At 45.6% G+C, this 58,544-nt stretch overlaps 1 long non-coding RNA gene across 1 annotated transcript; it reads left to right on the plus strand.

Moving 5' to 3' along the window:
• Positions 1-5,661: 5,661 nt before the first annotated feature.
• On the plus strand, positions 5,662-39,719 carry LOC142584272 (uncharacterized). Its single transcript, XR_012828746.1, has 4 exons — positions 5,662-5,746; positions 18,337-18,366; positions 29,181-29,570; positions 39,445-39,719. It is a non-coding gene; the product is annotated as an uncharacterized LOC142584272 (long non-coding RNA).
• The last annotated feature ends 18,825 nt before the right edge of the window (positions 39,720-58,544 follow it).

The raw sequence follows: 58,544 nt of genomic DNA on the forward strand, positions 1-58,544 counted from the left end.
CGTCCAGTCTTGTAATGGACACTAAGTGAAAACTCCTGGAGCCGCAAAGCCCAGCAACCAAGCCGCCCAGTCGGGCCCCGAAGGAAAGACAGCCAGCAGAATGCGTGGTGGTCTGTGACGACCGAAAACGTCCGGCCGTACAAATATGGCCGGAACTTGGCCACAGCCCAAACTAAAGCCAAGCACTCCCACTGTGTAATGGAGTAATTTCTCTCGGCAGGTGACATCAGGTGGCTGGCGTAAGTTATTACGCACTCGGTACCATTCTGTTGTATGGCGAAAACAGTGCGGATGCCATGGCCGCTTGCGTCAGTCTGGACTTCGGCCGGTGCAGATGGGTCAAAGTGGGCAAGTATGGGAGGGATGGTCAGAAACCCGATGATAGCGGCGGAACGCGTGCGCCTGCTGCGTGCCCGATGAGAATGGCGTGTTCTTCCTTAGAAGATCTGTCAAAGGCCGAGCAACGTTGGCGAAGTTTTTGCAAAACGGCGAAACTAAGAACACAGGCCGACGAAGTCGCGCACGTCAGGAGCAGAACGTGGCACAGGGAAACTGCGTATGGCATGAACTTTTTCCAGATCTGGTTGGACACCGGATGCGTCAACGAGGCGCCCCAACACGGAATCTAACGGCGCCTGAACTGACACTTCGTGGAGTTCAGTTGAAGGCCGGCTGTGCGGAAGACCGCAAGAACTGCAGCGAGTCGGGTAAGGTCGCTGCCGTACGTGGGAGAAAAAAAATAATAACGTCGTTAAGGTAACAAAGACAGAAGGTCCATTTGTAGCCTCGCAGAAGAGAGTGTCATTTGTTCAAATGTCGCAGGAGCATTGCATAGGCCAAAGGGCACGACTTTGCACTGATATAAGCCATCCGGCACGATGATGGCAGTCTTCTCGCGGTACATTTCATCAACTGAAATCTGCCAGTAGCCGGATAGAAGATCGATGGACGAGCAGTATTTAGCTCCGTGCAAGCAGTCCAAGGCGTCATTGATACATGGTAGTGGGTAGACGTCTTTTCGCGTGATTTTGCTTAAGTGGCGGTAATCAACGCAAGAACGCCAGGTACCATCTTTATTTTCCCCAAGGGCGACAGGCGAAGCCCAGGGCTGGCTGATGGCTCGATGACCCCTTTTCGGAGCATTTTGTCCACTTCTGATTGGGTGACTCGACGTTCAGCATGCGATACTCGATGGGGATGCCGACGAACAGGATTCGTTTCTCTAGTGTATATACGGTGGTGAACTACAGATGTCTGGCCTAAAGGCCTGTCGCCGAAATGAAAGATGTCACTGTAGCATTCAAGCAGGAGAGGCATGTCCGTGGCCTGTGCAGAGGTGAGGTCAGGTGTGATCATTTTCGTGAAGCCATCGGTTAAGGTACCAGAGCTGTGAGCTGCAATTGGCGCTTATAAGCCACTCTCGGCATGCAAACTCTCAATGTCAAATTCGTAACCACTAGAAGCGCTCGCCATGAACATTCCGGCCGGAATCACTTGAGGGGACAGGCAGAAATTCAGAAGCGGTAGAACGATGTCATCATTATTAACCGTCTCCAACGTATGCGAAACAGCCACGTTCCGGTTCAAAATCACGTCGATGATGGGGCGAAGCACATATTCACTGTCAGGAACCTGTGGCTGGGCGGTCAAAGTGACGTAACTGCCTCTGGTGACCGACACACATCGTGAAGCGAGCACAACGGTGGGGTGGTGCGAAGAGCATCAGCGAGTTGAGGCAGTTCTAACTGAAGAACGCCGGTCACGAAGTCGATGAGAGCAGAATGAGTGGATAGAAGTCCAATCTAAGGACTTCATCGTGAGGGCAGTTGTCGATCGCAGCAAAGACAACAGATGTAGGGCGGCTGGCTATACTTAAACGCGCAGCGCAGTACACATTCCAAGAACCAGCGCGTCGCCGTCGGCCACACGAAGCACTCGGGCAGCTGCTGGGGTTAGGACCTTCTTGAAACGTCTACGTAGGCTATCAGTCATCACGTATACGTTGGCTACAGTGTCGATGAGTGCTTGGACAGGTACGGCGACATTTTTAACGCCTATTACACTTCTCCTTGTGGGCAGAGACAAAGGATTTGCTGTGGTAGTAGGCAATGCAGCACCACCTCCGAGGGCTGCTTTTCTTAGTTTTCCGAAAGGATGCGGCCAAACGCCACAGGAGTCGAAAGGCAACGTGGCTGCGGCAAACGGGAAGATGGACGACGTGTTTGTGGTGAACGAGACTGGTGTCCGTGCTGTGATGGTGATCGACTGTACCATGTGTTCCTAGCAGAGTTGGCCGCGCTGTTGTCGGCGAGTTGCCGCCGCACTCGCCAGTGGGCGAGACATTGCAGGGGTTTGCATAAAAAAAAAGGCTCAGGTTGGTCGGCGTGCGAGGTGTTGAGGGTCACGAGTTCCGACAGCATCGGGCGACATGACCAATGCGGCGACAGGTGAAACAGACTGGCTGGTCGTCCGCAGTTTTCCACTCAGTTGGTTTGCGATAATGCGGAGAGAAGCGTCGGGGTGGAGCGAAAATAGTAGAAGAGCTTTCGTTAGCTCTGGGATTGCCGACAGCATATACAGAATGTAAACCAATGTTTTCAATTTCCTGGCGAACAATAGCTTGTACGAGAGGAACGGAAAAAGTGGTAGCATCAGGGCTACGGGAACAGAAAGCTGCGGGCGCCATCGCATCAAGTTCAAGTCGAACGATTCGAACCGCGTCCTCTGATGGCAATGCGTGCTGCTGTGCGGGTTAATCTTCACACGTCGACGTTGCGGCAGTATTGGGAAGTCTGACCAATGGGTGCAAGACGCGTCGGCTTTTGGCCTGCTAATTGCCGACACTCTTTAGTGATAGCATCAACTGCAGAGCAGCTTTTGCACATGAGCAGATTAAAGGCATCGTCAGCGATGCCCTTAAGCACGTGCGAGACCTTCTCAACTTCTGGCATGTCGTGACCCACAACCTTGTGCGCTCGGTTCCCGCCTGCGGCAAGTTGCTTTGTCATTCACTTTAATTTCCATTATTTTTATCATTTCTTTATTTCATTTATTAGGCAGACGTAATTTCCCCAATGTCCTTGGTGTCAGTGTTTGTTGGCTTCTTAGTATCACTACACACACACACACACACACACACACACACACACACACACACACACACACACACACACACACACACACACGCGCACACACACACACACACACACACACACATATATATATATATATATATATATATATATATATATAAATTCCATGATAAGTCCTATGGGTTCGGTGCATCTGTAGTTGAAGAAACGAAGCTGCACACTGACAAAAATTGCATCATTTTCGCATACAACTCGTCGTGGGACCACACTGCCGGATTTCCACCATTTGACCTTTTGTATGGCCGCGACCCCACCTCACCCTTCGATCCGTAGTACAATCACCCAGCACTGGTTATATATATATATATATATATATATATATATATATATATATATATATATATACATACACATATCAGCTGTATTATTTACACCAATTTATTTGCGCTTTAGCTTACGCCAGTATTCCTGCATCTTAACGTTACGCCTTTCTTTCTTCTTCATCGCTCTTTCCACAGTGCTTGATTGGCTTCAAGCTACGTTGTTGCTTTAATGTTTCAGCTGCGTAGGTTACTACGGAGCTGGAAGATATATATATATATATATATATATATATATATATATATTATATATATATATATCGTGTATATATTGCGCTTGAATTTACAGCATTTGAATTGTGGTTTTCAGCAGCCGCGCTATTGCTGATTTGCTGAGACCTTCTTGCGAAAATCAAGCTGCTACATGGCAAAGAAAAAAAGAATATTCAGAAATCATCGCAAATAAATATCTGGATAAGCGAATAGTTGCTATTCCATTACATAGTCCGCAGATGACTCAAATCCTGAGTGTGTACGAGAAAGTGTCCAAATGTATCTTTCTTAAGGCTTAAACATTTTTGACGACAAACGCATAAACCTGTTCTTAAATTGTTGGGACGAGCAAAAACGAATATTTTTTTCAAAGCAATCAATGATGTCATTTTATTTCTTCTTAGCTTTTCTACACTAACTTGCTGTATGTTTTTATGGCCGATTACGCACACCGCGCTGAAAGAGTCACGAAGTGCTTCTGGAAGCAATAGCTAGCGCTGGAGATTTTATTCCGATAGCAATTATATGGACGCTCCAGGCGCATTTCCGCCGTCGCCGTCGGCGTTGTCGTGAGGTTCCGTATGAGTGAAAGCGTGCGAGGGTGAGCCCGGGAACGGGGTTCCATATCGCGTGCGCGAGCGAGGAAGCAGCCCGCATGCGTTCCCTTTCCTACGGAGCGCGAGGCAGAAGGGTGAGGCGAGGGAGGAGGGACGTTCTTCTCTGGCGGCTGCTACGGTGCCTCAATGTGCTCCTTGCCTGCCACTCCATACAGAGTGGAGACAACCACGGCGTCTACTACGGCATTGGCCACGATTACGCACACCGCGCTGAAAGAGTCACGAAGTGCTTCTGGAAGCAATAGCTAGCGCTGGAGATTTTATTCCGATAGCAATTATATGCACGCTCCAGGCGCATTTCCGCCGTCGCCGTCGGCGTTGTCGTGAGGTTCCGTATGAGTGAAAGCGTGCGAGGGTGAGCCCGGGAACGGGGTTCCATATCGCGTGCGCGAGCGAGGAAGCAGCCCGCATGCGTTCCCTTTCCTATGGAGCGCGAGGCAGAAGGGTGAGGCGAGGGAGGAGGGACGTTCTTCTCTGGCGGCTGCTACGGTGCCTCAATGTGCTCCTTGCCTGCCACTCCATACAGAGTGGAGACAACCACGGCGTCTACTACGGCATTGGCCACGGGAACCGCAGACGCCGTAGTAGACGCTTTGGCGGATGCCGTAGGGACGCGTTGCCGGCGCTCGTGTGTCTTAAAAGCGATCTGCGGCGTGGCTAAAGTGCCCGCCCACAAAGGCATCATCTCCAAAGCGATCCGCGATGTTTGCAGAGTGCGCGTATTGCCGGTAGCTTCGTATGCGCTGTGTTTTAGACGTTTTGTTCACCCTGAAACGAGACGTACATGCAGTTCAATTCGCTTGCTTCACAAACAGTTTCCACTGTCATCGAGCGAGATGTGTTCATGTTTACCTGTTTACATGTGACAACGTGCAATTTAATTTAGTTAAAACAAGTTGACGGGTTAGTTGGTTTGAATCTATGATAGAATGTGTAAGCGCGACTGAACAAAGACGTAGGACGAAGCAGGCGCTCAAAGGCAGCACTGTCTCTGTATGTCTTTTACTTTCTACGTCCTCGTTAAGTCACGTTTACACTTTTTATCATTGTTAATTTGGTTAGTAGGTGAATGTTTACATATTTATACGGCCGATAGCAATACTATCCTTGCTTCATACAGCTATCTATTGATTTGCTATCGCAATCGGTGCTTCGCCTTTCGGGCGGAACTGCGAATTTGTTGACAGAGCTTTAAATACAAGTGCATGAGCGGTTCTGCCGTTCGCCCTCATGCGTCGGCCGTGGTCGGGATTTATTCGGCGACCTCCTGATCAGCAGTATAGCGAACGGTCGCCAAATAAACCAAATTTACATAGCATGTGTGCCGTACATCTTAACAAAATTCCACATTTATGCGCAGGTGCTTCTTTTGCTGAGGAAATGAAGGAATCGTTAATTACAGCTATACATTTACTGACAGGCTTTATGATGATTGCCTGTTCAGGTAAGGGTGCTTGCCTTTCGCTCATTTTTGTGCTTACAATTAAAATGATTATTTGAAGGGAGACGTGGTGATGCGTAGGACTTGGTGACGATGCATTATGCACAAAAAAATTCCACTCCTAAGGTCGAGTTACTTTGAGCATGAACAAAACAAGAATAAGCCAACGATAGTGTTCATAAAATTGAACTTATTCTCGTAAATGAAAGAAAGCTACTTTCCGAACTTAAGCGGTGGGGACAATTTTTGGTCGTTCATATGAGGGTGTCTTCCGTTCCCTTTTAAGCTTGACAATTGCCTCTGCAATTCATAAAGAAAGTTTTTTTTTGCAATCCTATGGACACTCCCGGCGCATTCATGCCGTCACTGTCGACGTTGCCGTGATGTTCCGTATGAGTTAAAGCGTGTGAGGGTGAGCGGGCGAAGGCGGCTCAATCTCACGTGCTCGAGTGAGGAACGCGGCTCGGATGCGTGCCCTCTTCTGTGACGCGCTAGACAGGGGAGTGAGGCGTCGGAGGAGGGGAGTTCTTCTGTGGCGGCTGCTATGGTGCCTTGATGTCCTCCTCGCCTGCCGCTCCGCCCAGAGTGGAGACAACCGCGGCATCTACCCCGGCGTTGGCCACCTGAATCACGGACTCCGTTGTAGACGCTTTGGCGGAGGCCATAGGGACGCGTTGGCGGCACTCGTCTGTCTTGAAAGCAATCTGCGACGTGGCTAAAGTGAGCGCCCGCGCGGGTCTCATCTTCAAAGCAATCTGCGATCTTCGCAGAGTGCGCGTATTGCCAGTACATTCGTAGGCGCTGTGCTTTCGACATTTTGTTCGCGCTGAAGCGGGACATGCATGAAGGAATTCAGAATTTTCTCAGCGAGTTTCCGCGCTCATCGAAGAAGATGTGTTCATGTTTACCTGTGCGCGCATTACATCGTGCTGGTTAATTTAGTTAAAACATCTTGACGGCCTAGTTGGTTTGAATCCATGACAGACTGTGTAAGCGACTGAACAAGGATGTAGAAAGAAGCAGGCATGCAAAGATAGCGCTGTCTTTGTGTCTGCTTCTTTCTGCGTCATCGTTGAGCCGCGCTTGCATATTCTATCATGGTGAATTTAGTTAGTAAGCGAATGTTTACAAGTTTCTATAGCCGATGGAACTACTATCCTTACTTGGTACAGCTGTCTACTAGTTTGTAATCGCAATCGGTGCTTCACCGTTGAGGCGGAGCTGCGATTTTTTTTAGTTATACTTTTGCTGGGTGTACCACAGCGCGCAAGATGCTATGTAAGAGCCTCTCAGAGGGCAAGCGGTTAGTCGGCTAAGTTTACGGGGTCCATGTGTACGCTAATAATGGTATTAGTACGTACTTTAGTAAACAGCTTCCAGCGTTCTGCGAAAGGCATGAACAAGATTTATGTCTTAAACAGTGAATTGAAGTATGGACACTTCCGTATACCAGCGTTAACAGCGACGTGGAACTATTGCGTGCACGTGATAGGATATGACGAGTGCTGTATGCATGAACTGAATCCTCTAAATGAGGAGGCACATTGTTTGGAATGTTGCCTGTAGAATTGGGTATATTCTAAATGCATAGTGATACAAGCAACATTGGTCGCGTCCGCCATCTCTGGTGCTATTGTGCAGAGCTTGTATGTTGCGCGGCTTAGTGCACTTCGACGATCGTCACCATGTGGCTGTTCAGGACTCTAAAATGCAGCAGTCACCTTCATCGTTCAGCGAATAATGAAGCATAAGCTTCACTGTGCCTCCTGCAATTTACGAAGTCACGCCCTTTGGTTTTTCTACCCTTTGATATGCGTCCGGACGGCATTCTCAAGTGGCGGGATGCTTTGAAGCTGAAACCTCTGAGGAGCCTCAATTCGTGACTATGTGCGCTTCGAAACTAAGCTATGCCCGAAAGAATTGCTCACACGCTCTAGAATGGTCGACTGAAGCCTCTAAACTTACCTTGCATTGCAATGAGTCCACTCCCAATTGTTGCGTGCACAACAAAAGGTTTCTGAAGTGAAAAATCGCCGCTCCGGTACTACAGAAGTATGATTTGCTGGGAAAGTTCGTGATGTTCACATTCGTTATGTGGGCACCGTGAAAATAAGACTTGATACGAAGGTAAGGAGCAAAAACGCGAGTGTGTGTGTCGTTTTCTTTTTCTTTTTTTATCGTTCTCTCTCTCACCTATCGCATGCCCTTGCCCCTCCCCCAGAACAGGGTAGCCAACCGGAGATAATTTCTGGTTAAGCTCCCTGTCTTTCTTTTGCCTTTCTCTCTCTCTCTCTCTCTGCACGTCGTTCCTGCAATGGTGCTGTTGGTCTAAGACGATAAAGGGCCGTGCACGCCGCTAATGAGCAGTGGCGCTGCTCCGTTCCCATCGGCTTCTCACTTCGAGCGTACGAATGGAAGTGCGAGTCAGGTTTCACATGTGTCCCGCTAAAAGGCAGGAAAACGTGATAGACAATTAGGTTGAGGATTGGGAGTTAACTTGTTCTGTGCGCTGGGCTTTCTGCCGTTCCCCGCTGCAATTGTCAGGGTTCTGCACGATACGCTGTTGCCCGTGTTATCTCTCACTAGTGCTCCGTGCACTTATCAGTTCTCGCAGAGTATTTGAGCCTCAGGCTTCATAAGCATTGAAGACCTTGCTGAAGACTCAACCCTAAAGCACATCGCAATGACGTAAAAAACCTTCAAGCACGTGGTTGGGCTTCGTGAAGCAGCGATAGCTTGACTCTAGAGTTCTCGGGCCTCGTCAACTTTTATGGCGCTAGTGAGCTGTTTTTAAGACGTGCAGAATGCTGTGAAGCGACAGGAACACATGAAAGCCTGCTCTCATTGTATTTGTGAAGCTGGCAGTGCTTACACAAAATAAAGCATATTTTAAATGGTTTCTGTACGCTCATGCTAACGTGTCAAAACACTCAATTTCTAAATATTTCCAATATAAATAAATTTTTCTTCTACATCACACTGCCTTCTCATAAGTTTAATTCACTTTTGTTTCGTATGGAAGCTATCTATAGCAAAAGGGGTCTCAACCCAAGGGGTCATTTGTGAAATAACATTTCAAGCCGCCAAAATGCTTCAAACGCCTAATCTCTAAGCGCGTTCTCTTCAAACCAGTAGTGCACTCATATCAAAATCAAAATAAGATAATGGGGCTCATACAATCTAGTCAGGCGTTCGTATCCCAAGACAATTACTTGCAACTGAAGCAATCATTGAACAATTTGAATACTAATTTATACAAAACTGATACGAAAGAAAAGGAGGAAAACATATTTGTTCAGAGCAAGAGGCGGGAAGCATTATAGACGGCACAGTAACCAAACAGACGCGAAAGAACGAGATGAAAAGAACGTTGTTGGCATGGCGTACTGAAGCAAGCGCATTATATTTTGTTCATCTATTTTTTATGAATATTGCCGAACAAAACCAAAAATTGACTTTGTTGGTAACGTTGCTAGAAGCCCCTGCTTCTCATTAGCACAGAACAGCAGTGGAAGGCCACCACAGAACATTGGTGAAATCAGAAGGTATGCGCGCAGCTGTTGTGTCGAGGGAGCACTGACGTCTTACTCTCCGCATTTTAGGATGGGGAATGGTGCTTGAAATTTTAAATATTTGCTATGTGCGCTTTCCTCGCACTAAGCCTCAATGTTACGCGAGGTGTCTCAAAGTGCGAGCATATCTCATCGTTGCTGCCATAGCCACTCACATCCGCGGTGCTGCTTACGTGGTGAGGTAAATGAGGGGAAGAGCCTCCCGATTGTACCACCAGCCACACTACCTGTTGCTGACGGAATCGCAGCGAGAAACAGAGGTAGTTTGGAAATCGGGGCAAGGTCATGTGCATGTCTTGGAAGTCGTCCAGGAAATGGGCGGCAAGCTAGGTTTCTCAAGCCAGGGTCCTCGACGAGAAAAACAACGCGTGGCCCGAGTGCACCTCTGTGTTCTTCAGTCGACGCCGCAGCAAGGAACGAGCAGCCCAGCATTTCTTCGTATAGAACTTTCGACGTGCACACCGCAGATAACCTTGCACGTTTCAACGCTCTTAGGGTATCCGTATGAGTTTTCAGTCGCGTTTTATGGTTTCGTTGATGTAGCCATCGCGCATTTTCGTATATTTGCCAATGCAATGTTTATCTAAATTATTGCCCTTAGCATTTTTTGAATAGATCGTGTCTTTGACTATGTTCGATTGATTATAAATCGGCAGGTGGTAAACTTTGTCGAACGCTTCTGGGGAGAGGTCTTGGTGGTTGTTTATCAACATCTCTCGCCTTTAGCTAAAATTTGCGTCTTGTGCATCTTGTTTGTAATGTTCAGCGTCGTGTAAGCGCCATTTACGTGAATTGCTGAGTGCTTCCCATTGTTGCCGGCCTCGTTCTACTAATCTGACGTTGGTGGGACCGAGGCTCATTGCCGGTCAGCAGTCTCACTTTCCCTTATACGCACTCTGGTTGGACTTGTTGGATGAGGAAGGTCTCCTCATCCCCTCCGTTCCGAAGAGCACAGTAAGTTAACCACCAACTTTTGACATAGGGCTAGGCAAGTACTGCCTTTGACTCTTTCCTGAGGTTAAAGAAATCATCTTGGAATCACAGCTCTGATGAAGTATTTTAATCTGCGATAGGACAGGGGACTGCGTTTGGAGTGCATAAAATATGCACAAACATCAAGAGAACATTCCCTGTGAAGAAAATATTTTATTGGAAATGTGATTTGCTTGAATTTGCGGGTGTAGGTCTACTGTGGCGAAAGTATTGAAAAGGAAGCGCACACAAACATACCTACCCAAGCGCTCTGTACAGATGGTTAACCAGCGAAGCTGATAGGCGCGACCCCGGTGTTATTAACTACGCTAATGCCGACGGTTCATTAAACGACGGCTTGGTAGACTGCCTGATCCTCGGTACGCAGCTGCTGCTTGCGCTCGGCTGCACGAGCCTGTTTTTGTGCCTGGGCTGCAGCATTGGCATGGCGTAGACGAGCTCGTTTCCAGTTCTGCTCGCGGCGTTGCTGATCGAAAACTGCCTGCTCCTCAGGAGTACGCATGACGCGTGGTCTACCCATTTCGGAGGCGGAGAGAAACTGCTGCGTGCGTGCTCGGCTGTGACGGAGATCAACAACGTCGCCACTGGCGACGTTGTTGTTTTTGACGGAGGAGGTTCTGGCGTACAGGCTACAGATGGACGGACAGACAGACGGAAGAATCGGCTAGCCACATACAGCTTCGCTGTAAAATATTCAACGTTTTATAGGCTGAGTGATGTAAAACTTCGATCACCAATCAGAGCTTCACCAGGCGCGAACAGGTTGTACCGAGTAAACTAGTAATCTGCAAATATAACCGAGGCTAATTTCACCCACACGAATCAATATGAAATTTAAACGCAGTTTCTACCTATTTTCTGACCGGTGCCATCCACTGAGTGGAGACGTAGCAGAACATTGCACATGCCATACGTTCGCAGGAAGATTGAGCCTGGGAGTGGTCAACAATTATCTAAGAAGAAAGATGGAAGGAGCGACCATTGGCCAAGGAGATTCGTTTTGTTGGTGCCATTGGCACGAGCAACATTCCTTGTTAGACCAGAGTTAAACCTTGAAGAACAGCTTTTTTGTTAACCTAATGTGCGACACTTCTAATTATTTTTGAGGCCTGATGATAATAAGTGATATGTAATGCTTTTTATCATATTAAAGTGATATATACTTATACTAGGCCCCAATATGGCGAGCACGGGAAAATAAGCTACACGTACAAGAATGTTTCTGCATTCGTGCAATTCGGAGCCGGTGCGGCCGGTATTACCATGCTAATTTGCTAGTGCTCCTGTTGCTACCATACTTATCCGTATCCCACTACGTATATGACAGGTGCTGTGAGCCCACTACGCAGGCTGAATCATCAGCTTACTTAATATACAGGACGTCTATGGCGCTATAACCTAAAGCTCTTTCAAAACTTTTCTATTCCGATTTTGCAATTAGCGCTCCACGATTGTTAAAAAAATTTTGCAGTCGCAGAAGAAGAAGAAACCGGAGGGAGCAGATGCACATCATGTCGGCTCCGTATTCCACAGATGTTTTTGTAACGCAAATCGCCAAAACGCCACCCGCTATTGCACACCAACGGACTCAGCTCGTTCGCAGAAACAAGTGGATACAGAAAACGAGGTGGAATTCCCATTTTTCAAGCCTCTACGACAATATTTTGACCGCATGTTGTGGTGGGAGGGCCGCGAGGCCACGCGCCGGAGCCGGCTTCCTCAACAATTTCCGATCATTTTCTCAATAATGAAAGTCACCGTAGAGGGGCGCAGCATATCCCATGAAGAAATGAATATAGGCAAGGGATGGAAGGAGGTCGGGCACAGAAGATCAGACCAGCAAACCTCCCAACATCGCGAGAGGACCTTGTCGCCGACGCGACTCGACAAGCGCAACAATAACCCGTGGAAAGGCAGGCTGGAGCAAATACGCAAGGCAGGCAGAATGCCACATTTGCCAAGAGGGGATTACAAGATTGTGATCAGACCGCGTGGAGGACTCAAAATATCCGAGCACGGTATAGTTCCCCTCCCAGCGGCGGTACAAGATGCGGCAGGCATTCCTCGAGACGAAAGGGAGGAGGACATTGTCTGCCCCAACATTTATCAAAATATCCGTATCGTCAGTACGTCAGCTCAAGAGCGTGCAAACAAATATAAGGAAGTAGCACGTATCATGATGGCACGTTTTACGAGACCAATGCTTACGAGACAGCGCCTGGCATGACGGCCAAAGGAGTCACCAGAGGAATCCCACTCGACGAGGGCCCAAGAGACATCACAGCAGCGGTGGTTACGAGCAAAAACCCAACGGCGATAGCAGCAAGGAGACTCAGTAATACTACCACAGTGGTTGTGCGCTTTGAAGGACACGAAGTGCCAACGTACATCTCATACAGGGCAGCGCTAGTCCATTGCTCCCGGTACAGGAAACAAGTGGATGCAACAGCCTTGGATACAGAGGAGATGTATGTCCCAACCCCAACAACAAGATTTGTGTGGGATGTGGAACATCAAACCCAGATAAATACCATAGGTGCCAACATAAATGTCAGGTTTACGGCGAGGATCATCTGACCGCAGAAAAGACATGCAAAGCCAAATTCAAGAAGCCCTTCATCGTTAACAGAGACAATGACACAGACTGCAACGAGAACGACAAGTAGAACATGAAGATCCTACCTGAAGAGAAGACAGGGCAGAGTCTCGTGGAACGCCTGGCCTCCCAAACGCCAGGGAACGACGCTCTAGATCGAGAACAAGGTCTCCACCCACCACCAGATCCTTATCGCGGTCCGGCTCCAGGAAACCGGGGACACGACCAAGATCCAGATCCAGGTCCAGAACTAGGCCATCCTCTTCAGCAAACGAGCCAACCACGGTGAGCTGGGCAGGCATGGTCGATGGCATGCGACAGGGGTCTGGTGGGGAGACTGCCATTAATAACGAGATAACGCAAATGAACACGAGAACGCGCAGTTGAGGATTTTCATAGCACGTATGAGCGATGAAATAAAAATTCTCAAGGAAGTAAAAAAAACTTAATAAATCAGGTAACTCCCGCTCCACACGCAAGCACGAAAGAGCCATCATAAATTCCGGACAATAAGGTGGACGAAGGGGATGACCCCCTCCACTCAAACGCAAGGCCCAAGCCAGAAGTGATAAACAATATAACACTGTGGTAGATAAAGCATTAGCCGATATTCAAAAGGCCCTAGTAGAGATACAAAAGTCAAATAAAAAAACGGGATGAAATGATGAACCAAACTGCTAAGGCAATAGCAGCAATTATCAGTAGATTAGACATCCTAGAGGCAAACCAGACACCACGTAATGGACTCCCCTCCGTTGCATCAGAAGCACCACAATCCTTACTCAGTTCACAACCACATAAATATATAAGATCAGCTTCTCTCCAACCTCCCGTCTCCCTGCCATGGTCGCACCCGAAATGAGGCGCACTAAAAAGGGTTCAGGATATGGCAATTGAATTGTGGAAGCTACGAAAACAAAAGGACCGTTTTGCAGCAGTATTAAATAGACAAGGATACACCGGATGTCATAATTCTGCAGGAAATACACGGGATCGCAAAGTTAGCAGGATGCAGATCTTTTGGCTATGCCGAAGGGTAGACCAGGGCATTAACCACGCTGGTAAAAAGAAACATAACGTGCTTGCAACACAACACAAGCATAGCGCACATTGACAACATTCTATTTGAACTTATCCGGCAAAAAAAGACAGGACGTAGCTTAGTTATTGTTAACTTTTATAGCAACCCCACGCTTCATAAACACAAATTCAATAACCTATAAGAGAAAACACTCAAACTTGCTGAAGAAAAATTGGGAGTTACAGGGGAACATTTTAATGCCCCACATACTAAGAGCGGATAATTATATACTAGGGCAGGAAGAGGGGACTTATAGAACGACTCGAAAGAATTAGGCCTCACACTCGTCAGAGACCCTGCCAATCCAACCAGAGTAGGCACGGCGCTAAACAGGGACACAACCCCAGACCTAACCTTTACCAGGAATATTGAAAAGGCGACGCGGCACAACACAATGGAAGATCTCATTTGGGCCGAATAGACCCAAGGAACGACAGATGAGATTAGTAGAGTTGAAACTATTTCGTAGAACGCGAAAGACGACACAACAACGATCCATCGCAGACATAGAACAATGGAATAAGGAGCCCAGCGATGACGTCAAAGCTGCCACAAAAATAGCACCACGTGAATCTAACTTGGAGAAATGCGACAGCAGACTTCTCCCCATGTGGGAAGCTAAGCAGTCGCTTTAGAAAAGACTTAGAGGTCAGAAGCATAACAAAAAGTTAAGAAAGCGCATAGCGCTCCTCATAAAAAAAGAACATGCTAAGCAATTGACCAAAGAACAATGGGACGAGATTCTAGTTCCAAGGACGGGCAATTAAGCACCAGCCAAACCTAGCACATGCTCAAGTTTCTGCTTCACCATGACAACAACAAGAAAAACCACACGCAAGCCATTAATAAGTTAATACACGCATATGAGGGCACAGAAGAGGAATTTCTCGATGAATTAGAGCAGAAATACTTAAAACAGGCACCCTCTTGCAGCTGTCATAGCTGCAACGGGAATACAAACGCAAAATTAGATGAGGAACTCACGGAGGCAGAAATCCGCGCTGCCCTAAAAAAGTTAAACACCAAATCAACGCCAGGCCCGGAGGGTATAACCGACAAGACTCTCAGTAACTTCGATGATGAATAGATCGCCAAACTAACAGAATACATAAACAACTGTTGGGTAAAGGGAGAAGTGCCAGCTCCAAGGAAGAAAGCAACGATAAAACTCCTTCCAAAACCTGGTAAGAAACTTGAGATCGACAACCTCAGACCAACCTCCCTAACAGCCTGCGTCGTAAAATCAATGGAACATGTAATTTTAAACAGAGTAGATGACTTCTTAGAGGATAATAACATATACCCAGATACAATGATAGGATTTCGCAAGAACCTTTTGACGCAAAATGCGATGCTTCAACTTAAGCATCAGATAATCGATTATAAAACGCGCGCTACAAGGGCCATCTTGTGCCTTGATCTTAAAAGGCTTTTGATAATGGCAACCACGCAACCATATTGGAAAATATCTACAAAGAGCTTCCTATGAGATAGGAAAGCACTCATGTCCGTCGGAGGGCTCACGTCGCCCGAGATCGACATGGGGGTGGGGGCGGCACGCCACAAGGCGCTGTAATCTCCCCGATGTTGTTTAATCTCGTCTTGATGGGGCTCACTGAATAATTAAATCGCATAGAGTGCCTGAATCACACAATCTACGCGAACGATATTACTATCTGTACCTGTGATGGCCGCGACGGATCAATAGAACAACGACTCCAGACTGCAATTAACGCAGTAGAGAGACACCTCATAGGACCAGGCCTCACACGCTCTGCAAAGAAATCTGAACTTCTCTTGTACAGCCCCACACTTAGGGCAGGCCTCCGAAAGGATACGACAGAAACGAGGCTCATGAGGAAATCAAGCTACACACCAATAATGGGCGGAATATCCCAGTAGTCAACCAGCTCAAGGTGCTCAGTCTACTGATCGAGAACAAAGACACAAATGTGTAAACCGTAAGGAAGTTAGGCACAAAGGTAACAAACACCATGAGATTAATCAAACGAATTACTAACAAGCACCAAGGTATGAAGGAATTATCATTCGGCTGATACAATCATTCGTAATCAGTCAGATAGCATACATAGCAGTCTTCCACGATTGGTTTGCAGCTGAAAAAACTAAAATTAACAACCTGATAAAAAAGGCATACGAACTAGCACTACGTATTCCCATGCGTACGAGCACGGATCTCTTGCTAAAGTTAGTACTTCACAACACACTCGACGAACTCATAGAAGCACAGCAAACATCTCAGGCAGAACGACTAACCAAAACCAAAACGGGACGGCATATACTAAGCAAGCTAGGAATGAATTATGTGCAAGCTATGCACATAATCTAAGCTAGGCAGTTATGTGCAAGCTGTGCAAGTCTGTTAGAGCCACCCTTCAACACATGCTGCGGGGATGTGAATTATATCACGATAAAATGGGGGGGGGGGCAATCTCCCCGGAAAATTTACGCGCTGCTCCGCTCAGAACTCCAAGACCAACTTTGGGCCGTCGAGCGAGCCATGGAGGCCGCACGGGAGCAGCAGGTCCCAGCGGCTTTTTAGGCAGCGCCTGGCCCGGGCCTCCCAACCGCCGAATTCCCAATAAAGTTATATACAGTTACCACATCAACACCCACAGCGTCTGTATGCCACGCGAAGTCACAAAAACCGCGAAATTTGCTATATGTGCACATTGATTATGCATGATTAGAAAGAATGAAAAAAATTATCATTTCCCATTTGACGCCGTTTTTGCCATTAGCTATAACGGCGTCGTTTGACCAATTGCTATTGGTAAGACGTTTTCGGGTTGCGCCCACCTTGCCTGTCATTCACGTGGCGTCACAAAACAGCGAGAACTCACCGCGTTAAAGCGACGTGTACACGTTAAAGACGCATTAATATACCAAAGAAAAGAGAAAGCATTTTCATCTATTATAAATAGCCAGTGACTGCAGCCTTCCGAATGGACTCGAACATGACTGCCCTCTGATCGATAGGGCACTGGCTACTTGGAGTTGCCAGGAGTATGGGTTTGCATATAATAAAAGCTTTTGCGCTGCAGTACAACGTTATCGGGACCTTTCGGCACGTATAAGACATTGCTCTACGAACTCTACTTTGCTGAGGATCTGTTTAAAAGCATGTACGTTTAACCTTCGATTGCACGCAACCGCGATTTTCGGCCAGCAACCACAAGCTAAGTGGGAGGAAGCTGACCATCGCAACGCCGGCACCTCCATCCTCACCCAGATATCTACTTTTACTGTGCTCTCTCGACCCAGACGAAACTCTCTTCATTTAAGTGTGCTCCTCACGTCTTCTAAGCCAGTTAGATAAAAACTGCTCAATGTAGGCAGTTCTATTTGCTTTGAAAGGAAAAGAAAGAGACATCCTATAAACGACAAGCGTGTTTCATTGGGCCTTTCAAACAATGCTGTGGGTTACCGCCCGATGATTGCATCGGGAGTTACGTAAACTTGACGTCAGGAGATTGGAATAAGAACACATTGGGATAGGCTTACGAGATAGGACTCCTAGTTTCATTAATGTACCTACGTCTAAGTTCCCTCAAGCTCACGCATGTAGCTCTGCCTTCAACTAGGCATGGGGGTAAACAAACACCCGCTTTCGGTGTGACTCGACGGGGTGTTCATAAAATTAAAAGCAATAGTTCTCTAAATATTTTTTGAAAAATACCACCGATCTACTTTAATCCACGTACAGATCATCAACGTCATCCACTTTCATCCACGTCTGAAGCACAATGAAGCATGTTTCTTTTTAGCAATAAACTGGACCATTTCGAAGTTGCATATTTAGAGAAACAGTAATTTTAGCGTGGCTGTATTATATCGAGCAAATATCGAGGTGTTGCCGAGGTGTCCGGCATTTCACGGCGTATAAGTGTCCTATGTGTAAATGATTGGAAGGCTTCCAAAAACTCGACGTGCATTTGGCGCCGAAAGTGACGAAGGCAACTGGACGCAACATCATGTTCCGCTAAATTGGCTCAGTCGGTGCGAGGCCACCATTCTGGCTTCAACTGCCGAAATGATCATTGTGCGTACACAGGGCGGCATCCCTACTGAGAAGCTGTATAGAAGCTGTGTGCATACCACTCCACAGTTCAAATTCAAATTAAATTGATGTAATAATTTCTTTGCACGCTGATGTCGAGGAAGAACGTTGGTGCAGATGTACAAGGCAAACTACTGTAACCAGCTAACTCACTCATTAAAAGCCATGTGTCTAGGATGAAGGGAGGGGGAGGGTGACTTCAGTTGTTCGAAAAATTTCGATGCATGTCTGTAGCTTAAAAGTGAAAAATGATTCTTCCTTTTCTTCTAGGTGCGGTACTATTACGGCCACCACGAAAAGGTACGTGTAACATATATACCGCTACAAGGTAAAGTTATTCCAAACTTTTTATTCCAAATATTCCATGACCTCTCCATGATTGGCTAAAATTTCCCAAGCTGGGCCCATTTTTTCTATGTGTCATGCGAAGTCGGGAAACCTCCAAAACCGACACGTCAAAGTGATGTTGACGCCCTAGTTGGGCTAAAAAACCCGGCAATATTGTGGAGTAACCAGGGGCCCTATAGCGTAAAACTATTCCAATATGTTTCTATTCCAATTTCCTGACGTCAAATTTGCGTAACGACCGACACAAGCACCGGGCGGTCACCCGCAGGGTTGTCTCAACAGACCAATCAAACGCTCTCCTCGTTCATAGGAGGTCACTTTTGTTTGCTTGAAAAACGAATAACATTGCCTACACTGAGCGGCTTGTCGTATCTAATTGGCTGACAAGAGGCGAGGAGAACGCTCAAGTGGAGAGGGATTCACTGGCGCAGAGCCAGTGCACTGAAAATCGATAACCGGATGAAGAGGGTGGTGCCGGCGTCGGCGATTGGTCGGCTTTCCCTTACTTAGCTTGTGGTGGCTGGCCGAAAATCGCGGCGGCATGCAACGGAAGCTTAAGAATGACGCTAAAACTGACCCTCAGCAAAGAAAAGTTGGCAGAATGAGGTAGTAAACGTGCCGAAAGTGCTTCAAAACGTTACACGGTCACGCAAGAACTTTTATTATACGTAAATACACCCATGCTCTCCGGCAGGTCCGAGTAGCCAGCGTCTCAGCGATCGGCAGCCATCTTTTATTCCTTTGGGAACGGGGCAGCCTGCGGCTATTTCGAAAAAAAATTCAATTTTGTTCGGCATATTAATGCACCTTTATGGCGTACACGTCACTTTCACGCGGTGAGATTGTGTGGTTTTGTGACGTCGCGTGGACAGGCAGCTAAAGTGGGTGCAGCCCGAAAACGTTTTACCAATAGCCGAGGGCTAAGGCGAAAAGGGGTCGAATCAGAAATAACTGTTTTTCTTTTTTTCTGTCAAATCATGCATAATCAGTGTGTACACATCATATCAGATGGGGAGGTATTGGGGTTTTCGTGACGTGGCGTTACAGGCAGATGAAGTGGGCGGTGCTCGAAAAAAGTTTTTGACCAATCGCGGAGGGCTGATAGCAGAATTGGAATAGAAAAGTTTGGAATAGTTTTACGTTATAGCGCCCCAGTGACTGATCCATTTTGTTCGGAATAGAAAATAGCCGCCTTTTCGCTCGCGTTGGCGGCGGAGCTTCGGCAGCTCGGGTCCGTGAGAAGGGAGCCCGAGGGCACGTTTGACATGCCAGACAACCTGTTTTGGCGGCACTTTCGTCTAAAGAAAGAAACTCTGCCGTGGCTGTGCGACGAAGCGGAGGAGGAACGGAGGCATGCGAACGAGAACGTTGTTGGTGGAGCGATAAGTATTGCGCGCGTTGGGGATGTTAGCCACTGGAAGTTTTCAGGCCTCCGTAGGAAGCGAGGAGATGGTTGACGTGGCGCAGCCTGTGGTCAGCAAATGTGTGAGACGCGGGGCGGAGTCAATCGTTCATGCCGGGACCCGCAACAAGTGGGTCCACTACCCGAGGATGTCGGAGAAGGCGGCTGGGAAAGAACGCTTGCTTTGACATGGCGTTATTCACAGCGTCATCGGATGCGTGGAGGGCAGCCTTATCGCCATCACCCGACCAACCGGCGAGCAGAAGGCGGCTTTCATGTTTCACAAAGGGTACTATGCCCTCAACAACATGTTCGTAAGTATCGGTCTCCCTTGTTGCTTAAGTTGCTCGTCATAGCAACGCGTGTCTGATGCTATGCACGCTTTCGTCATATCTGTGACGCAGGAATGGGGATTCTCACCGTGGACGCACTGCGACCAGGGTCAGACCACGACGCCTATGTTTGGAGGACTACGTGGTTGCTTCTTTGGTTTCAAGAGGGACACATTGACAAGGCCTGTGAACACCTCCTTCTTGAGCAGCGGGAGAAAGTGATAGAGTTGCAATTCTGGCAGCATACAGAAAAGTGTGGTCCCGTCGTAAGAGAATGTCGAAGTCGGAACGACGAATGTTATAGTATCCAGTTGGGTACGTAGGGGACAGAATCCGCGAATGGATGTCAAAGTTCTGAATGAATGTCTGTGCGGAAGAAAAAGTGGCAACACACCTGTGTTGCAATTCAACCTAGTTTTTCTCATGTGTGTGCAGTTCGATGCACAGCGCAAGTTTCTGTCATCTCTTTTACGCTGATATTAATTCAATAATGCAGTAAAAACTCGACCGAAGAGCCACGTTGCTGGATGCTGCAGATTGGTATTTTACTATGTACCAGCTGTTGTTATCTGCGTTTATCAGAGTGGCTCGGTCTGCGAGTTTATTTAGTACAGCCTGCCTGTAGTCCGCATAAGTTACATAACCCACGCTTCCCTCACTCGACTTTGAGCAGACAGATATTATTTATTGCTAGTAATATGATCGTGCATGTGGCAGCTGTTACCCTCTGGGACCATGACTTACTCCGGTCCCAGGTCATCCTCCCATGCACAATGCAGAAGGAAGGTACCAAACGGCACCATACGCTTCCATGCGGTCTGTAGTGGAGTGGTACATTCGGCTTCTGAAGAACCGCTTCCGCTGCCACCACTATGAACCGTGCCCTCTATGAACCGGACCGTGCAACCAACGTGGTTGCAGTGTGTGCAGTGCTGCACAATCTGTGTCTTGACAAAGGTGACATCTTGTTTGATGATGTCGATCATAGCAGCAAAAGCAACAGTGACGATGAGAGCGGTGACTCCCTTCTACAGAGAGTTCCCCGAGTGAGGACACCGCGCGTAACGTACCTCACTGGCTGTGCTGCACGGGAGAAGGTTATTAGCTTATTTTGCACTACTCGGCAGTGGCGCCAGCCCTACCTGCGCAGATTTGCGGAGGTGGTTGCGCCAACAGCACCACGGACAGCAGTGAAAAATATGTGCCTGCAGCACCAGTTACATATGCCTAATAGAGAGAAGAAACGAACGTCAAGAAGTCTCGGCAATTAGTGAATAGCCTGGTGTATTTTTTATCGAATGTGTTAAATTATGACCACTGTTTTCACGTAGCCTGCGCCAATGAACTGCGATTACGGGATATGATTGCATCATTCCATTGTGACACTACATGAGAGCCTTTCATGTGGTCGCTCTGTATGGAAGACCTTGCGTTCCTCACCAGACTGCAATAGCCTCTGGGCAGCAGGAGTTTGCCTCTGGGGAGTAGGAGTTTGCAGAATGATTTGGTCCGCTTGTCGCTGCTGTCATCTTGATGTATTTCGCAACTGGCATCACCAACTCTGTCACCGCCGTCTGCACTATGCATGGGAGGAAGTTGGCGTTTGTCTGCTCGCTTCCTGTTTGGGTTGCAGCAAATAACTAGGCTTCTCGCTCGACAATATGCACTTTTTACACACCTTATAGGCCCTGCGCAGTGTTGTTACATAGCCACAGCCCAATTTCTTCTTGAAAGACCAAGTCGTGCTGAGAAGATCGCCTGCCCATGTCAAGCACATTGCTCTTCCTGGAAGTGTTCATTTGTAAAGAGTTCTAAAATTGTACCTTTCACTGGAAAAATCCATTTCAATTGCCTTTTAACATTGTTAACATCAGTTATTAATGTACACAGTGCAAATAATAATACGTAACAAATCGTCAGTGTCATATTTAAGAAAAGCCAATGATATCCCTTCTTATGCACGGCTTCTTATACACAGGGCATGATTTCATGTTCAAAAAGTATAGTTTTATGTCGTACTGCATATGATAACTGTCCAATACGCTGTAAATAGGCAGCTGGCAAATATGAAATCATAGAGATATCTGACATGAGCATAATGATTTTTTGAAGCTAATACACAACCATTGAACTTCACCCAGCAACTTCACAGCACAAAACGTATCGTATCAAATGCCTTTTATGCATTCGACATCTTTGTAACACAAACGCAATTTCTGTTCAATGGCGGGCGTTCGAAGGACATGTGCCTTTAATCATAGGCGACGTGCCAAGCACAAAAGGGACCAGGCGCCGGCCGGAAAAATTCCTGGTGGGGAGAGCTGAAGCCCGGTCAAACCCTCCCCCCCTTCTGGATACGCCACTGCTGGCCCCTTGAGGATAACTGATCTAACGTCGGCACGTTCTAAAACCGACATGAGCACATCGCGCGGAACCCTATCACATGTATTCTTATAAATCTAAGGAACAGTGCGACTTAATCGTGAATTATTAAATCACAGCATTCCAACACATCTCGTGCTTTGTAGATGAAAGGTCCTAACTTTAATTCCGCAAGTTCGGTCTGAACCTGCTATTCCCTTAATTACTTTCTGGGACCTACGAGCTAATATTTTCATCCTAATATTGTAATGAACGTTAGTTAGACATATAGGCCGGTACGATGTTGCCTAATGCAATTTATCTAGGTCATCAGTTTTGGGGAACAAAATTGTACATGAAGATCTAAAAGAAAGAGGAAGCTTGCTTTCATTAAGTGCCTCATTATATACTAAGCCTAGTGTCAGTGCTAGATCGCGCTTTTACATCTCGTATAAAGAGGCACATATTCCATGTCGTCCCGGAGACTTGCGAAGCTTCAAGTTCCAAAGCCTTCTTCACTTCGCCTACGGAAACAGGCAATTCTAGAACCTCTTTGGTTTCATAATCCAAACGCGGCATCAGAGATAACTTTTCTCTTGAAGCGTTGAATATCAGCTACGCTGTAAGGACGCCGCTTTTAGAGTATTCAAAAAAGGCCTCTTCAGTGTCAGTCTTGTTTTGTGAGTGTTCCGCTGAATTCATTTTAGACTATTTCTTTCCTATGAGCCTAGTTCTTCTCCATTTCTGTGACACGTTTCGTCGGTGCTGATCCAAGAGTGAAGCGTTCTGCTCTAGCCCTCACAAGTTTTCCTTGATAAAGCTATCTGATAAGAAATTGAAATTTTCGTTTCACCGAGAAAATGTTATCCTAAAATGCACCACGCGCTATACTTTCCTCTGCTATCAGAGCGCACAAATTCGAACGTAATAACTTTCCTTTCTTCACCCTGTCACTTTTTGGAATGCTGGCTCGTTCTGTTGCAACCATCTTAAACTTTTGCTTAACACGTCCCCATGCCGTAATGAGTTCCGGTTCTCTCTCTGTACTTAGGATTTTCGCACGATCACTTATTTTCGGCTTCAGAACTTCGTCTTCCTGAACATTATTGTTCAGTTTCAACATTTCTAACGTTAATATTTAGTAGGTGCTTTTTTCTGCCAGCCGATGTCTAACAACACCGAACAGTGGTCGATAAATGATACGGGGACAAGACCAATATCATAACACAACAGAAGCATATCTGATGAAACTTAGTCCCTGTCCAAGCGAGCATAGTTGGTCCCTTGAAAGAGTGTGTGCTGTGCACATAGGACAGAGCGTAAACATTAACCTACATCATCGATACTATAGCTATAACTTGTGTTTACCAGCACAGTTGTACTTGCAAATTACAATGGGAAAGGGCTGGTTTTGTCTTTCTTCGCACACGCCCAATTAAAGTCCCCGAAAAGGATTAAAGTCTGCTCGAAGCTTAAGTTTTACTTAATATACTAATAATACTAATATACTAATAAGAAATTGCGGCGTTCATCGGTTCGATGCGGCACGTAAACATATATTGCACGGCACTGTATAGAAGAGAAAATAAAATCGCATAAGATTAAGCGCCCAAAAAGGCAAGCTATAACTTTTTGAAAAGTTATGCTAAGAGTCAAAGCGTGAAAACAGGACACACCCCGCTGACTTGCCGATCGCATGATATACACACACATCGTAGCGTGCCCTAATTAAAGAGCCCCTAACCAGGTCTGGCCATTTTGGGTTGACAAGCGCAGTGCATACAATAAAGGTTAGCGATCGCGTCTGCTAATTATTACATCGCCACGCGACGCGGAAAGAGGTGAAATTTCAAAAAAACTCTGTTTGCCCTTCTCCTCGCGCGCCGTTCCCAGCCCGAGAGGTGACGTATATGCGCAAGTGCGCCTACGTACATGTATGTGCTATGACGCAGCTCATAGTGGCACGTGACTTCGAGTGTTATTCAAGGCAATATCTGTTATTTGTGCAATCTTTTGCTTCAATAAACGAAAACAGTTTATGGAAATAATAAAACACAAAAACCAAATGTCAGCGTGTTTTTGTATTTCTTCAGAAAGCAGCAAGAGAGATGTACTTCAGTTTCGTCTGCTTGTTCCTACGTCATTCAGTCGCGTGCGCAGACAACGAAACTATATCATTTGCTACCGTGTTGCGCGCGATCATGTTCTGTGATGCTCTTGTCTTTGCCTCATCAGTGTTCGTGTAGCACTGACTCATGCCGCTAGACAGGTGTCCTCGTGCACATCACGCAAAATCGCGCCCTGCGCAAAATGAGACAAATGTAACAGCTCGCGCGCGACACCGTCAGTCGAAGTGTGCCACTCAGCAAAAAAAGGTGTAAAAAAGGAGCCGGGGTCTGCGACGTACGCGTCACGCGATCCTTGAGCTCCGGTATGGGAAAACATAAGTACTGAATTTTGCTTGCGGAGCCTTGACGGGGCAACTGGTGATAGTGCTATGTGCGCGTTGACGCTGTCCTCCTAAAATCATGGGTTTGCGGCCCTGAAATATTTTGATCTCGGTTATTACCGAACCAATATTAAAAATTCTTGAAGCAGAACCCTCCCTAGAGGGCACGTAAGAACTTCCAGCGTACAACCGAAATTTTCTTCGCGGCCTGGTTAAGAGCCCCTTAAGGATTGTACCATATTTCTGTCTGGCTATTATCCTCAATTTTCGATTCCTGAATTCAGAATATGTCCAAAGCTTTCCCAGCTACCAATCGCTACAACTGAATCTACTTTCTTTTTGCTGTCCTCGGACATTCAGTGTCGCTAATCGTAAAACCCTTTCTACGGTAGCCATTATCATGGTACGACTAGACCTAGCGTACGGCAACCACCTTTTCACAGCATTAGCAACGTTCGTTTCAAAACAAAGTTCACGAACACAGCCGTTAATCATGCGAAAGCGAAGAGGACCGATGCTGGATCACGGCGTGGTTGTTTTGCGCCCAGCCTCTCTCCACTTCGGCTCGAGCAGGGCACTAGGCTGGTCCTCCGAAGGGACGGTGGGCCCGTCATGGTGACGCACTTGACGAACTCATGGAGGAAGGAAAACGTTAGGAGGGAGCATCGACTCTAAACCTATTGAAAATTTTGAAAACCGACTGAGGCCAAACCCAGTGGCCCAACACGTCCCCGCACGTGAAAGTGCCCGGTTGGTTTTAGTGTTCCTGCTGTGCAGGCATAGCCACGGCAGGGCAGCTGAACAAGCACGCGCCTAATTAAAGCTAGTGGCATAGCCACTGGGAGGCAAACGTCTCAGTAAATCTGCATTCTTGCCCCGTGATTTCTACGCAAGAGGTCGCGTGTTCGGCCACCACTGAGCAAACGTATGGGCTTCATGGAGTATTAGCTTGCCAGCGCTGGCTGCATGGCATAATGCTCTCTCCTAACTTTTTCCTTCTTTTATAGACGCACCTCCAGCGGCCTTGCATTGCACGCATTTCCTCCCTTTCTTTCACTCAAGCGTTGGAGCGGTCCGCAGAACCGCTAGGACGCCATCTCCGTTATTGCAGAATTCGGCGTCGGCAGCAGCGCCTCATCGTCTTATTTTTCATGCTCATTGTCTCCTCTCTTGGAGAGGGACCCCACCAGCGTTTGAAAGGGACCAGTTCCGTTCTCAGCTTCGTCGTCGTCCATAACAGGCACCCCGTGGTCTCTTTCCGTACCATGGCCAGTGGCACAGGCGTACGTCCTAGTAGAGTCAACTGGTTCGTGACTGAAATCTCGACACTCCGAACACCATATAACGCGGCAGTCACACTGTACGTGCCCCCTGTTGCAACAACAAAGACAACGGCGCGCGACCAGGCCTTGACAACGAACACCGTGCCACTTCCCAATGGGATCTGGTGCAGGATACAGTGCAGAGTGACACCGTCTCGTAACACCAGAGCATAATACTTGAAACTGACCCAGCCCACTCGAAATCTACAGTGTTCCACTGATAAGTGATGACTTCTTTGACATCGATGTACTCGTTGAACGAGCACCGAATGGCGTCGCTTGTGAGTTTTTGGAAAGGGCCCCGAAAGTGCTCGATTTGGTAGGGTCGTCTGGAGATATCACAGTGGAAAACGGCTGCACTTTTCGTTGATTTGCCGACAGGCAGTCGTTTGGTACAATAGATAAGGGGGTTACAACGGTCAGGCGCGGCCGCTATCCCAGCTCGCACGAAGCCCACTATTGTGCGTCCGAATGCTTGGTAGTCAGAAGTAGAATGAGGAGACGGTCGCATGCCTTAACGTCCTTAAAATTTTCCCGCGTTGATGCGTGTGGCGCATTTTATGAACACCCCACTCAATTTTCCGCCGTCATAAATAATAACACATGAGAAACTACAGTATTTCTGAGAATTATCTGCTAATGAGTAGGCATCGTTTGGCTCGGCTGTGAGTTTGTTGTTGCTTACGTTTGCTTACCTGCTTTTCCTAGCTTATTCGCCTCTACCAATGAGCTTTCCAATGACAAATAATACTTAAGCTTTAATCGACAATTGTCAGGGTTTCTCGCCGCATCCGGCCTCTTCAACGCAATCCTACCAATTGAGCCGGAATGCGGGGCTCGAGTGCGCCTCAACGGAGCAGAGCGCATGAAAGGGAACGCCAAGTGCCGCAAACAGCGCATGAGGGGAGAGCGCATCACCGTGATGCCATGCCAGCCCCGCTCTCGTTCTCGCGAACCTGTGTTATGCTTTCTTTAAAACTTAAGGTAACGCTAAAAAGGACGAACACACGGTGAAAAGACGACACAACGACATTGTCAAGGCCTCGTCGTTGTGTCGTCTTTTCACAGTGTGTTCGTCCTTTTTAGCGCTACCTTCAGTTTTAAAAAACGCATCACCAACTAGTCCTTACTGTTTTATGCGTGCGTTCTTCGTCCACGCAAGCTTTCGCCTGCGTTTTCACTGCGCTTGGGTAAGACCCAATAAAAACGCGCCAGTGGTCTCAATGCGCCCGCTTGCCCACGTGGCCTTCATAACGCGGAAGAAACTCAGCAGTGTTGTATCGGACACATTGGGCTCGTGTTGGCCCACCACCAATGTTGCCCCCCCCCCACTTTTACTTAGCCCATCCCCCAACTAATGTTGCCCTCTCCCCCACCAATTTTCAAGTACACCAAGCCCCAAATTTGAGTTGGCCCATGTTGAAATTTCATTTAGCCCTTCCCCAAATTCAATTTGGCCCTTAATTAAAATTTTAAGTTTACTCACGCCCAAATTTTAGGTTGCCCCCCCCCCCCCCCCCCACCCCGAGTTCTAACTTCGCCATGCATTTTCTGAGAAGCCCTGCGTATCTGCGTGGGTATTCTGGTTTTTTTTTTGCTTTAAAGAGTTCTTTATCTCTTTAATAGCTCCCAATCACCTACACGTACATTATAATTGACGAAATGTCTGCAAATTACGCATTTTTGTGCAACTACAAGGCATTACACTTTTGGCGTGACAGAGCTGGGAAGCTCGACAAAGAGTGCTTATATATTAACAACTGATTTGTTTAATTTGATTATGTTTTCTGAAGAACCTTACTCACAATAACTGTACGATTTCCCTTTGCGTCAGAATTTGAAGGCTACGTGTCGAAAGATGTCTAGGCGTGTTTGTTAGATGTTTACTCAAAGGAAGGCACCCTCGATAATCGAAGACAAAGTGGCAACCTAAAAAGAACACGCGTTTTTCCAAGAAAATTGGGTGATACGTGCGTTGGGAGGCCATCTATTACGCTGCATGACGCAGAGTTAGATTACCAGAATGCCCTGTATTACCTGGATTACCTGGAGTTAGATTACCCAAGCGATGTAGGAACTAAACAGTTTTTCTAAATTTTTCTTGGGACCACGTGTTTTTTCAGCGCATTGATAATTTGTCTGTGTTTTTCGTTAACTGCTCAGTTGAAAGTCTCCGCTGTGGCTGTGTATTATTTCCCTCCGTCTACATTATTTTGCGCTGCCTAAGTCAAGATAACCTGCCTCTTTGAGACGACCGAACGGCTTTTGACAGCTGTCTTAACCTTTGTGGGCACAAGACTTCGTAAGAGCAGAATATAGAGAATTTAGACCAATGGCACTTTTTACAATCTTGGAATGGCTCGAAGAGTGACTTCAGAGTTAATTTTTAAATATAGAAGCCAAAGGCCAGCAGAAGCACTCTAGTTGAAAGAAAAAACAAACAAACGTGTCTAGAAAGCCAAAACAATTTTCTTTGGGCAGCTCACGCATGAATTTGAAACCGAAAACTATTTCATTGGCTATCTTCACTAGGTTGGCATGGGTGAAAACTGGCGCAATCGTTCCAAAACTAAACTAAATAATCATCGACATAGCGTACTTCAAGTTCAACCAACCTATCTACAACGCTTAGAAAAAATATAATTTACAGTTGGTTTCCCTTTAGAGCGAATACACACAACAGACTTATGATTATACAGCTCGCGTTCCCATGATCAAGAAGCCGACTTTAAATGGAAGCTGAGGAGCTCCACAGAGGCCTCAACAGTCAGTAAGCAACTGCCTACAAAGCCAACTTTATGATTATGTTGTAGTAATGAGGAAACCTCATCAATTTTCCTTAATAATAGTAAAAGAAATCAAACTAATGCCGCTTTTCCTCATTTTTTTCGTACCTCAAGGTCACAAGGATTGCCGCTTTCATAAGATGATGAATGAATACGTACCTGCTGCTTATGAAGTGACTCTTAAGCCCATAAACCACTCCGCAAGTCACCCATTCAATCAAACGGGACCAACATATCGTTTTTTCTTGTTCAATGGACACCTAACCGTAAATTGCCCAGATGAATCTGGAATAAGCACAATGTGCTGTAATTTCAACTGCGAAAAATATTTCTACGCCAGTGTATGCTACCTCCCTTTGTCGGGATCCTATGCAACCTACAGTGGCCAGCTTTGGGACTCATTAAGCAATGTGCAAAACTTCAGCCTGACCTATTTCTTTCGAAACCTCAGCAACAAATACAGCGCACGATTACGTGTGTATATGGGAAACCGGCGGATTTCTGGTAAATATAATTCACTTTACTATTCACTTCACATGCCACACAAAGAAAAAATGCATAACGCGGTTCTTCACACACATCTATAGTAGAAGAAAACGTTACATTACTTCAACCGCTTTACGTATTTTAGTTTGCGATGAAATTTCGCAGCAACCATTCGTTATTTCTATAGTCGCCACTTCTTGTGAGGTATTATTACACTGGGAAATGTAGATAAGAATTTGCGTTATTCGTTCCCGTAGTAGGCTTGGCAGGATTTTCAACACATCTAATGCGAATGAAAGCGGCGCGTATGGTTTTAATTTGTCATATCTTTGGGGGTCTCAAATCGCGTCAGGTTTATTGCTGTACTTGGTGAAATGCACCATCTATGCTATCTGAGGACACTCCACAACAGGCGCACAAGGCAAGCTGGCTGTCAGCAGTGTTTGCTGACTATTAACAGTGGTCATTTCGCGTCAGCACCGCGATGTGCATGCCTCGTGTTTTGCACGCCACGGCATCTTCGCCAACGCTGTGGACCATTTGAACACTCACGGTTTGATGGGCACGGTTTCGAGATTTCCGACATCGACCACGCATTTATAGCATCTTAACTCCAGTAAAGTAAAATAACACTAATTTATGCTCTACGATGGTGCCGCAGTCGCCATTCGTTACGAGAACAACAGATATACACGCCGATATGTTCTCCTGAAACACGAATACAGATAATTTGCTAGCCCGTTACAGCCTAGTTGATAAAAATCTCATAACTACGTTCTAGTCCAGCTGCCAAGCCCGCAGTGTTTACAAATTACTATTCGTGATTGCATATCGGCTGTACGGCCTCCTTTGCTGCTCGCTGGAGATATGGCGACAAATCTTGGTCCTGACACGGCTGCTATCCTTGCAGGAACAAAAAAAAAGCTATCTGCAGGACAGCCTAAATTGCTGGTTGAAGTGCAAGGCTTAACAGCACAATTGAAAGAAACAACCAACGCCCTTTCGGACCTGAGTAAGAGACTCACCACTGTGGAAAGCAGCTGCCATCATATAGAACCCATGCGACAGCCAGCTGCAGTGCATACAAACAGACACAGCTCAAACTGTTCGTCGTGTCTGTACTCTGGAAAGCTGACTAGAGGATGCCGAAAACTGCTATAGTTGATAAGTTGATATTTTATGGCATATCTGACAGTTCTTCCAACGGATCTTTCGCGCGCTCCGTGGAAATAATCATCCGCCACTGCTCCGAGTACCTAAACTTAAGGTCATGCGGACAAAAAGGTCATGCGCCTCTGTGACAAAGGCACCTACGCTACAATACATCAAGAATTACACGACTTTTATGAAAATTTCGAATCAAGTTTTCATTTTCGCCCTGTGGAAAGCAACTGGCCTCTCTTTCAGAATAAACTTAACGCCCTAGCAGAGAAGTACATTCCAACTATAACCGTTCGCGCTAACCGAGATCAGCCATGGTTTAACAAAACACTTAAAACTCTCGAGAACAATAAGAAACATCTTTTTCGATCCGCAAGAATGAACTCAAGCCCCTGCGCCTGGGAACGATACTACGAGTCTGAGCGTGTCTACTTGGAAGCTATCCGCATACATAAACACTCGTTTTGTCATAACGACCTTCATCGCATGATCACTGATAACCGGAAAAAATTTTGGCACATCATTAATTCCCACACACTCTGTACTATCACTATCCCAAACGAAATGGGTGATACCTTATCAGACTCTGACTGCGTTAACATTTTTAACACAACATTTTCTTCAGTTTTCACCATGGAATCCAAAACGCCCATTCAAAGCAATTCTCCTCCTGCCATGTCAGAAATGCCTGCCGTCATTTTTTTATCAAACGGTATCAGCAGCATAATAGAAAACCTGAAAATGTCATCGTCTTCTGGCCCTGACAAAATCACTTCAAAACTCCTAAAGAAAACCAAAATAATTTCTGCTTCTTTTTTAATCTTGCTGTTTTCACAGTCATTAACCACATGTAACTTACGATCGAATCGAAAGTGGGCAAGGTCGTTCCGGTCTACAAATGAGGTAATAGCAACTCACCACTAAACTACCGCCCAATTTCCATAACAAGCGTCCCTTGCAAAATCTTAGAACACGTCACTTTCTCACAATAACGGACTTTCTCGACTGAAACGATTTTTTTTATTAATCACAGAACGGTTTCCGCAAGGGATTTTCTTGTGAAATCCAGTTGGCCATCTTTCTTCATGATCTGCCATGAACCTCGATGACTGACTGATGCGCAGACTGATGCAATTTTCCTCGATTTTGCAAAAGCCCTTGACAAAGTAGCTCGTCAAAGCCTGCTTCTAAAACTTTCACAGTTGAATATTCACCCTAACGTTCTAAAGTGGATGCAAGGATTTCTTACTAATCGCTCACAGTTTGTGCAAATCAATAATAGGGCTTCTAATCCGCTTCCTGTAACACATCAGGCGTTCCACTGGGCTCTGTGCTAGGACCTCTCCTTTTCTTAATATATATTATATATCTACCACTTAATGTCTCGTCACATCCGCGTACTTACTGACGATTGTATTGTCTACCGCATCATAACTAACATCAGTGACCAAGTATTGCTTCAGAATGACCTAAACAATATTGAAAATTGATGGGATGACTGGCTAATGCTACTAAGTCCTTCTAAATGCAAAGCAATGCCAGTAACCCACTATCGAAATCCTTTCGTATTCTTTTATGTAATAGAAAACGAGGCTATTCAACCAGTTAAATCTTTCCAATATTTGGGCATCTCTATTTCTCATGACCTTGACTGGTGTTCGCATGTGAATAATGTTATAACATCTGCTAACAAAAAGCTTAGTTTTTTTAACCGACACTTACGAAAAGCTCCTGCCCGCGTAAAACTACTAGTATACAAATCGTTCATCAGACCTAAACTTGAGTACACTTCTGCTATCTGATGCCCGCATGAAGTTTACCTTATTAACGCCCATGAAGGCCTATTCCATTGCTTTTCGCGTTTCGGCCTGGTCATAGCGGCGCTTCGGCCACGTTCTCAAGGGTTTTTCGTTATCAATGTGATCAGTCGGCTTTGAGAGACGGATAAGTGCGACTTAGAGAGGAAGGAATAGCTGCGAGCTGTTGTTGGTGCTCCTTCCGTACGATTACCAAGGTGATGAGCTGTCTCTTCGGGTTTGCGACAGGCTTAGCAATTGCTTTCAATCAGTTGATTTGAGGGCACTGCTTTATGATGCGGGTGGGATAGCAGTCACGTAGTATTTTTCATTTTGGGGGGTTCCTTTACCTGTCGGAAAAATTGCGCGCAATTAGTACGTCGCTGAAAACACCGGAGTTTGAAGCCATTTGGGGGTGCCTACAAATGCCTCATTGACACAATGATAATTACTGTTATAATTCTCTAATTATATAATTATAATTACCTAAATATCCACAACGAAAAAATTACTGGCGGCTTCTCCACAGTACTGGAAACAATAAGCAGTAGTTTTTTCGAGTAATGCGATTGCTCTTTCCTGCGGTCTTGGTGTATGATAGTAGGGGAACCCTATATAATTCACTGAGTAACTGAAATGAGGGCAAGCCGGGTACACGCGAAATCGGAATGAGCAGAAGTGACGCGCAGCAGCCCTTATACTTGGACTCACAAAAAAGAACACGCGAGATACGCTGCAGTTTCTCCCCAAACTGTATTATTATTATTATAATAATAACAATAATAATAATAATAATAATAATAATAATAATAATAATAATAATAATAATAATAATAATAATAATAATAATAATTATTATTATTATTAGTATTAGTAGTAGTAGTAGTAGTAGTAGTAGTAGTAGTAGTAGTAGTAGTAGTGTTAGTGATAGCGAAGTGTAAAACAATTTCACGAAGGAAGATTACACAACTGACGCCAGGTTCTTGGTGGTAGGAGAAGACTCAGGCTCGTATATACTCCTATAAGGCCGTCACTTCAGTAAACAATTGTTTGAGGTCACACAAAATTTCTTCAAGTGCGACTGCTAATCAAAATTATATATCTTACTAAGAAATTTATTGGCCATGGACGCAGGCGAACGAGCAGCAGTTACAACCGCTCTGCCAAGGACAGCAACCACGAGCTCATGCCGGTGGTGATGCTGCTGAGGCGCAGGCAGGCTACTCTTCTTCGTTACAATCGCCATCCTCAGAAAAAGGGGCCATCCTGGTGGCCTAAGGCGAAGAGACTACTGTTGGGTTGTAGTACTGCTTAATGGGGGAGACGTGGACAAGTTCGCGGCCGCGATGGCATAGGTCCGGCGATAGCGTGAGGGGCTCGACTATCTAATTGACGAAGGACGTTTGCTCCAGAACACGGTAGGGTGCAAGGCATTTTGCGACATGTTTTGCCGACAGGCCGGGTATGGTATCATGCACCCGAAGCCTTACGAAAGAGCCAGGAGAAAAAGTTGGTGCAGAACGGTCGGCAGTTTGCTAAGGGATTGCAACTGCCACTGGTCCTCTGTGGAAAAAGAGCGGGCAAGCTGGCGGCATTCCTCGGCATGTCGAGCAGCTTCAGAAAGCGGAGCACTTGCAGACGCGTCAGGTTTATATGAAAGAATGGTATCGAACGCATTAGCTGGTTTTCGTCCGTATACGAGAAAGCTAGGGGAAAATCCAGTAGTTGCTTGGGCCGTATTATTGTACGCATATATATACGTCACGAAAGGGAGAACTTGGTCCCAGTTTGAATGATCATAGGCGACGTACATTGAGAGCATATCGCCAAGAGTACGGTTGAAGCGCTTGGTCATGCTGTTAGTTTGCGGATGGTAAGCTGTACTGGTGTGGTGGACGATTGGGCATTCGTCGAGTAGTGCCTTCAAAGCAACAGAAAGAAAGGCGCGGCCTCTATCGCTCAGAAGTTCTCGAGGGGCTCCGTGGCGCAGAACGAAATGTCGTAACAGAAAAGATGCCACGTGGCGGGCGGTGGCAGTCGGCAGAGCAGCTGTTTCAGCATAGCAGGTCAAGTAATCCACTGCAACAATAATCCAGTAGTTCCCTGATGGAGTGGATGGTAGTGGATCACATATGCCAATACCAACACGATTAAAGGGTCGACTAGGGCAGGGAGGGAGTTGTGACGGGTTGACATGTCGGGGAGGTAATTTCCGTCATCGACATCGTGCACAGGATCGAATGAAGTTTAGGACGTCATTATACATGCTGCGTTTAAAATAAAAAATATATAATAAAATTGGAGGCCTGCTCGAGCGTAGGTCTTGAAGAGGCCGGCAGGCGCACACTGTGGGTCCGCGTGGAAAGCATTGCAGATAAAATCACGGAGATGGCGGGGTATCACATGAAGCCACTTGCGACCGTCAGAAAGGCAGTTACGACGATAAAGAAGACCATCGCGAATGCAGAAGTGGGTAGCCAGGCGGCGAAGAGCAAGAGATGGGGACTAGGTAGATGGATCATAAAGGATTCTGCTGAGAGCACTGATCCAGGGATCCTTGCGCTGCTCCGAAGGCATGAGGTGTAAGTGTGAGCTCAAGGGCGGATAGGCAAGCGCTGTCAGCTGATGAGCGAGAAAGGGCGTGAGTGTCCGTGTGTTTGCGGTCGGAACAGAAGAGAACGCAGATGTCGTATTCCTGTAGGTTAATGGCCCAACGAGCAAGTCGGCCAGATGGGTCCTTATTGGTGGACAGCGAACAACAGCGTGGTGGCCAGTGACGATATCGAAAGGGTGACCATACAAATAAGGACGGATTTTTACAAGGTCTCAAATAATGGCTAAACATTCTTTCTATGCATCCGAGCAATTAGCCTCGGCCTTTGTCAGAGTTCAGCTCACGTCGGTGATGATATATTCATCAAACCCAGCTTTTCGTAGCGCGAGTATGGCGCCGAGTTCGATGCCGCTGGCATTTGTGTGGACTTCGCTGCAGGCAGCAGGATTGAAGTGGCGGAGGATAGGTGGCGAGGTTAGCAGGCGACGTAATTTCATGAAGGCGTCATCGTAGGCGGGCGACCAAGTGGAAAGTTCGTTGTCGCCCCTTAGAAGGGCTGTCAGGGGCGCACTTATGGCGCTGAAATTTCGAATGAAACGTCGGAAATACGAGAATGAAACCAAGGGAACTTTGAACCTCTTTTAACTTCTTTGGTTGTAGAAAGTCGGCAACAGCGTGGAGCTTGGCTGTATCCGGAAGGATGCAATCTCGTGATACAACATGCCCAAGAATGGTGAGCTTTCGGGATCGGAAACGGCATTTTTTTTTAAGTTGAGTTCTTAGTTTGAGTTGAAAGGCCGAACGCGGTGAGAGGAAAAGGAAGAGGTAGGAAGGCTGCAAGGCGAAAAGGAAAACTGAGCGGGGAAAGGTGGCGCTCACCGGATGTTCGGAAAGGAAAGCATGCAACGACAACAATGGCGCCCCACGTGACCAGCACCCCTACCCGCGAAAAGAATTGGACGGTCATCGAAGATGCTCCACTGGTGGAGGTAAGGTCGTAGTCGTGGTTTAGGAGTCGGAAAATGCTGTCTGTCTGGTAGTGGCATAGGAGGAAAATGCTGTCGGTCTGGAAGCCGCCTAGATGGTAACAAAACTGTTGGTGGTCGACGGATAGGGGGCGGCAAGAGCCTTTGTGGACGAGGTCGGGAAATTGCTTAAGCGTACGGGAGAGGTGCAGTGACTGGTGTCTGTTCACGGGCTGAAGGAACGGCTTGAGAAATTTGCTCTTGAATAAATTCATGGATTGTAGGTGGCAAAGATGGTGGTGGTTTCGGGACACAAGACGTCAAGGAAAGCTGCCGAGCGACCTCTGCGCGAACGAACTGCCGAATTCTTAGGAACAGAGTAGCAGGGTTGTCGCTGACTCCAAGGCTTGAAGAGAGTCGGTGGGCGTAGTGGGATGTCGAGTGCGGAGCCGTTGCTGGAGCCAATCGTCGTTTGCACAACACAATTCGATCTCTTCGACGACGGTGTGAGGAGTCTTCGAAAATAACATTTGGAACGCGTCGTCCTCAATACCCTTCATTATATGTTCTATCTTCTCCTCCACTCACGTCGACGCGTTGACCCATTCGCAAAGATAAACGATGTCCTCAGTGCAGCTCGTGAAATTCTCTCCGATCTCTTGGAATCGTGTACTCAAACGTTGTTCTGCCCGAAGCGTTCGTACTGCTGGTTGACCGAAAACCTGTGTAAAGCTGGTTTTGAAGACCAACCACGAAGTGAGGTCGCCTTAATGGTTTAGAAACCATAGCTTCGCGACATCCGAGAGATAGAATGCGACGTTTCTCAACTTGAGAACATTGTCCCACTGATTATGAGAACTCACTCGCTCGTAAAAGGAGATACAATCTTCAACGTCTTTGTCATCGGTGCTGGAGAAGATAGGGGGACCTCGCTGACGCACGGCACCGGCACACACCAGGGCGGGCAGTGCCATCGGAGGATTCGGAGGAGTGCAAGCGGCGTCGGGCATGATGGGGGCAGAGTGCGACTCCGAAGTTCCAGGTTGGTCGAAGCCCAGCACGTGCACTACTTGTTAAGAGATTTCTTAGCAATAGACGCAGGCGAACGGGCAGCAGTCACAAGCGTTCTGCCAAGTACAGCAACCACTGGCTCATGCCGGTGGTGATGCTGCTGTGGCGCAGGCTACTCTTCTTCGTTACAATATATATATATATATATATATATATATATATATATATATATATATATATATATATATATATATATATATATATATATATATATATATATATATATAGTTTATTCATTAGTTATAATTAGGGTTCGGAAAGCCTCACCCCTCCCCCTCTCCCTCACCCGGAAAAGTTAAAACTTTCCGCCAGTGATCACGTCAGTGTCTTGTTTCAAATGGATGGTAATCACATTTGCCAGCGCTGTCACAATTCGCTCTTGAGCTGCTGCTCTGCCCAACATTGCTTGCATATGTTCCATCGAAACCGCATTACGTTTAATTGTTGTGCGAATTCCGTTAGCATATCTTGCAATCTGGGCCTTCCTGATCGATCGAAATGAACCACTGAACTAAATGTACCTGCAGAAAATTTTGTTTTTGTGTCGTAGGAGCTCAGCATGTCATCCTGAAAGGCTTGCCAGCCTTCTTGCACTTACGACCACCCACACAATGACAACTTAGCGGCTACATGAGGCACATGTGTATTAAAGCCTGCGATTAGCATCACTGTGTTTTGTTATTCTATAAGACCATTCACTGTGGCATAGAAAGCAAAGTCCAGGTAATCCGGAGGCCAATTTTGAAATGTGTTGGTTAACTAGGAGCTAAATAAAAGTTGATAAAGTGCCATTTTTTGCACGCAATATTTGTTTATGACACGTTCACAAAAGTTTCGGGACAGCCCAGGAAAAGGCAGATGTGGTAGTAGTTTTATATTTAACATAAATAGGCCCCATAATATGGGTTACATGAAGCGAAAGTGTGGTGTGTGTAGCTTATTGCACTTTATTCGAGGATAATTACTGAATGCTCGATTTCTTTGCATTTTTACGTGTCGAATGAGGTGCGTAGTTCATTTTCCTTGTCTAGTCGGTGAACTAAACAAGGCATGTTGTCTTTATTTAAAGGAAGTATGTTGTCAGTGATCTACTATACAAATTTGGGTTGCGAAAGTTGAAGACAGCGTTTATAGAAAATTGCTCATACAAGGCTTCCACATCTTAAGAAATGTATGATGCGAACAGCGCAGGGAGATTCCCCAGTGTCTTGAACGAAGGCAACATGCCAAGAATCTAACATCTTGTAGGAATAGAGAGCACCATATAGCGGTGATGTGTGGGCAATGTTTAAACAGCGTCAGTTAATAATGGGCTTTCTACAAAATTTCTTAATGAAGTGTTCGAAAGAGCTACACAATAATTCTCAGCAATGCTTACCAGACTCTTACCGGAAGTGTTTGTGACACGGTGTTCACATTTGGTGTAAATGAGGCCAAATTAGGCCTCACGTCTGTAGAAAGTTTTATGTTTGAAGTAGTTAAGAGCGTCGTTAATAATGACTAAACACTACTTTTTTCTATAATTATGTGCGTAATAGAAGGCGCATCGTAAGTTCTTTCGGTGTACTCGACGGACTGAAAGAGGTTCCTTTCTTATGTCTGTGCAAAATAAGAGCCAGGTTGTGGGAAGTACGCGTATCTTAAGTTTATGGGGTAATTACGGACTCTGCAACATATTTCCAAATGAAGCGCTCCGGAGCAACAATCTTTTACGAATAGCATGGAATTTAACTTGCTGTTGGTGCCAATTGCAAGTAATGTGCGCAGTCCCTCTCCTTTGTACAACTGTCGAAAAAGATATGCGCACATTACAAAATACATGTACATACACATGACTGCATGTATTAGACCAATGGAGGCTATGTTACCTCTAAATGAGCTAAAGAATATTTGCATAATAATGAACGTTCTCATTCTGTCTCAGAAATCAATATCATGTTGACCCGAAGAAAAAGATCTTTGCAGTTATTATTTTGCTTCTGCATATTTGTTGAAATGTAGGGTACATTTATTTAGCTTTTAGCATTGAATTATCTATTTCATTTATCCAAGGTTAAGAGATCAAGCTTTCGAGCTGCTGATTTCTTCTTCATCTTAATATGAGGCCCTTTATTGAGTATAAAATCGCATGTATTTGCACTTGATATTGTCATGTTCTCTTATTGTTAAATTACGTGCACTAAAGCTAAGATGTGTACTTCCAGTTGACAATTGTGAAAAATCGCGTTGACAACATGTGTGTCTCGGCAAGTTCTACCTAATTCACTACAACTTGCATTCCATAAAAGTTGTACTCCTTTGCATTTCTCTGCGGCAGTACTACATATAATGTCTCTGCTTTGCAGGTCATAACGCCGCTTTTGTGGATTATTACCGTCTAGAAGCACGAACGTTGCCAGAAATTCAAAATTTCCCTAAGTTTGAATACCGCCATGATGTGATAGAGAGACTCTGGCGGATATTTGTGACAGATAACTTACCTGAAATGACACAATACTTATTGCATGTAATCGAGAACTTATATCTACGAAGAATTAAAGTAGTCATAAATGCTCCATGACGATTACTAACTTGCGAAGTCAATAAATCACTGTGCGTTCGAACGTGAGGGGTATATTAAATGAGCAATAAATTACCCGAAAATTTTCGTTTTTGGTTGTATCTCTTGTATCAATCATGCAGTTATAATCTGGTGTGCAGAAGGGCTGCGGCGAGCTAAAAGCTGTGGCCGCCTTAGGGGAGACGTTAGTTCGTAAAAGCCTTAACTCGCCTTGACTTCTGTATTTTTTGCGGTGTGCTTTGTAAGTACACTCCTGCTTAAAGACATTCAGATGGAGCACGAAAAGTCGGTGGAAGCAAAATTTTCTCAAAATGCGGTAAGATTGATGCTAACATTCCTGTTGCCTTTTCTTAGTCAATTTTGTTTCGCGCTTAGGTGTCAGCCTAACTGCACTTTTTTTTGTGTGTGAAAGAAAATGTTTGCAGTGGCCTTTCCTCCACCACGCGGGCTTCCGCAGAAGTGGTTTTCCCTTATTTATGAGCTTGCTCTCGCGGATAATACTTTGCGCACTCACTCGCAACTTTTCTGCAAGTATCGGGTCACTTGGAGAAGAGTTGGAGCTCCACATCACCCTATGTATGCAGCTACAGACGTAAGCATGGCGACCACACCGCTAGGCCCAGCCCCAAACGGGATTTCAGGCTTAAAAGCAATAACATGTCGCAGTGATCAACCACTCACTCGGTCACGTTATAGCTGCAAAGACGTCAAGTCTATGTAAGAAGCATTGTTGGCTTAGTGACAAGTCACCTCAAGGGAAGCACGCTGAAAGAATTTCTCTAGCGCTATCAAAAGCTACCAGTGCCAGGAATTTTATATTGTGCCGGTGTTTTGTGATCATGGAAGTTCTTTGGGAGTAGCAGGACAACCAAATGTTGCCGAAACGCCGGGGACAAAAGTTGCCAACATTTCCGAAGTAATCAGACCATTCGGTAAATCAATGTAGGAAATATATTGGGCTATCGGTGATGCAGGGGATGCTAGAATAAAGGAAGCCTAAACGTTTTTGCCATTGCTTTCGCAAGGTGGCTTTTAGGCAGCGAAACCATGGTTCTTATTCACAAAAAAGAGTTTTACGTCATGGAACTGACCGCAAAAGCTCTTGCGATATAGTAGTGATGCTGGGCATCTCATTAGCAAATGCAGCTGATCAATGGTCAAAACGGGCCAAAAACTGTGAATTTGCGCTCAGGTCAGTAGAATTTTCGCCGCAGCTTTTACAACCATTTTATGATGACGGTATTCGTGTTGTGTTCATCCTGCGCCATAGCAGTGAGTTCGTGTACCTTCGAAATTTTGGGTGTCTTAGGTCCTTTAATTATTATAGCGTACTCTTGTTGCCAAAACATTTCTTCTTGTCATGTTCTTTCTTTTTACATAAGTGCAACTAGTTGAGGTAATTGTCAGCGTTTTCCTCTTATAATTGTGCTGCTTTCTTCAATAAAGATCACTATAGATCCCTAATCTTCTCGTTTCTTTGTTGTGTCGTGCATTTTCTGCGCCAATTCCGCCAGGCGTCAGTTTTGTTACTGAAGCCGCGCCTTCGTCCTTTAATGCCTCCCGAACGTTTGTAGTAGATGCTCAATGTATGCGTGTAACATGTAAGCTAATTGACTGACTAGGGAATCATCACTAAGCACGTGAACGCGAAAGATTTTGATGCGAAATCATGAAATGGCTCATTGAGTCATGAAGCCAGAGCCTGTAGCAGAAAAATGCACCTAAATTACCATTGGCGCCGACACCACGTCACGTGCGCTCCTGGAGAGAGCAGAGGGGACGAAACGGAACACCTGCTGCTCTATTTCCGTGCCAGTTGTTGCGTCATGGGAGAGGGAATCCCCGCAACGCCACGTCACTAGTGCGCCTCGATGTAGCAGATGCGCCGACGCGACGCCGCAGGGCGAGACGGGTTGTCGTCGGCGAGGCAGTCGAATAACACGGGTGTCTCATTTCAAGAATCACCAGCCGTTTGTGTGCAGGTGCGTGCACAAGCTTCTGCGAGAGGCAAAATTTGAGGGCGTTTGCTCTTTGAATGTCTGGCTTTGCGTAGGTACTTTGGTCGTTTTGTAAGCGTTTGTCCCTAGGCCTGCCGGCATTGCTGTTTGAAGTCGTGTGTGCGTGAGTGTGTGCGTTGATCTTCCACAAGTTTTCCTCGTGCTCCTTCGATGTTGCGGGCGAGTTTTTTGCGTTTTTTTTGTTTCTACAGTAACATAGAAAATTTTGGGATAGTCACGAGGCAATAAAATAACCTCTGAGTATATAATAACCTCTGAGTGAGGACTAAGTATATGACGGACGTACGTGTAAGTCGGATGTCAAGTTGGAGAAAAGTCGGTTGCCAAGAACGAAGAAAATAGGTGCCGTTAATCTGAAGATAGGGCGCCTTGAGCAGGGAGAAAGGTACAATCCGGCATGGCTGACCCAGCACAAGTGTCGCAGGCGCGTGAAAGTATTTATTCTTGAGGTCCGACGTACCTTTAGCTGCTGGAATTCGCGTACCTGCGAAGTACCTTTAGACACAGCGTTGAAGTCACCCGATTCGTCGTCGATTTCACAGGTTCAGTGATCGCCTCGCGACTATCACATGATAAGTTATGTCACTGTTGGGAGAAATAAACGCCACAAGCTTGCCAGCTACATCCACGGAGCACGAGGAAAACTTATTGACAATTTACACACACACATACTCGACCTCAAGCCGCAATGCTAGCACAACTAGGGACAAATGCACACGCAAAAGCTAATTAACTTCTCCGTAGTACCTAGGCAAAGTCAGACATTTGTGGAGCAAAGGCCCTTAGGTTTTCTAACGCGCATCTCCTTGTACTCACGCCTGCCCACAAACGGCTAGCGATTCCCGTGTCGAGTGACGCGCCCCGGCGTGTGTCACCGCCTCGCCCTCGGAAGCCGGCGCGTGGTCCAAATCTTCCTTCTCACCACCACTGGGCTTAGTTTCTGTGCGCGTCTACAGACATTGCTGACCGCTGCTGCTTCCTCAGTTTCTCGTAGCTCAAAGCGTCGATGCAATGCGGCGTCCTTTAATTCTCCGCATTATAGTCCTAATGATTCCTACAACCGACATGCTAACGTAGAAACTGGACAAAAAATAACCCACACCAATCAAATCGCAAAACTGGATAACATTCCTCGTCGAAAAACTAAAAAAGAACAGTGCTCACAGCGCAAAACTCCAAGGGCCGCTCAGAGGCGTTAAACTGGAGATCAATGCTTTCGCATTCACAACTCGTAAGAACTGTTTAGGGGTCCTCGGCGTGCACGTCAATCTTCTTTATCTGTTTTGCTACCTGGGCGTGGACTTCTAGCCGTCCTTTTGCACTCGTTGGGTCACCCGTTTTGTCGGTTGCGTACTTAAAAAAAGCAGTTGGGATGCCTTTTCCTGGCACTCACAGTTTTGTGAGTGCCAGGAAATTGACACCAGGCTCAATGAGCCGTTAACGCCAGTGTACTCGTTCGCCAGATACGTCCTGAAACTTCTGAACACACGAATTGAGGCCAACCTCGCATGTGCATGAAGTGAGTTTGCCTCATTCTGCGCAATATTTCTGAAGATCTGTATCGCGATATGTGCTCGCAAGTAAGCTCAGGCCATCGTTGCAAGGTGCAACACAAAAATCATGCGCATGGTCCCGATAGTATAAAACATGTAAATAAACCGAATGAGTATAAGTGCGCAGAAACATTAAGACGTTTATGTTATAGTTAACCCTCTCCGAGGACGTTTAACCAAGTAGATGGTTAAACACTAAAGCGTGGAATAAAAGATGTTCTGGCATACTATTAAATCACCTTGGAGTGAATCGGGTGATCGTGGATGTCCAGCCTACTACTTTATCCACGCATTGATTAAGGCAGGACTGGCCGAAATTCTGGAAATTCACATTTTTGCAGCCATGAAGTTGCAGCGTTTATGATTTCTGCACTGTGGCGTTGAGGAAACCAGCAAACACCTTTTATATGACTGCCCCACATAGGAAGATGAGAAGAGTGCCTTTCGAACAGCTTTGAGGCACTTAGATGACATGTCCTTTGCAGAGGAGAAGATCTTGGGCCCGTGGCCTCGTACATCTGCTATGTGGATGACTACGACGGCCCTGATGCCTTTATTGAAATGCACCAGCCTGCATGACCACCTGTGACAAACTCAGTGATGAACCTTGCCTGTTTAACTGTACCAAGTGGGAACTTCTGCCTTCCTTCTCCTCTTTTATTGCCCTTTCTTCCTTTTACAGTGCAGGGCAGCCTACTGGGCTCAGCCTGGTGAACCTCCCTGCCTTTTCCTTATGTCTTCTCTCTATGTCTCCATATTGTGCGGAAACAGAAAAGCCACGGAAATTTGAATTATGACATGAAAGTGTGTCGTTTAGATAGGCGCGATAGCTTGCGAGCTATGAAAGCTTGTTTTATGCATAACACCCGTTTAGTCGATGTACAGTCAAGAAATCTTTCTTGATGAGTTACCACCACTTTCCCGCAGCAGGTATGTTCTCAGCCTTTTCAGTGACCGATCCCGTAGAGAGCGCCTGCTATGAATGTGGGTTTGCTTACCTTACTGCTTATGTGCCCTTGGACCCACTGGTATCCATGACCTTTCGTACATGTTAAGGCCGGAACCCCGGGGTAACGTCGAAGTAAATGTTTGTTTTTCTACCTGCTCCTGGCATTTAAAACACATATATATAATCAGATGGTAGTTTTGGCACAAACAAATAACACATCGACACGTCATCATACGCTACAATGGGCACAGATCTCCAAAATATTGCCATAGAAAGCTATGGGTCTAATGCTCGAGCTGCTTGTCTAACGCGAGGAATGTTATGATTTGTTATGGTGCTATGAGTGTTACGGATGCGTAAGAATTCTTTGGCGAGTACCACAGCAAAATCTGCCCGTAATGCGGAAAATGTCACCCTATATCTGTAAATGTAGGTGTCTGGTGGCTTTAAAATTGATAAGGAAGGAACGAAAAATGAGAATAAATATAAAAGAGCATCGAGACAACATATCCCGCAATTTTCTCTTGAAAGTTTAGTTTCCCGCTTCACTGGTATGTGTGCGAAGAAGCCTACTATGGGATTGCGCAGCATAGGAAATAATAGAATAGCCACTTGGGGGGGGGGAGCAGTTGTGATCACAGTGTAATAGTATATAACTAGTAGCCTTAAAAAAAGTTGGTGAGGTCACCGCGCTCACACCGTAATTTAAAAAGCAAATGGAGTAAAATAAGGAAAACGGAAATACGGTGTGCTCGAACCAGCACAGAGTAAAAAGAAGATGCCGGAGATAATGAGGATGTTACGGCGACACAGGAACAGCGAGACATTCAAACCAAAGGAGAAGTAGGCTCCCAGCCTTCACAGAAGAAATTCAAGTTGTTTGATTCACAAGAAAAATTGTACAGAACACAGCAAGAAATGGTGCTTGACAAAAAAAAATTGTACAGAACACAACGCGAAACCAAGATCGTAATCCCTTGATTGTATGAAGTGGAATTTTGTTTGGAACGTTACTATATGGTCGAAGCAGGCTAGACATGATATGCAACAAAACGGCTACAGAAATTTTTTGAACTGTCTACTAATGTGTAAGCATTCTTTCGCACCGGAAGAGCGATGGCTAGGCATGCATAAGCTAGGAAAAGCAAGTAAGCAATAGAGAATTAATAGCCGAGCCAAAGAACCCCTGCGCATTAGCAGGCAATTCTCAAAGCTTCTGAAGCATTTTTGTCCCCCCCAACTTGCTCACGAAGGCTTTTCCTTTCATCGACTTCCACAGAAGGTGTAATCGCCTTTGATATTTTTTTATTTGTTAGCATCACTTCCACTCTTTGTTTGCGTTCCTTCCAACCTTTATAGACGCAGGTGCACCCTGATGTTATATAGTGTCTTATCAGCTAACAGTCCCTAATTTGGGCCCACACACATTTTTCTCCTTTTGGGCGCTCTTAACTCTGACGAATAGTTTATCAGGCCTGGTCGACTGCGACTGTTAACGACAAGTGGTGGGCTGGTGGACAAGACAGACGAATTGCCTTTGCTTCTAGGACGCTCAGAGCACTATAGAAATATTGTACACAGTGGGAACGTGAAGCAGTGGCCGTATTCGTTGACTTCAAGAACTTACTCCCTTCCATGTAAGGATGCGTATACACAAATCAACAGCCAGTGCTCTGAATCCTAGGCCAGTAGAAACCTGTGCCAACATTTGCAGTAGCGTGGATGCAGCAGCGTGCAAATACATTTTGAAGTACCGAAAAGGGAGAAACTCTAAGGGCGTTGTCGCCTTGTCGAGATTTCCAAAACTAGTACAATTTGAGAAACAATCGGCTGACTGTCTGGCTGTGTTTTAAAGGAACATAAAGCAAGAAACGCAAAATCACTTTTGACTGATGAACTATTGCTTCACTACATAAATCTTAACTTTTGTGGTAATGAGTTGAATAATACAGCGGAAAATAAAGGTGAATGTGTGAAGTTCTAAAAATTTTCTGCTAGAAAACCAGTGCTGGTGCGCTTGTTTGATGTACATCGCTGATATCAAAGTGCATTTTGGTACATCGTGATTTTGTCCGAAGTGGCTCTGTAAAAGTTCATAACACTTTCTAAGTTGCATGAAACCTGCTAGTGCGATGTACTCATGAACGTTTCCTGACTGATCCGAAGACGACGACGTACCTTGCTCAATATTGGCTGGCTTCCATGTTGGCCAGTGTTTGCTAACCCTTGTGAACCATAGGAAAATAGTCTACCTAGCGTGCTTCCACGTAACAGTATTTGTCACTTTCGAATCGTTTTATAGCCTTTCAATCAGCGCTGAAGAAGTTGAAATAGCTTCCAAAGGACGCTTGATTCTTGGCCGAGCGTCTTAAACTTATACTGAACGGCAGGCCGGGGCAGTACGCAGAAGCTCTAAAGCGCAATTTGGCCCTGCAAAGAGTTAGCTCTACAGCAGAGACCTGTGAACTGGGAAGCCAGGATGTTTTTTTTGCGAAAGCATTCTGAGACGGCGAACGGCATTTCTCGCAACAAGAACTCGCAGAAACTAGTCAGATGGAAATGCTGGCAGGTAGTTTTGCATGTTGATCTGGAATCAATTCTGCCATTCAGCACTGGGGAAAAGAGCATGATATGTTCAAATGTGCAGAGGCGTTTGCTCTGCAGGAGCCTCTACACCCACGGACCTACTATGCTAAATTTGGTCACGTGGCAATGATGAATTTGCTCAGAAGTGTGGAAATACATTTCTAGTTTCTTGTAAGTGACTTCTCGAAGTAGATGGAGGTGTGGCATATGTCGTCCACTACAGAAACAATCAAAACGAGCTTCCAGGCGTTATATCAGCTTACGGTGTTCCCGAGGTTTTGGTAAGCGATAACGGGTGCCAATTTTGCAAACTTTATGGAAGCAAACCGCATGAATCACGTTTGCACACAACACTATTTTGCCGCCTCACATGATGCGGCTGAACGCACCATGCAGATGGTAAAGCGCACGTCACTAATATAGATACTTGAGGGCGATCCCTGCCCTAAAAACCATTCCCTCCAAGAGTGTGCTGATAGCTTCCTAATGGCTTATCGCATTACGCCAGGCAGCATGACGCGAAAAACCGCACCTCAGGTATTTCTTAAGCGCAGGCTTCTACAAAGTTTTCGATGCTAAAACCTCACTTTCCCGTGAGCATGCAATGGAGGAAAGGGGCAATACAAAGTAAGTTGCAATGTGCTCCGAGTAATTCACCGTGTGTTTGATGCGGGCGCCATATGTGCGCAAAAATTGGCGCGTGACAAGAGTACCTCCTGATAGATTGAACTCGTAAGTGAGGTTGTTTCGGCTGTGGCCTACATCGTGAACGTGCGCGACCAGCTGTTTTCCTCACACTTTTCCCTTGTGGTCATGCCACGTCAATCCTGGCACAAGCCCTCAGTCTGAGATGACTGAAAACATCTCTTCACCAGTTGTCAGACCTGCTGCTCAACTTATGCCACCGACACCACCGACAGGCTGGAACCCCAGCATCCTGCAACAGCGTCGGCTACTAAACCTTAAGGCACGACTAATGGTGCACCGGCTCCAGATAAGCCTCTGCATCTGGTTGCATCATCTCTGCCGGGCTCCAAAAACGGTGCCTTGGTTACCTCGCGTGTCAGTTCAGGTTAGGAATTCAACGAAAGAGCCGTTATTATTATTATTATTATTATTATTATTATTATTATTATTATTATTATTATTATTATTATTATTATTATTATTATTATTATTACATACAAACTCACAAAGGAAACAGCGAGAGAGCAAGCTGACAACTGCCTCCGAGAGGGGCACAACGCCTGCCTACTTGTCGGGAGGAGGGAATGAAAAGAGGAGAACAGGAGAAGAAAATAGGAAACAAAGAAATAGGAAAGAACGGTTGCTATGCCAGATTACAAGCTCGCAGAAGCCGCTGCAGCTTAACAAGAAAATACATAATGAGCTTTTTTAGTGCTTTGAATGGACAGTGGTAAAGAAGCACGCTGCGTTGGGTGCGCGGGGCAACTGAGCACGCAGCTTGTTATGCCAGCTGTGCTGCCGTGCCCTTATAATCGCTCGCGCGTTCAGCGAATTTCGTTGTCGATTCCAATGTGGAAAATGAATGTTCGGATATGATGTGGAAGTCTCTAAAAAGAAATGCCAACAGAGTTTACGCTGGCTTCTCGAGTATTGAGGAGAACGCCTTACGGATATTTTCATGGAGGGACCACACGACTAAAATTCGTGGAACACATGAAATGAAAATTTGAAGACAGGTAACTAATCCTACAAATTACTTGTAATTTATTATCCATATATTCTTCTACGTCTGTGCCTTTTGGGTGGGCTAAAGGTCAGCTGTCACTGCTCAGAAATATTTTTCGCTCTCGCGTAACATAAAATTTCAGGGCAAAATAGGCTAACTAATGAATTTAATGCATTTAGGAGGAAAGTAGAAGTTGTGTTAAATATAGTATGCCGAAAAACAAAGAGGTAGCGTCCATGCCAAAAGCCCCATGACGCAGCACGTTGTTCAGAGCAGTCTGCTTTGTACATAGTGTGAGAAATAGAAACTCATTGATACAGAGCTCAGATCACAGATGGGTGGTTGACTGTGTGAAGTTAGCACGGAAATGAAGTTTAAATAATCAACTATGAGAGGGGCATCTTTATAATAGTTTGCTTAGCTTAGGTGCTTAGGCCCACAAAACAAAGGGCGGAACAGAACGAAATTTTTCTGCACTTTGAAGTGCAGTCAATGAAATAACCTTTCAGCAAGAAAGTGTGACAGCGTAGCAATCCTGCTTCAAATCTTGTATGAGCACTTCCTAGACGCGTAAACGCTCCCTGAAGCGTCGTGCGACTCCTTCATCCTACGCTTTAGGCTCAATATAATATGTCACAGAATAAAGAAATGTATTAGTAACACAGCCATCGCACATGCGCCGCTGTACCAACCATCGTAGTGGCATGCGGATGATATAAACTGTAAAAAGTCGTTTCTCGCTCTCCGCAATTCCGCATTCAACGGCTGCCGCTTTCTGTATGGTTATGATGGGTTAATTGATAAGAATTTTTTTCATAATTGATGCAAAACTGCAAGAACGTTTCTCCACAATAGATAAGGAAAGAATGCTTTTGTTTAAATATGCGCGGGTCACACAATTTAGTAGCATTTGTCCTGAAACAACAAAGCGTATAGTCTAGCTTCTGCAAGGCCACTGTTCAGAACTCGACTTCGTGAGGACATCAACAAATGAGTGGTCTACAGGATAGAAATCGTAAAATCAGCGTCACATTGAATTTGATTAAGCAGGTATACATCGAACAAAAGAAAAGTGATCCATGAGCTTGTTTAAAGTTGGTCATGCTGATCTCCATCATATAGCTCGTCGCTGTTTTTTGGCTTCCTTCGACTGATGCACATATTGTAGCCCACTTTACAATCATTTTTTTATGAAATGTAAAATTCGCAGCACAACTTCCCCTCATTTTGTGGAGTTCCCTTCAAGCGCATATATGCATAAGAAACTAATGATAAGAATGTGAATTAAAACGTATTTTCTCCTGTAATGTAGAGGTGAGAATGTAAAGCAACGTAAATATGCAATTCTGCAGTAGTTTTACCTGGAACATACGAAACGGCGCGGCACTCATTGCCTATCAATTAGGCTGTGGTCGGCGATGTGTATTCAACAGAGAAATAACAAAAACAAGAACACCCGTTGCTACGACGAGCACATACCGAATTCCGAATAGCAAATTAAAATAGAGGTGAATTTGTGAAGTCGTTCGATGTTAGCTTTTGTACACACTGATGCCCGTTAAAGAAATAGTCGATATTAACTCTCCGTAATAGCCCAGGGGCAATGGCACTGCGCTGTTGAGGTGGACGTCCCGTGTTTGATCGCGGAAACGGAAGCCGCATTTAGATGGGAGCAAAATGCGAGAACATCGGTCGATTTAAAATTAAGTGCACGCCGAAGCCCCAGCGAGTCAGACAATTCTGTTATCTTACACTATGGCGTGCCTCATAATAATATCGTGGTTTGTGGCAGGTAAAACCTCATAATTTATTAAAAAGTAAGAACTATGATAACCAACTAGCATATGTACACGCCAATGTGAGACAGGGAAACTGACTTCACTAGGCAGTGCCTGTGACGTCGCTGCAAGTTTTACAGCGCACCTCACAGGCGCCGTTCCAGCGGCGAGCGTCGGCGTTGTCCCTCGGCATAAGTGAGCAAACAAGCACAGCTAAGAATCAAACAACGAACGCGAAGCGCTGCGCGTGACGAAAGACACGCACGCATTCACGGCAGAGGCGGTGCCGGCCGAGCGGGAGAAAGAAAAAAGAACCATAAAGTTCGCCTTCTTGCATAGCGTTCGTCGCAAGCGTTTCCCGGTAAAGATTACGGTTGCATAAGCTGCCTTTGTAGGGAAGCGACAACTGTGTGGCCGGTCTATATAGTATAGCACCGCACGTCAGGGCTCCGCCAGTCGGTGCGGTGATCGGTGGGATGCCTCAGTACATCGTGAAATGAAAACAGCCGTAGAGTGGTGCTCATATTTTGCGTTAGGGAGTACCGGTGAATTTTTGCCTTTTTGGTTTGTATAATGTAGATTTGGCCTTTGAAGCAATATGCGTCGCAGTAGCCTAATTAGCTTCCACGCCGGCATACACGTGCTTCTTTTGCTGCTTACTTTGTATGCGTCGCTCGACCACTAAAAGAAACATGGAAAGAACTGCAATTAGTCATCTTCATTGACCTTTTAGAACACCACTGATTTAAATGTAAGGAAATGTCAAATCGCAAATATAAAGAAGGGCACCAGCCTATCGGTATTGCGAGATATCAGAACGCTTTGTTGGAAGTTACGTCCCGGTCGAGTACAAGGTACGTGTACGCACTTTTACAGCTATGTACGTGTTCGTTAATTCAAATTCAATAGCACAACTACTTTGCTTTATGATAGCTTTTTTGAGGCTTCACGCAGATTAGAACGTCCGCTCGAATCTTGCGGAAGAATATTGACAAAAATTTTTGACACGAGCATAGGATCACGCACACTCAAATCTGAAGGGGTTATCGGGTATGTCATCAATAACGCATATCGAAAACGAAAGGTGCGTAACGTATTTGTAGGAGCTTTCAAAGAAATCAAGAATAATCTAAGAATATTTTAAAGGTGTATCTTCAACAATGCATTGTTTTCAGTTAGAAGTATACAGATGAAACTCGCTATTTTTTAGGTATATCTAAGAAAGGAATGCTACAGAAACTGCTGGAGAGCAAAGACGCACAGCACATTTGTTTGAATTGGATTTGTCGTTTCCCTCTGCGAGACTGAAACGCCCGGCGTTTGTGATCTTCTTTGCACAGGAACATCTGGAAGAGTAAAGATTATGTTAAAAGAAACACTTGGAAATTTCTGATTTAGCTGCATTCGGCGCAAGTAGAAAAATGTTCAAACGTCATGGGGCCATACAATCAAGAAGAAGAATTATCAAGAAGATAGGCAAGTTCGCTTGAACGCCAGCACGCATATACAGAAAATTCTCTATGCTAAATGATACATACAAAGCATGAATTGTTAATGGAACCGCGTTCAAAACAGGCGGTGCTGGTGGCAGCTTTGTGGTTTGGCGGGTTGAAACACAACCAACGTCCACACTTTCATCAAGCCATGCTTGGCAATAGAAATTCAAATCCAAATAGGATGACGTTATAAAGCAGAGTGCGCGCGCGCACGTGCACACGCGCGCACACACACAAACACACACACAAACACACACACACGCACACACACACACACGCACACACGCACACACGCACACACGCGCACACACACACACACACACACACACACACACGCGCACACACGCACACACGCACACACACACACACACGCACACACACACACACGCACACACACACACACACGCACACACACACACACACACACACACACACACACACACACACACACACACACACACACACACACACACACACACACACACACACACACACGCAGACGTACGCACAAGAAAATTGTTGCATGTAAGTGACTTGAAGCTTGTTTGAGTTCGCGAGGTAGCGGCGGTGTAGCGGGTGACATGAGCACAGCCCAGACGTCTGTACAGCTGTTAGCTGTTTGCATCACCTGGATGAAGGTGACGCATGATGCAAACTGTATCGATACGATGTGTATAAGCAAGCGCTGGCGACTGCGCTAGCTCGTATTATTGATAGCGCATAGTCAGAACAAATCGTTTTAGAATACCAAGCTCACAAGTCGGCGCAACAAAGGTTACGAATGCATTGTTGCAGTTCTTGCGGGCAAGAAGCCAGCAGGATTGATCCTAGCGTGGGCTATTTTCGTGTACCTCGAATAGCATTACTGTGTGCATGTGATTGGTTTCTCTTTCTATCTTTCCTTCTTATTTTTCTTCGGTGACGTAGACGTGAACGTTTGTCATTATCACACTATTTCCCATGAAGAGTGAAAACTTCCCGACGTTAAAGAGGAAGGGTGAGCCAAGGAGGCCATCTCCCCAAGACTATTCACTACTGATATTTAATTTATTCGAGATGTTAGACTGAAAAGAGCTACATGTAATTATGACTGCAGAATATTGTCACCTTGTAATGACGGTAACAACACAGTACGAAAGCTCTGGATCACGAAGCTATTACCATCGGGGGAACTTGTGCCCCTAAAAGCAAGTGCCATTCAAAGCACCACGATAGCGGCGAACACAGTCGGGGGTCGTCCACAATTTGATCTGAGGGTCAAGCCAATGCCTCTTATATAGCACAAGACATGTGCGCTTCGTTTCATGACATCATGCTAGCTTGCCCGACTGCCATAGAATCTCATGGGGGTGCTCCCGAGTAATCCGCGGTGATTTTCACGTCAACACTTTCACCACGCCATGCTTGGCAATCGAAATTCCAATCCAAGTAGGATGACGTTATAAAGCAGAGTGCACAGGCCTGCTGTCTAGCAGGCGTTGGTCAATAGCGTCGGATTCGGAGCATGACTTGTTGAAGGTTTGGGCCTAATCGCGTGTGCTCGCGTGCCTTCTAGAAAGTGCTACACAATTCGTGTCGCGCATATAATCTGATTGTACAAAGTTCGGTGAGAAAATGCAAAATAGAATCAATGGTAACATTCGAGTGCGGTCCAAATAATGCTGGCGCGTCTTGCACTGAGCGATAATATTAGGTTGTTAGCGTGAAATGCAGTCCCGGAAGAAGAATAAATGAGCACGCTTGTCAGTATCTTAGACAGTTGCGATTGTCAATCACATTTTGCTGCTCACCAACACTGAACTTGAATGCTGTAATAGAGGACTTCAATCGGCACTCTATGAAAGTATGTTCACATAGAAATCGACCAATCATCTAACTCGTCGATTTCTCATTCTTACATGTTCTATACGAGCGGCTGAGTTTACTTGTTTAGGTGGCATAGCCTCATTGCTTTCGCATCACAAGAAACAAACCGGCCGACGAAAGTAAGTTGGCAAAATAATTTCTAAAGAAAGCACTCTCAAATCATTATGTGCGGCAAAACACAGTGAATAAATTCTGCGAGTAGTAATATGTCGAGCTAAAGCATCAAAAGTAACAATCCATCTTGAAGTAAAAGAAGCACTATGGCAAGAGTGATGCAAAACAAACGAAATACATAACGTTAAGATACAGGGAAGCTCGTATACGCTGTCATCATCACTGGTGATGATGACATGAGATTTGACAATAAGAGAAGGGCAGGGCATGTACTATCTAGAGCAGATAATTAGTGGCTTGTCTGAGGAACAAACTAAGTTGCCCGGGAATGAGAACACACAGTCCTTTAAGAAAACTTTAGGACATATTAATTAGGCCTAATTTGACTTATAGTTACGACGTCAGATTTCTTCCGGGAAAAGAAATGACGCATAGAGGAGGCATTGATCACAAACTTTTTTATAATTACTTTGTGTCACCAGACTTCCAGCTATCTCTCGCTAGCTTTAAGACATAATATATCGTCGGCAGTCTAATGTCACAGGCAACAGGAATCGCTTGGACATGTACTTATTCCCAATTAGACCTAAATTTGACTTACAATGACGACGTCAGATTGCTTCTGAGAAAAGAAATGACGCATACAGGAAACATTAATCACAATCTTTTTAATAATTCCTTTGTGTCACCAATCTTCCAGCCATCTCTTGCTAGTTTATATGCATGCAGGTTCATATACATCTCTACTATTGTCCCTAGAACCGAATACCACGTGCAATCTAAATAATCATCATCCTCATCCTCATCCCCATCATCATATGATCATCACCATATTTTATGTCCCCTGCAGTTGCTAGCTTTAGGTCATATTATGTAGTCAGGAGGCGAATGACACAAGCAACAGAAATTTCTTGGACAGGACTTTATTCCCAGTCAGACCTAAATTTGAATCATAGTGACGACGACAGATTTCTTTTGAGAATAGAAATGACGCATACAGAAGACATTGATCACAATCTTTTTTATAATTCCTTTGTGTCACCAAGCTGCACAGTGAAGTGCTGGAGGACCAACTCAGGGCTGTCCAGAGGGCACGAGTGACGGCAGAGGGGCTCGGCATCTCTGTTCCGACGTCAGAGCGGCCCATACCAGTCCCAGATTGATCCCTCAGGATGCAAATAAAGTTCATCAAACCATACCATACCAATCTTCCAGCCACCTCTTGCTAGCTTCAATATATATTATGTAGTCGGCAGGCGAATGACTAAGGCAACCGAAATCTCTTGGACAGGCCTTTATTCCCAATTAGACCTAAATTGGACTCTTAGTGACGACGTCAGATTTGTTCCGAGAATAGAAATGACGCAGACAGGAGACATTGATCGCACTCTTTTTTATAATTCCTTTGTGTAACCAATCTTCCAGCCATCTCTTGCTAGTTTATATGCACTGCAGGTTCATATACATTGCTACATTGTCCTTAGAACCGAATACCACGTATAGTCTAAATAATAATCATCCTCATCATAATCATCATCACCATATTTTATGTCCACAGCAGGAAGAAGGCCTCTCCCTGCGATCTCCAATCGCCCCTGCCCTGCAACAACCAATTCCAACTAGCATCTGCGAATTTCCTAATTTCATCACACCACTTCGCCTTCTGTCTTCATCTACCTGCGCCTCCACTCTCTTGGTACCCAGTTTCTTGGTGCACAGTCTTGGTACCCTAATCGTCCAACAGTTATAATCTGCGCATTACGTGACCTGCCCAGCGCCTTTTTCTCTTACTGTCAACCAGAATATCAACCGCTATCCTTCTGTCTCTCAAGGTTATGCCTAGAATTCTTCGTTCCATCGCTATTTGTGCGGTCCTTAACTTGTTCTCAAGCTTTTTTATCAGTCTCCAAGTCTCTGCCTCATATGTCAGCATTGGTGAATTGCCCTGGTTATACATCTTCCCTTTCAATGATAATGGTAAGCTTCCAGTCAGGAGCTGAGAATGTCTGCCGTATGCGATTCAACCCATTTATATTCTTCTATGAATTTCCTTCTCATAATCAGGGTTCCCTGTGGTTAATTGACTTAGGTAAACGTACTCCTTCACATACTCGAGAGGATGATTGGCGATTCTGAACTCTTGTTCCTTTGCTCGGTTATACATCATTACCTTTGTTCTCTGCATTGTGGTGTTTTTGGTAATGAACTCGCTGACAGTGAGGCAAGATCGGCCTCCTCTTCCTCTGATGAAGTACGGATTGCCTACCCGCGTCCTGACACCAACTCCATGATCAAGGCACTCATGCAGGACCTTACAAAGGCTTACAGAGCCCACTCTGATAACATTCACAGACGTCTACATATGATTGACCCAGACGGTAAATTCTGTTTGCCCCCGAAGCTTACACGGAGCAAAACATCATTGATACACAGGATTCGGCTCGGCGTTGCTTTCACCCGTCGCTACGCACACCTCATCGGCCAATCGAACAGCCCTGATTGTGTACACTGCCAGATGCCCGAAGCACTGCAACACGTACTGTGCGACTGCCCAGCATATATGCTGGAGCGAAGGACGTTAGACAGTTTCTTAGCCAGCGTTGGCAGGCAACTACTGTCGGAGGAAGCTATCCTCGGCCCATGGCCTGACACTGCAATTTCAATGCGTGCAACAAAAGTGTTGTTGGAGTTTCTGCAGGACACCAAGCTCGACGAGCGGCTCTAGCGAGGCAACTGTCTCATGTACATAAGCACTCACCACTTCTCTTATCATCATCATCCATTCCAATACTTTCACTCCCCTTCCCTCTTCCCCAGTGCAGAGTAGCAGACTAGAGCGCACTAGCTCAGGTCGACCTCTCTGTCTTTCCTATCAATAAATTCTATTCATTCATTGTTCTCTGCATGTTCATCTTCAACAGCACTATAACAATCTGTGTTAAGGTCCTCAATCATTTGTTGTAACTCGTTTGCAGTGTTGCTGAATAGAACAATAACGTCGGCAAAGCGAAGGTTGCTGAAGTATTCGTCAGTGATCCTTACTCATTAGCCTTCCCAGTTTAATAGCTTGACTATTTCTTCCAGGCACGCAGTGAATAGCATTGGAGAGATTGTGTCTCCTTGTTTGACCCCTTTCTTTATAGGTATCTTTCTACTTTTCGTGTGGAGAATCAAGGTAGCTGTAGAATCGCGGCAGATATTTTCCAGGATATTTACGTAAGCGGTCTGTACTCCTTAATTACGTAATGCCTCTATGACTGCTGGTGCCTCTACTGAATCGAATGCCTTTTCAAAATTTATCAAAGCCATATATAGAGGCTAATTGTGCTATGCGCATTTCTGAGTCACCCGACTGATGACATGGAGGTGATCCATTGTAGAGTATCCCTTCCTCAAACCAGCTTGTTCCCTTGGTTGACTGACCAATATTTTATTGGAGGTTATCTTGGTGAATATTTATATAATACGCGGAGTAAGCTAATGGGCCTTTAATTTGAATTCTTTAACGTGTCCTTTTTTCTGGATCAGTTTAATGTTTGCATTTTTCCAATTTTCTGGGACCCTTGCAGCCGATAGACACTTTGTACAGAGATTCGCCAGTTTTCTAAGCATTATGTCTCCTCCATCTTTAAATAAATTGACTGTTATTCCATCTTCTCCTGCCAGTCTTCCCGTTTCATGTCTAGCAAGGCCCTTCTGACCTCATCGCTAGTTATAGGAGGAGTTTCTGTACCGTGTTCATTACTGTTTCGAATAGGGTTATTCTGAGTACTCTGGGTACTGTATAGGTCAGTACAGAATTCTTCCGCTGCTTTTAATATACATTCAAGATTACTGATGATATTACCCTACCTATCTTTCCGTGCACACATCTTGGTTTGTCCTATGCCAAGTTTCCTTGTCACTGAGTTCAGGCTGCGTTCATTTCTTACGGCTTCTTCGGTCTTTCTCACATTATAATATCGAATACATATTTTCGCTTTGTTTATCAGTTTTGACAACTCCGCGAATTCTATCTTATCCCATGAGTTGGATACTTTCATTCTTTTCGCTTCTTTATTAGGTCCTTTGTTACTTGGGAGAGCTTGCCTACTGGTTGCCTTGGTGCCTTGCCTCCCACTTCAATTTCTGCGTCTGAAGCCAGCCACAGTTTCGTTCATTGCCTCTATGTCATCTTCATCTCTCTGTTCTTAGGCTGCATATTTGCTTGCAAGCATCAGCCTAAATTTGTCTGCTTTTACTCTTACTTCCTCTACGTAGACCTTTTTTTCTTGACCAATTTTACTCTTCCTTTCTTCAAATTGAGGTGAATCTTAGTTCTCACTAATCTATGATCATTGAACTTCACCCTAGCTATCCCTTCTACATCCTGCACTATGCTGGGATCGGTAGAAAGCATCAAATCCATTTCATTTCTTGTTTCACCATTAGGGCTTTTCCAGGTCTACTCTATGTTTGTGCGCTTTTTGAAATGAAAGGGGTTCGTTATTCGTAGCTTATTGTTTTCTGCGAATTCTACCGGCATCTCTCCTCTATCGTTCCTAGAATCAACGCCGTAGTTGCCGATCGCATGTTCATCAGCCTGCTTTTTCCCCACTTTTGCATTGAAGTCGCCCATTACTACAGTATACTGAGTTTGCGCTTTTCTCAACGCTAATTCAGCCTCTTCACAAAACTGATCTACTTCCTCATCATTGTGACTCGATGTAAGAGCGTAGACTTGCACTACCTTTATTCTATGCCCCTTAATAAGTTTGATTACGACTGCTGCTACCCTCTCAATAATGGTGTAGAATTCGCCAATGTTGCCCGCTATGTCCTTATGAATTAGG

Source organism: Dermacentor variabilis, chromosome 6, assembly GCF_050947875.1.
Source record: "Dermacentor variabilis isolate Ectoservices chromosome 6, ASM5094787v1, whole genome shotgun sequence".
Classification (NCBI taxonomy): Eukaryota; Metazoa; Arthropoda; class Arachnida; order Ixodida; family Ixodidae; genus Dermacentor; species Dermacentor variabilis.